The sequence below is a fragment of the Nicotiana tomentosiformis genome, chromosome 2, assembly GCF_000390325.3.
Source record: "Nicotiana tomentosiformis chromosome 2, ASM39032v3, whole genome shotgun sequence".
In the NCBI taxonomy this organism is placed as follows: domain Eukaryota; kingdom Viridiplantae; phylum Streptophyta; class Magnoliopsida; order Solanales; family Solanaceae; genus Nicotiana; species Nicotiana tomentosiformis.
The window spans coordinates 93874206-93935388 of record NC_090813.1 but is presented as its reverse complement, the minus strand read 5'-3'; the positions used below and the strand labels follow the sequence as shown (position 1 = coordinate 93935388).

Sequence of the window (61183 nt, the reverse complement as noted above, 5' to 3'; positions counted from 1 at the left end):
CGTACCCATTTTTTGGTTAAAAGCGTTTAAAAAAATGATTTTGCCCTTCAGGACTATTGACAAAACTGTAGACTGCAGGACAACACTTCAGCATATTTTTGGCATGAAATTTTAGCAAATGAACTAAATAACTTAAGCATGTTTAGTTTGAAGTTTTAGCAAATGAACTAAATAACTTAAGCATGATAAGTCTGAAGTTTTAGCAAATGAACTAAATAACTTAAGCATGTTTAGTCTGAAATTTTAGCAAATGAACTAAATAATTTCAGCATGCATTAGCAAAAACTCATTAGAAAATTACATATAAACTTAAGCATGTTTAGTCTGAAGTTATCGCAAATGAACTAAATAACTTCAGCATGTTTAGTCTGAAATTTTAGCAAATGAACTAAATAACTTAAGCATGTTTAGTATGAAGTTTTAGCAAATGAATTAAATAACTTAAGCATGTTTAGTCTGAAGTTTTAGCAAATGAACTAAATAATTTCAGCATGCATTAGCAAAAACTCATTAGAAAATTACATATTGCAAGGCAAAAACTTAAGCATGTTTAGTCAGAAGTTTTTCAAATGAACTAAATAACTTCAGCATGTTTAAACTGAAATTTTAGCAAATGAACTAAATAACTTCAGCATGTTTAGTATGGAGTTTTAGCAAATGAACTAAATAATTTTAGCATGTTTAGGCTGAAATTTTGGATAAAACTCATGACAAAACTATTGACTGCAGGATAAATAACTTCAGCATGCATTAACATGAAGTTTTAGTTTCAATGTAAAATAACTTCAGCTGCTAGTGTAATTGGCTGAAGTTTTACACCATCTCGCATGGTAATGAATAACCCCTGATACTGTGAAACAACGTCATCTCCAAACGTTAGCATACTGCTATGTTTATGAGGGCTTGTTTTATAGTATGCTAATGCGAATGAGGTCATCTCCAAAGTAGCATGCTAATGCTAATATTATCAGAGGTGTAATTGTCATATTATTACGGATTATTTATCAACTGGCTACCAAATCAATAATTTTTAAAAATAGGGTACAAGTTAAAAGGTGGCACAAATATAGGGTACGACTGCAAATCTCCCCATTTATAGCATGCAATAGTTTATTCTATTTATAGAGGGTATTTAGTAATCTTAATGTGAAATTGGCAGTTGTGTCTACCGAATGAAACCTTCATTAAACCGTGCCGTGTCCGCAAGAATTGACAACCTTAGCTCAGCGTCAAATAACACAATTCCGTCGAATTAAGAAAGGAAGGTTGTGAATGTAATTTATTATGCAAATAGTAGTCCAATGTGATGGATTAATATAAGCAGCGGAAGTATCAAAATCACATATAATCTAGACAACTAGCATATACGGGGTTTCACAGGTTACCTCTTGAAGCGTGAACATATCTCTTCTACACGTTAGCCTTCAGTTTCATAACTTCTCAATGGAATCTCCACCACCCGCATAATCATGATACTCGAATGTTTCACGGTCTTCTACTGTGTTACCCAAATAATATCTGGAAATAGCAATTTCGTGTGGGCGAAATTTCTAGGAAAGGGGGCTAAAATTCGGCCACCATGTATTACCCCTTATAGGTGGAAACCCTTATGTATTTATAGCACAAGTTTTAAGGGCTAAAACTCTTTTTCAAAACCTGTTAGGTTTTCCTTTCCACCAGAAAAAAGATTCCTTTATTTTTTATTATTTAGGTACAACAGAGACCACAAAATTTAATTAACAAGGCTTCCAATTATGGAATTAATTTCTAATTTTCGAAATTAATATCCACCATAATTAATTACGAATTATTCCACTAAAAATTCGTAATTGTACTCCTTATTCAATTTCGAAATTCATCAATTAAATCTTATTTAACTCCCCATGTTAAGATTCAGATACTAATCAATTAAATTAAATTACTGACGATTTAATTTATTGATTATTTCTTTAGACTTTCGCTTAACTTATTTCATGTGTTGTATACAAAATCCACCGGTCGGGTTTACACATGAAAACTTATAAGTTTTTATAAAGGTGTATCATCAATCTCTAAACCTAGACATGGATTCCATCAACTAACTATTACTTTGCCAATGTACATTATTATTATTATCCAATTTACGAGGCATATTGACACACGAAAGGATCTCGCCTTTTAATAAATCAAAACAATAATAATATACACATCTAATAATAATTATATCAAGATTAAGAGTATAAGTTCATTTAATGGCTAGAGAGTTTATTTTATTAAGTCAGTATAAAATACTTGTCTCTACTTGGTCCGTTCAATACATGCAAAATGTACTAGCACAAGAAGTTGGAATTAAACCATTCCCATAATCAAGATAAATTATATTTAATCTTGTGCTACCATCATCCATGATGGTTTGTCTAATTCAATCATTAGATTGTGAACTCAAACATTATACTTATAAGAACCGATGATCTAATCTTCTGTGTATAAGCTAAATTCTATACACTAAATCATCTACTATATAAGCAAAGGACACAGACTAATATATGATCTATTTAAAACTTTATTAAAATTGAACAAATAATCATTTCATAATAAATACTATATCTAAACCAAACCCATGGTTAATAGTATATATCGCAACACAATGGATTAATTCTAATGTGTTAAGCGACTTGTGTTTTCCTTTTGTTTATCGCAAGATAATACTAATGGAAAACAATTGTCTTTTATTTCGTTAGAGTCAAAAGTTGAATGCCATCCATATAGTCATTCAATGAAACAAAATCAAAAAGTATATTTTATTTATCTATAATTGTGATGTTCGGATTATCTGTTATTTCCCATTAGTCGGTTTAACTCACTTTATATGGTTATTAGGCTACGCATTATTACATGATAAAAGAAAACTTATATAAATGTGTATACGGTTAAAACCGGTCCCATCCGATTTTACTATTTGACCGAGATCGGGAGATTTCATCGAAGGACGGTCTCGTAACGGAATAGACTAAATCACGAGGACTAGGTACCGAGTTCAGAACCGAAGTACCTGTCGAGATTGAGACTAGTAGCGATCGAAGCCAAATGAGACAAACATCGAGCAAGATCAAAGATAGCATAATAACAGAAAGGTGAGATATCTGTGACCGGTCGAGGATCACGGCGTAACCCTCGGTGACTGGTCGAGAATCATGGCGTAAATCTCGGAACGGATCAAATCAGAAACAGTTAATTAACTAATCATAAAATTTTCTTCTGTAATTAGAATCATACCATAAGTGGGATTCCTCTACTATATAAAGAGGAGTTCTAATCATTTGTAGGGATAGTGGACAGATATAAAAAGCAATATAATTCTCTTTCTCGTTTATACTATAGTTCATCAGCTTGTTATACTTTAATTGTTCTTGCATCAACCAGTTCGAGGGAATCCAAACCTGAGGGTTGAGTCCCATTCTAACACTGGTTTGCTTTACTTTATAGTTCATTTTCTGTCATTAATCTTCATATTTATCAATTGGTATTAGGTGAAATCACGTATCCTTAAGACCATATTATAAGTTAATTGTTTTCCAATTTGAAGGTTAAATAGTTTGGCGCCTACCGTAGGGCTAAGGATAATAGTGATTACTTCATACCGATTCCGATAATACACACTGCTTTATTTGGCGCCCATCTTGGGGCTAAGAATCTTTGTTTTCAGGATAAACATGTCAAACTTACAAGCAATGCCTACACATGGTGACAACGACCTCGGATTTCACCGGAAAAATGACAATATAGCCGCCCCAGGGATCGAGGTGCCTCAGACTGACCTCGAAGAATCACCAATTGCAAATCACGTCGATGTCAATTCACATGTAACCCTAAATACAAATTTGGGCGTTGATCCCGAAGGTAGCATACACGGGGAAGTTCGATCAGGTGGTTGAGGTACGCAGAGCGGAGAAGATGGTGGAGTTAGCCTCCAATTTATATTCGAAATATTATAGGCTTAACAAGCCATTATAGCACAACTACAAAATCAGCACCGAACACCGAGTAGGATCGAATTAGAAGTCGTCCACATATCCGAGCTTGTGTCGGAAAGGTCGAACGCCAACGAATCAGGGACTGACCCCCCCCCCCAATTATAAAAATTCTCGAGGAGCTCACTAAACGGATTGAATCGGGAGTAAAGAAAATCAAGGCAAATGACAAAAAAGTAGAGACATACAACTCCCAAGTTGACCAAATATCGGGGCACCACCGATTCTAATGGGTACGGATTCAGAGAAATTTGTACTGAAGCCTTTCTCTCCAAGTGCGACTCTGAAACCCATTCCAAAGAAATTCTGAATGCCACAAATTCCTAAGTACAGTGGGACCACCGACCCTAACGAGCATGTCACTTCTTATACATGCGCAATAAAAGATAATGACTTGGAAGACGATGAGATTGAATTTGTTCTACTGAAGAAATTTGGAGAAACCTTGTCGAAAGGAGCAATGATGTGGTACCACAATTTTCTACCTAATTCTATCGATTCCTTCGCCATGCTTGTAGACTCCTTCGTAAAGGCACATGCCGAAGCAATAAAAGTTGCGACAAGGAAGTCGAACCTCTTCAAGGTGAAACAAAAAGACAAAAAAATGTTGAGGAAATTCGTATCTCAGATCCAGATTGTCACGCCCCAAACCTGAAGAGGCGTGGCCGACACTCGGTACCATACTCGGCCCGAGCGTACCACTCTGTAACTGAGAAATCTAGAAGGATAACCCTCAATTTAGGCTGATGAGGCCATATTCTGAATCATCTGAAAATATCGTCTCTCTCATCTATGGGGTAAACATACACAAAAATGCATATATATTTAAATATATATAACTATATATAAATGTGCAGTCTGACGAGGCCGCTATGAACATCTACTGATATACAAACTATACAGGACTTGTCTACAAGCCTATAAAGATAATTGAATTGTATCATGGTTAGGACATGGCCTCGACCTACCCCATCAAACCTGTATATATAAAACGGACTCCAAGGTCTAGACCATGTAACTCCGGGGAAGTGAAGCTTACCAACCAAGCTGATATTTGGCTATGTCTACTGGAAAGGTCTATCCAGCTGTCTATCAGGACCTGCAGGCATGAAATGCAGCGTCCCCAACAAAGGGACGTCAGTACAAAATAATGTACTTAGTATGTAAGGCAATAGAATAGCTGAAAGCTGAAACTGAACTGATGATATAATAACTGAATGTAACTGGGAGACAAAAATAATCTGAAGATATGATTACCTGCTGATACTGACTCAACTCTCTCCATATAGTATGTAAAATAGTTGTTCGGCCCTATAAGGCTCGGTATATGTAAATGCCTGAAGTAGTAGGCTCGCTCATAGACGCTCGGCCATACTAGGCTCTGTATCTCGGCCATTATGGGCTCTCTCATAGGTGCTCGGCCATAGTAGGCCCGGTATATAACTTACCATCTGATAAGAGGTTGCCCAATAGGGGCCTGCCCACCGATTATAGCTCGATAGTGGTGAAAATACTATAATATTATATATATAGACCCTCTGCTCTCTTTACTGGAAGAAGACAATACTCAATTGAATATAAAGTCCCGATAAGGGAGAATAATGTAACTTATGAGACTAGGATAATGTGAAAAAATTCATGAATACGAACTTCTCTTCATGTCTCGTTGTCAAACATATGTAGTTACGGGATCATGTCAAAATGAAGGAAAGGTTCAGATTTAACATACCTTATCACAATCTTTCCAATCACCAAGTTGAACTCGCCTCTTCGTACTTTAATCTACAACAATGATAATAATACTATCATTAAGTTACGAAAGGTACAACTATCGCACAATGAACGACAAGCTTATTTTGTATTAAAACGGGCATTATCTCCCCTATAATCCTTACTTCCTCCAAATTTAAGATAATAATAAAAACATAAGAATACAACAATATCAACATGTATACATTATTTTCCAACCTTATATACACCACAAAATACTACAAAACAGACCAACACACCTCAATCTCTCCATACACAAACGACCACCGTAGTAGTGTCAAACAACCCAAAAATATTATGACGAACAACCAACCCATCACCCTGCATTTATGTGGTGTTTCTACATACCCTTTCTCCTACAAAACTCCACAAAATAGTAGTAAAACTCGCAGCTCAACAGCACCACAAAATAGTCTGCTACAAGTGAATAACTCGAACTCACGACTTTCGATCACCGTCCCGTGAGTTCTTACAAATATAGAATGACTTACTATGCATCTTCAGTAGAAAAAATGGATGAAAGAGAGTAGTAAAATTACCTTATTTTGGATAACTCAGCTCCTATCTTAGTTCTTCAAACTCTAGGCTTTACCTCTAATTAGAACTTGAAAGGGAGAGAAAATCAATTGGGGTTTGTGGGCAAGTTTTGGGAGGATTTTTGCAGAGATTTTGTCTGGTTATTTTGCCCTATTATCAGTCTAATATCTGAAGGAGATAGGCCTATTTTTGGACTACCCGAACTGGCACTCTTTTGGATTCTCGTTTAAGCAAGTAGGTGACAGTCTGCGCAGTCTCGCAAAATCGCCCATATCTCTTAACTCCGATATTGTATTGAAAAATGGTTTAATGCGTTAGAAAATAGACTCATAGATCTTTAAATTTATGTGTGGAAAACCCCATCTAATTATATTGGGAGAATATGTCAGTTACATTTTACCCAAAGTTTCAGTAAAACTTATGAAATTAACTTGTGATGACTTTCATCGACTTTTGTTCCACCACTCACTTGACTTAAAAACATCACACACGAATATCATATGACTAATATAACCTCCTTATCATTTTAAACACCCTCGTCTCACCCCAAAAGTACACGCTATAACATTCCCAACTTGTCGACTTTCGACGAAGCATTATTTTCTTCAAATCCTTTTGCTTTTGAATCTTCCAAGCCTCTTTATACTTGTTGTTCATGATCTTAAATATTTATAACCTCCAAGGTAACATGATTAACTTACTTTGTAAACTTTTCAAACATGATTTCATTTCTGAGCTTACATCAATTGACTTACGACGTACTCGTACGTACGAAAACATGAGTTATAACATCATTCCCCCCTTTGTAACATTCGTCCTCGAATGTTGACTGGTGCACTTATCAGTCTCATAACCTATAGCTCTTATAAATACTTTATTTCTTCCCTTTCCATCTAGGCAACTATTCTATGAATAAATCTATAGGCCAGGGCATTCCCCCATTTAGGCCTCTTTCTCACACCACGACTTGTGGTCGGAATCCTTCCAACCTCGTAATTATTGCGACCTTCTGTTATGCAGCATGTACGACTTTGTCCTTGTATGTGCGCCTATGCGACTCTTCTGTTCCTTTTCCTCCATATTTTATCCAATCTCTAGGCCTCACATTGGGAACATATACAAAACAATGACAAGTTGTTCCTCCCGGTACATATAGGTGTAGTGAAGTTCTTCGCTCAGTACTTTGTCAAACTTACGACTGTTGCGATATCTTATTTCGTAGCCTTGTAAATATATTCTTATGGATTTACTATATCTAGGTAGGTTATACTACACCATCACACTTACTTCGATTTATTATTGCCGAGGTTTGCTACCCAACTCCAGGTTACCCTTTCGCTGCTTATCCTATATGTATAAATCTAAGTCCTCTAGTTCTTCCTCATTACTGTTCATCTTAAGAATGACGACCTAATATCGTCTCATACTTTGGAACTTTTATCTGCCTATTATTGATTCACCTTAATGCTGATCTATAATCTACCACTGATAACTTGAAACCTCTTACGTAATACATTGTCCTTAGGGATCACGTCTCATCAGGGAATATCTGAAGTTATTTGCTTGATCCACCTAGGGACGATACTATACTTCAATAACCGTATTTCATCGCATCCCAACATGATTCATCTTATGATGGGTATTCTAATCTCATGCAATTCATGAAATCCCTTCTCTTTGAATCATTAACCAATCAATGGACTTAACGTCATCCTCTTATCTATCACAATTACACCCTTATTCTACTACCAGAGCAATATTTCATCTCTTCAAATTGCTCATGGTCTTAGACTCCCCTGAGTTCATTCAGGCTATACTAAGTGTTTTTATAACTTACGGAAACCATCAGCTCTCTTATTTTGATGGGCTTAATTCCGAGGCCTTACCTATTCTCGTCACCTTCTCAATCACCTCTATTTATCCTTACTCCTGTCCACCTAAAACCTTGTTGCTCTACCATACTTTAGCTTGCGACCTACACATCTATTTATAGTACTCACAACCTTCCTTTAACTTTCTAGTACCATACATTTCCTTATGTTATTCTAGAACTTCAAGCGAGACATCAAATAGTCTCTAACTCTTCTTTACTCTCTTAACTAGACCTCTCAGTACTTGGAAACTATAGGCTAGAAGATATGTCACTGACAACACCACTATCATTTGTGGATACTGAATCACGGCGCTTCTAGCCCTTTATCTGATGTATGGACTATTCACAATTTCTACACTTGAGCATCTCGTACCTTCTTAACCTTTACCTTACTTAGCTTTTAATCTCATATTGTATCTTCTGTCTCTTTCATAACCTCCCTTCCTCATAGGTAGAATTCACATCCACAACTTGAAGCTCTATTATAAACTTGCACCTCTAGTGCGTACACAATCTGGTGGGAGCTTCATACTTACTCCTTATGAGGTTGGTACCTTTTTTTTGTCTGGCTTTATTGTAGAGCCGTTATAGAATATGACTGTTTTACTATCTTTCTTGTACCTCTAATGTTAAGAGTGATTTTGCAATGTTCAGAATCATGATTTCTATAATTATATTGGTCTAATAAACAGACTCCTGATTCACTTACCTGATGTAACTCGTTAGTTTTCTCTTCTCTCCTAGCCTTTAAGTAGTCTTAAGCTATCTTCCGGTCTGCTGCTCAGGGTATTATTACTTTCGCCTTTGGTGGACGCCATGGAACATCCATAATATAATCTTCTAACAATTCAATCCTTTGTCTGTGAGGTGGACTTAGTTCTTTCTTTTATCTTTATACCAGAGTCTCATATAGATATAGGAATGTCAACATATATGATGCATGGTTAATACTCTTAAATGTTAAGTGTGGTCATAACGTAACTAACTCTAGATCACTGATTGAATAATTCATTTTGTTCCTTCTCAGTTTTCTTTAAAAATGCGCAATTACTTCTCCCGGTCGTTCTGCCACTTGTTGCATGAATACTTGGCTTATCTTAGTGCCCACACCTATTGGAATTTCGTGCAACTCATATGATCTCAAATATTACTTTTGATTTTTACTTCCCGTTCATTAGCCACGATAGGTGCCACTTTCTTATGAAGTGTATACAATATTGTAGTGAGACTGCTGTTACAAGATCATTTGTTCTTTAGGTCACTATGCTTATGTTAAAGCCTTCTTCTTTATTTCCTTAACTAGTCTTTCGTTGTATCACTTAGGGAAGACCCTCTGACTCTTGTAAAGTTGGGAGTTTTTTTACATCGTATACCTCACAAAATGTTTAATGTACTGACTTGCCAATAATTATCCTTAGTTACTTATCGCTGCGCCCTTATGCTCGTAAGGTTACTTCTGCACTCAAATTTTTATTATCTCCTTAGTGGCACTCTCTCTTTTATTTCCATAACACTTATACGGTATCTTTTACTATCCCAACTCCTATTAGAATATTTCTCAAGGATTACGATGTCGTATCTACGAGACCAAATTTCCTATGTTGGGTTTCACTTCGTTTATCTTGCATGATATACTGATTTATCTGAGACCTCTTGTCTAGCCATGACTAGGCTCTTCCTGAATTCCTGAATGAACTACTAACTACTCGTCAGTCCATGCTCCTATTTACATTCTGGGTAACCTCTCTTGGGTTATGTCTTCTGTGTTAACTTAACTTGTTCACTGGCTCCTAATGTATCAAGTGTTCATTCGCACTTATTTATCAATAACATCTAGTGTGGGAACTCTTACTGCCTCTCCCCGACGTCGTGCTTGCATAATGTTCTGGAGTCATATCATGTCTGTAGGATCTGAATAAATGCAATATCATTCCTTTCGCCATTTACTGCATTCTTTCTTTACTATTCCATAGTTACCTGAACCACTTAACTCCGACTTAATACCATATTACACCATATTCCCTCCTTTATGGGAGTATTAACATTTAATGCTATGAAGACTTACTTATAAATATTTTACCTCTTCATCTTCGACGTCTTTTCACGTCTTTATTGACTCTTACTCGCCTTGCAGTAACCCTTATGTACCAAGGATAATTGAATATCTTACACACAACGGTATCAGATACCTAGTGTAACTGGAACACTTAGTTCTTTAAGCTTAACTTTGCTCAAAATGCTTACATTAGGGAAGCGTCTTCCTGAGTGACCTTTAAAGATTATTCTTCTGTTGTCATTGTATTATTGCTGGAATGCGATCTTTGAAATTCTCTTGATGTCGACTATCATCATCTCATTCGATCCCTAATTGATCTTCAGTTTATCTTGTTCACTAGCCCATGCTGATTTCTATTACTCCTAGGGTCTAATTGTTTTGTTTTGGTAATCACGTTGGACGCACCAACTCATTTCTCGAAATGAGGATATGACTTTTGGCCTATACTCTTTTATTTTCTCAAGGCTTGTCACCTCTTGTCTTTTCATTCACTTGACTATAGACTCTGTCATCATATCATATTTTGATTTGCCGTTATCACCCATCTATCACATCTTACTCATAATACTTCATTTACTCTCTTCTTATTCTCCTGCTAATACTTCTGTCTATCACATTATTGTGAAAACTTCAACAAAACATTGTTTCACTTTTAGCTCCCCTGGCTCAATCCACCATTTCGGGTTACTCTAACCCAAGCTGGATCTTGATATCCCATCCTTCTCTTAAACTATATATGTTAGCTCCCATAGGGCATAACTGAGATGGGTGTGACCAATTGTACATACCTCTATTTCTGTTGAAGGTAACTTAGAATCCTTTTATTTTTCTGCCTGAAGTGGAAATTTGGATAATCTTCATTAACTAGGTACCTCGTACCTTTCTTCACCTTGCTTTTGTTACTTGTTGAAACTTATACTTTTAAATTCTGATACTCCCATGTCCCGCTATTCACGGGGTATGTTAGATATTCCCATCTTAGGGTAAATGGGAAATCCGCACATATGGTAAGCACGATCTAATAGGGTCTTAAATAGGGCCACGTAGTCAAGAATTGTCTCTCTACTAATGCCCTTACCTGCTGTTGTATTAGCCCTCTAACTAGCTATAATATTTCTAATTGAAAGCATCTCTATATCATTAGCAAACATAAGCTTTGGCTCGAACTCTTATGACTTAGCTCTATAGCACGATTTAGATTTGAATGAAGGGTAACATACTCATAAATGCCTTGTAGCCTCATGCTTATAAGTGTGGTGCACAACACACCCATAAACAAGACTCTACTAGACACGACTTGTAGACTCCATAGGATAGAACTGCTCTTATACCAAGTTTGTCCCGTCCCAAACCTGAAAAGGCGTGGCCGACACCCGGTACCATACTCAGGGTGAATGTACCACTCTGTAACTATGAACTCTAGAGGGGTAACCCTCAACCTAGGCCGATGAGGCCATATTCTGAATCATCTGAAAATATCGTCTCTCTCATCTAAGGGGTAAACATACCCAAAAACTCATATATATTTAAATATATATATATATATATATATATATATATATATATATATATATATAAATGTGCAGGCTGGCGAGGCCGCCATGAACATCTACTGATATACAAACTATACAAGACTTGTCTACAAGCTTCTAGAGATAGTTGAACTGTATCATGGTCGGGACATGGCCTTGACCTACCCATCAAAAATGTATATATAAAACGGACTCCAAGGTTTAGACCTGGTAACTCCGGGGAAGTGGAGCTTACCAAGCAAGCTGATATTTGGCTCTGTCTATTGGGAAGGTCTATCCAGCTGTCTATCAGGACCTGCGGGCATGAAATGCAGCATCTCCAACAAAGGAACGTCAGTACAAAAAAATGTACTGAGTATGTAGGACAACAGAATAACTCAAAGCTAAAACTGAACTGATGATATAATAACTGAATGTAACTGGGAGTCAAAAATAATATAAAGATATGCTTACCTACTGATACTGATTCAACTCTCTCCATATAGTATGTAAAATAGTTGTCCGACCCTATAAGGCTTGGTATGTGTAAATGCACTACCATAGTAAGCTCGATCATAGGCGCTCGGCCATACTAGGGCCATTACTCGGCCACAATAGGCTCAGTATATAACTTACCATCTGATCGAAGGTTTACCAATATGGGCCTACCCACCGATTATAGCTCGCTGGTGGTGAAAATACTGTAATAATGTGTGTGTGTGTATATATATATATATATATATATATATATATATATATATATATATACCCTCTGCTATCTTGACTGGAAGAAGACAATACTCAATTGAATATAAAGTCCCGATAAGGGAGAATACTATAACTTATGAGACTAGGATAATGTGAAAAAAATTCATGAATACGAACTTCTCTTTATTTCTCGTTGTCAAACATATGTAGTTACGGGATCATGCCAAAATGAAGGAAAGGTTTAGCCTTAACATACCTTATCACAATATTTCCAATCACCATGTTTAACTCTCCTCTTCATACCTTAATCTACAACAATGATAATAATACTATCATTAAGTTACGAAAGGTACAACTATCGCACAACGAACGACAAGCTTATTTTGTATTAAAACGGGTATCATCTCCCCTATAATCCTTACTTCCTCCAAATTCAAGATAACACCAACAACACAAGAATGCAACAATATCAACATGTATACATTATTTTCCAACCTTATGTATACCACAAAATACTATAAAACAGCCCAATATACCCCAATCTCTTCATACACAAAACGACCACCGTAGTAGTGTCAAACAACCCAAAAATGTTATGACGAATGACCAGCCCACCACTCTGCATTTATGTGGTGTTTCTCCATACCCTTCCTCCTACAAAACTCCACAAAATAGTAGTAAAACACGCAGCCCAACAGCACCACAAAACAGTCCGCTACAAGTGAATAACTCGAACTCATGGCTTCCGATCACCGTCCCGTGAGTTCTTACAAATATAGAAAGAATTACTATGCATCCACAACAGAAAAAAATGGATGAAAGAGAGCAGTAAAATTACCTTATTTTGGATAACTCATCTCCTATCTTGGTTCTTCAAACTCTAGGCTTTACCTCCAATTAGAACTTAAAAGGGAGAGAAAATCAATTGGGGTTTGTGGGCAAGTTTTGGGAGGCTTTTTGCAGAGATTTTGTCTGGTTATTTTGCCCTATTATCAGTCTAATATCTGAAGGGGATAGGCCTTAAAATGCCTCTTTGGACGACCCGAACTGGCCCATTTTTGGACGACCCGAACTTGCCCATTTTTGGATTCTCGTTTGAGCAAGTAGGTGACAGTCTGTGCAGTTTCGCAAAACTGCCCATATATCTTAACTCCGATATTGTATTGACAAACGGTTTAATTGGTTAGAAAATAGACTCATAGATATTTAAATATATGTGTGGAAAACCCTATAACTCTAAGTATATTGGGAGAAAATGGCAGTTACATTTGACCCAGAGTTTCAGTAAAACTTATGAACGAAACTTGTGATGACTTTCATCGACTTTTGTTCCACCACTCGCTTGACTTCAAAACATAACACATGACTATAATATAACTAATATAACCTCCTTATCACATTAAATACCCTGGTCTCACCCCAAAAGTACATACTATAACATTCTCAACTTGTCGACTTTCGATGAAATATTATTTTCTTCAATTCCTTTAGCTTCTGAATCTTCCAACCCTCTTTGTACTTGTTGTTCATGATCTTCAATATTTGTAACCTCCGAGGTAACATGATTAACTTACTTTGTAAACTTTTCAAATATGATTTAATTTCTGAGCTTACATCAATTAACTTACGACGTACTCGTACGTACGAAAAAATGGGTTGTAACATAGATGGAACGCATGGAATTATCACCAATCACAGATGATTGGGCTGTTCAAGCCTTTACTCAAGGTTTGAACGAACGAAGTTCGGTGGCATCACGACAGCTAAAGAAGAATTTAATTGAATATCCAGCGGTAACTTGGGCCGATGTACATAATCGGTACCAGTCAAAGATCAGGGTTAAAGATGATCAATTGGGGACCCCTTCCGGTTCCGTTTATCCAAACAGGCCCGTCGACAGAACTCAAAGGAATATCGACAGAGAACCCCGGCCGAACAGAGATCGGTATCAACCATACAACGCATATCGTAGAAACATCAGCCCAGGATACAATCCCATCCAAAATGATCGAAGGAACGATCGAGGACAGAACTCTCGAGGGCTCATGAGCAGAAGTGGCTTCGATAAACATGTCGTTCACACAGAAGCAACATGATTATTAGAATACAACTTTAGCATCGACGCATCGGGTATTGTGTCAGCCATTGGGAGAATCAAAGATACTAGATGGACCAGACCCCTACAAATATATCCATCCCAAAGAAACCCCAATCAAATATGCAAATACCATGGTACACATGGTCATAGAACCGAAGACTGCAGACAACTGAGGGAGGATGTGGCCCGTCTATTCAATGAGGGTCACCTTCGAGAATTCTTGAGCGACCGAGCTAAAAACCATTTCAGAAACATGGATGCAACCAGGAAAAACAAGTAGGAATAACCACAACACATGATCCACATGATCGTTGGTGGGGTCGATATTCCACAAGGGCCCGTGTTCAAACCCACTAAAGTATCAATCACCAGGGAAAAACGAACTCGAGACTATTTGCCAGATGGAACTTTATCATTCAATGATGAGGAAGAAAAAGGTATTTCATAACCCCAAAATGATGCTTTGATAATCTCTATCCTTATGAATATAATTTAGGTTAAACGTGTTTTAATTGATCTTGGAAGCTCGACCAATATTATTCGATCGAGGGTCATGGAGCAGCTCGTCCTACAAGATCAGATCGTACCCGCAACTCGAATTCTCAATGGCTTCAACATGGCGAGTGAAACAACTAAAGGTTAAATCATCCTGCCAGTAAATGTAGCTGGAACTATCCAAGAAACAAAGTTCCACGCGATCGAGGGCGATATGAGATACAACGCACTGCTCGGAAGACCTTGGAGTCACAACATGAGGGCGGTCCCCTTAACCCTTCACCAAATGTTGAAGTTCCCAACACCGGATGAAGTAAAAAAGGTGTATAGGGAATAACATGTTGTCAAAGAGATGTTCGCGATCGACGAAGTAATACCGGTATCGGCGCTTTCATCAACAAAAGGGATCGGAGTCCAAAGGAAAACAGGAAGCTAAATAGCAACCACAACCACTAGCCTCGACTCAATCGAGAAGTAGGGAACGAACGAGCACGATGACTACTGGATCCTTCGATCCTTCATAATCCCCGGGGATTCCGACATCACTAAATAGACAGTCGAAGAGCTGGAGCAAGTCATACTTATCGAACATCTACCCGATCGAAAGGTATACCTGGGTACGGGGTTAAAGCCCGAACTCAGGGAAAAACTCATTCAATTTTTTATAAATAATATGGATCGTTTTTCTTGGTCCCACTTAGATATGACAGGGATCTCACCGGAGATCACTATACATCGACTGAGCTTGGATCCGAAGTTTCGCCCGGTAAAACAAAAGAGAAGGCCTCAGTCCGAGGTAAAACATGCATTCATCAAGGACGAGGTAACCAAACTTCTCAAAATAGGATCCATTCGGGAGGTAAAAAATCCCGAATGGTTAGCAAACGTAGTTGTAGTCCCTAAAAAGGGAAATAAACTCAGAATGTGCGTAGACTGTAAAGATTTAAACAAAGAATGTCCTAAAGACTCTTTTCCTCTGCCGAATATCGATCACATGATCGATGCCACGGCTGGCCACGAGATCCTTAGTTTTCTCGATGCTTACTCCGGGTACAATCAAATACAAATGAACCCGGAGGATCAATAAAAGACTTCGTTTATCACTAAGTACGATACCTATTGTTATAATGTAATGTCATTTGTACTAAAAATATTTGGTGCCACTTATCAACGCTTAGTAAATTGAATGTTCGAAGAACAAATAGGCAAATCAATGGAGGTTTACATTGACGATATGCTAGTTAAGTCCCTGCGAGAAGAGGACCATTTGACACATTGGCAGGAGACCTTCGATATACTAAGGAAGTACAACATGAAGCTCAACCCAGAGAAATGTGCATTCGGGGTCGGCTCGGGCAAGTTCCTCGGCTTTATGGTATCAAATCGGAGGAACGAAATCAACTCCGATAAGATCAAGGCAATCGAAGACTTCATAGTCGTGGACAATGTTAAAGCCGTACAAAGATTAACATAGCGTATAGCCGCCCTAGGCCGATTCATCTCGAGGTCTTCAGAAAGAAGTCACAGGTTCTTCTCGCTGCTCAAAAAGAATAGTTTTGCATGGACCCCGGAATGCCAACAAGCATTGGAAGAATTAAAGGAGTACCTCTCGAACCCGCCACTACTTCATACTCCGAAAGCGGACGAGCGAGTCTACTTGTACTTAGTAGTCTCGGAAATCGTGATAAGTGGGGTCCTATTTTGAGAATAGCAAGGTACACAATTTCCTGTTTACTATGTTAGTAGAACTTTAGGTGAGGCCGAGACCCGGTACCCACACTTAGAAAAATTAGCGCTTGCCCTAATAAGCGCCTCTAAGAAATTAAAACCACATTTTCAGTGTCACCCGATCTGTGTGGTGACTACTTATCCCCTTCGCAATATTTTGCATAAGGCCAAACTTCCGGGCCGATTGTCCAAATGGGCCGTCGTTATCAGTGGGTACGATATCGAGTATCGACCCCGAATGACCATCAAGTCTCAAATCTTAGCAGACTTCATGGCCGACTTTACGCCAGCCCTCACACCTGAGGTCGAAAAGGAACTATTATTAAAGTCAGGTACATCATCGGGGGTGTGGACACTCTTCACATACGGTGATTCAAACATGAAGGGGTCCGGGCTAGGCATCGTTTTGAAGCCGCCCACGGGTAATACGATTAGACAAGCTATCACAACTTACAAGTTAACTAACACTGAGGCCGAGTATGAGGCCATGATTGTAGGTCTTGAGCTAGCTAAAGGTTTGGGAGCAGAGGTCATCGAGGCCAAATATGACTCCCTGCTTGTGGTAAACCAAGTCAACAGAACCTTCGGGGTTTGAGAAGATCGAATGAAGAGGTACTTGAACAAACTACATGTGACTCTACATCGGTTTAAAGAATGGACCCTACAGCATGTGCCTCGAGAACAAAACAGCAAAACTGATGCCCTTGCAAATTTGGGGTCATCAGTCGAAGACAACGAGATTAGCTCGGGGACTGTCGTACAACTTTCAAGGTCAGTAATCGAAGAAGGCCATGCAGAAATCAACTTCACAAGTCTGACTTAGGATTGGAGGAACATATATATCGAGTACCTAAAGAACGGAAAGCTTCCATCGGATCCTAAGGAATCGATGACTCTACGTACGAAGGCCGCACGATTCACATTGGCCGAAGATGGAACACTATATAGAAGGATATTCGATGGACCATTGACAATATGTTTGGGACCAGGAGATACCGACTACGTCTTAGGAGAAATTCATGAGGGCACCTGCGGAAATCATTCCGGTGCCGAATCATTGGTTCACAAATTCATCAGAGCAGGATACTATTGGGCCGATATAGAAAAGAATACAAAAGAGTTTGTTCGAAAGTGCGACAAATGTCAAAGGCATGTGTCGATGATTCACCAACCCGGAGAGCAACTCCACTCAGTCCTATCCCCATGGACATTCATGAAATGGGGAATGGATATTGTCAGCCCTCTACCATCGGCCCCAGGTAAAGCTAAATTTATTTATTTTATGGCTCACTATTTCTCTAAGTGGGTTGAAGCATAGGCTTTTGAGGAAATTAGAGGGGAAAAAGTCATAGACTTCATCTGGGACCATATTATATGCCGATTCGGGATGCCTGTCGAGATCGTATACGACAATGGAAAGCAATTCTTCGGCAACAAAGTGACAAAGTTTCTCAGAGATCACAAAATGAAAAAGATTATGTCAACACCATATCACCCTAGTGGGAACGGATAGGCCGGATCGACAAACAAGACCATCATTCAAAATCAAAAGAAAAGATTGAATGACGCTAAGGGAAAATGGACAGAAATATTACCCGAAGTCCTTTGGGCGTATCGAACAACGCCAAAATCCAAAATGGCGCCAAAATCTAATACGGGGGGGACACCGTTCTCTTTAGTATATAGCGCCGAAGCTCTGATCCCGGTTGAAGTCGGGGAAACCCAACGTCAGGTTTCGATATGCAACATAAGAGTCAAATCACGAGGTTATAAATACAAGCCTCGAATTGCTAGATGAAAAATGGGAAGCCGCCCTCGTTCGAATGGCCGCACAGAAATTGCGGATCGAAATGTACTACAATCGAAGAGCCAATCTTCGACACTTCAAAATCGGGGACTTGGTTCTGAGGAAGGTCACCCTCAATACTCGAGACCCAAACGAAGGAAAACTTGGCCCGAACTAGGAGGGACCATATCAGGTCCTCGATATCATCGGAAAGGGATCCTACAAACTTGGCACGATGAACACCAATAATTACCAAACAATTGGAACATATCACTCCTCAAACGATATTACTGCTAAGGTACGACCTTCTCCACTTTCGATTATATTTTATACTAACAATTTGTAGGTGTTTAATCGAAGACATCAAAAGATTATTCAAACACAAAGTCCTTAGGTCTGAAAGCACGCGTTGCATTCTTTTTTCGGTTTTTTCGGAGAGGCTTTTAACGAGGCAACCGTTGTTCGTGCTAACTTAGAGCAATTCAACAGTATACGAGGATCCTATACAATCAACCTCGAATACTGGGGGGCATCACCCTCGGATAGTTACAAGGAAAATACTTTGTGCCGACCGGGTCTCAATAGGTAAATTTTGTAAGGGTCAAACGAACCATGCCCATGTAGATTACTCGAGCCCTAATGGAAAACATGTATGCATGTTAAGCTATTGAAAAAAGTATTTTTCCTTGCCAGATATTGCATGCCTTAGAAAAAAATTTACTTTACAAAGTCTTGCTTGTGATCTTTTGTAGAAACTAGCTTAAGGGCCGATCACAACTAAAGTTCGAACAATTGACCCCGCACTCGGGAAAAAATTGACATGATCGAATTACTAAAACCTTGAGATCGTAAGACCTTAAAAAGGCAAACATCGATTTTATAGGCCACGACCACCTCACTCGGGGACTGATACTTCGAACAAGTTCGAAGTATAACAAGGGAACAAGCCCAAAAGGCGAATCCCAAAGCTAAAGGCTACGACCAAATTAACACGGTTCAGAGACGTCTGATTTCCGTTATAAAATAGGCCTTCGAATATTTTCATAAGCCGGTTAAAAAGGCTACCCTCGACTGAATTACTAAGGGTCTCGATAATATCGACCCTCGAAAACCCTAATGGGTACAAAGTCATTCGAACTCTCAAACAAATTATTTATTTCATGCTAAGGCACAACAAATTTTATATGACTAAACAATAAACTTTTCAAGCCGAAAAGTGGGAGAAAGCTATTCTTTTTACTATGGCCGTATCAACCTAATTCAAGAGCCTAAAGGGCCATTTTATTTTTGAGTTCGAGAAATCATCCTCACTCAATTAAAACCTAAGGGTCACCTTACTCCAAGTTCGAGCAATTACTCACTCGATTATAAAAATTACACTAGTCCGACTTCGATCAAATTGCCCAAGCCTCAAACTTATGAACAAAATTTTCATAAGGCATGAATGAAATAAAATTTTCACAAGGCAGAAAATAAAATATAGACAAGTCGGAAAGAGATCTTTATATATATGAGAATATTTACAAGGTCCGATCAGGATCCTACACAAAAGATCAAAAGTGAAAATTCCTAAGGTTCTTAATTTTCCTCAGGGGCAGCTTCTTCTCCATCGAGGTCCTCCTCATTCTCGGACCCGCTCTTGCTACCATCATCATCATCATCATCGTAAGAGGCCAGCGCTCCAACATCAGTTTCAAGATCTCTAGCCTTTATTATCTCGTCGGTAAGATCGAAACCTCGAGCATGGATCTCCTCGAGGGTCTCCCTCCGAGATTGGTATTTGGCGAGCTCAACAATCAAATGGAGGGGATCTTCAAGGCCCTAGCCTCTTGAATCATCTCCTCAGAAAATAAGGGGAGCAGCGGGGAGCCTCCAATTTCTATTTCCCCAAGTGGATCACTTGGGGCATATTTTCCATCTCGAGGGGCCTCGAGACCAGCCCCTACAGCTATACCCATCGTTGTCTCATTATGGTGGGAGGCATCCTCAAATATCGATGACTCAGGAACTTCGCCCAAGTCTCTTCCCGAGACCCCCTCATCTCGAAACGGAGTCTCTGCATCCTTCACCGATTCAGTGACCTTTGGGGCCTCGGTGCTCATTCCTACTCGGGCCACCAGCCGAGAGTCGTCTTCTTCCTCTTCTTCGTCTTCCTCCCTTAGACGACGAAGAGAGTCTTCGGTCAGGAGGATGATGTTCTTCCTCGGCTTACGAGCCTTATTCTTCTTAAGTTCTAGATCCTCGGAGGTTGAGGTCTTTTTTCTCTTTTTGTCCTTCGCCAGTTTTGGTGTCGGGATCGAAGTCTCCTCCTCACTAGATAAGGGCCTCATGACAACATCTTTGCCAAGGCTTGTATGAAAGGAAATTAAGTAAGAAATGCTTTAACAAAATTACCAAAGACGTGGAAAAGGGGCTTACCATGAGTTTTGGCCTCCCATCGGCCCTTTGATAAATCGCCCCATGAGCACTCGACATACGTAGAGGTCGAGGTCAGGTCCCGAACCCAGCTCTGGAGGTTAGGAATTGCACCGGGAATCTAAGCGACCGCTACATCACATAAAATGATATCGATGAGAAGAAGCAAATGAGCAAAATAATAAATAGGAGCTAACAGTGGGATTGTACTTACGCTTCATATTCCATTTCTCGAGAAATGACATCTTCTCGGCAAATAATAAATAGGAGCTAACACTGGGATTGTACTTACGGTTCATATTCCATTTCTCAATAAATGACATCTTCTCGGCCGGGATCAGGTCGGAAGTCCTCACTCAAACGAACCGGCCCATCCAGCCTCGATCATTGTCCTCGTTTATGCTCGAGAATAACACTTTGGTCGCTCGGCGTTGGAGTTTTATCAACCCGCCTCGATAGAGGTGAGGGCTGTACAACCTGATGAGGTGGTCGAGGGTGAAAGCCATCCCCTCGACTTTGCTCACAAAGAATCGGAGCAGAATAACAATTCGCCAAAAGGAAGGATGTACTTGGCCTAGGGTTGTTTGATATTGGCGGCAAAAATCAACAACGACGGGGTCGAGGGGCCCCCAACGTGAAAGGGTAAGTGTAAACACTTAAAAACCCTTCCACATGAGTGGTGATGTCCTCTTCGGGGGTCGAGATCACCACATCTTTACCCTTCCAGTTGCAGTCTTTCTTTACCCGCTTAAGGTATCCCTCGGTTATCGAGCATATATACCTCGATACTGGCTCTCATCGACCGGGAATCGATGAGGCTTTATCGGTCTTAAAGTCGGAAGTGAGGACGCACCCCCCGGGAACACACTCCTCAGGGTGCAACTCCACCGGTGTTTTGTCGGCGGTCGGCCGCGATGAAGAAGCGTTTTCCTTTTGAGGAACAATTTTTGACGTTTTCGCCATTTGGATTTGAAATTAAAAATAGATGGAGATGATAAGATTTGGTGTTATAAGAAGAGGTTAGCAGTGAAAATCGTAGATTTGCAGATGAAGAACTTAGAAGATGTAAAAAGCTTTGGAGATTGGAAATTTGAAAGTAAAAGTTAAGAGATGAGCTATTTATAGATTTCACAATGACGGTTCAAAATTGGCGGTGGCCGACCATCGACTGACGCGCATTTAATGCCTTGGTAACTGTACAGACGGGACGTTTCGGTCACTTCCGTTGCTTACGTCACGAGGATGACGCCATGACAGGCCGAGGTAGAAAAATCGAAGGCTCAATTCGCTTCTTGTCATTACACTCCAAAAAATGAGGGGACTATCTGTATACGGTTAAAATCAGGCCCACCCGATTTTACTATTTGACCGAGACTGAGAGATTGCATCGAAGGACGGCATCGTAACGGAACAGACTAAATCACGAGGACTAGGTACCGAGTTCAGAACTGAGGTACATGTCGAGATCGAGGCTAGTAGCGATCGAAGCCAAATGAGACAGACATCGAGCAAGATCGAAGATAGCATAATAACAGAAAGGCGAGATATCTGTGACTGATCGAAGATCACGGCGTAAACCTCAGTGACTGGTCGAGGATCATGGCATAAATCTCGGAACGGATCAAATCAAAAATGGTTAATTAGCTAATCATGGGATTTCCTTCTGTAATTAGAATCATACCATAAGTGGGATTCATCTATTATATAAAGGGGAGTTCTAATCATTTGTAGGGATGGTGGACAGATATAAAAGCAATATAATTCTCTTTCTCGTTTATATTATTGTTCATCAACTTGTTATACTTTAATTGTTCTTGCATCAACCAGTTCGAGGGTATCCAAATTCGAGGGTTGAGTTCCATTCTAACACCGGTTTACTTTACTTTATAGTTCATTCTTTACATTTATCAATTGGTATTAGGTGCAATAACGTGTCCTTAAGATCACATTATAAGTTTAATTGTTATCCGATTTTAATGGTAAACAAAATCTAATATAAGATTCAGTATAAAAGGAGTTAATTTTAAGATGACTCCATCTATCGGCGATAAGGAGAGAGTGTAATAAATCAACTTACATAGTTTACGTTTAAGCATTTTACGTTTACGACAAGTAGTCATTTTTCAATTATTTTTAGTGAGATTAACATATGGTCTTGACATTATCACAGCAGGCAGTACTGTACTTTTAAATTGAAATATGGCTAATTTTTATTTTCTCTCCATTTTGACAAACTTAATGAATCTTCTTCCTACAAATGTCAGAGACTTCCCATTCTGAACATCATACCTCAGCTTTGATGCTCTGCATGAATCTTTCGGCAATTGAATCCACCATTTTTCAATAGAAAAGCAAATGAAAAGAGTAAAATGAACTGAAGTAAATAAGCATTTATAAGCAATTTACCTTTAGCTTAAGTTAAACTAAATAAAAACTTATCTACTTTATTTATTTCTTCTTATTTTGATTCTAACTTTTAGATAAAAATAAGAATGGAAATTTGAAACAAAAGTTTTGTTTCTTTGATAATTATCATATTAAAAAAAATTCACGCGGAGAAGACTCGTATGTAACCATGATCCAGCAGCTCTTTTTTAGTATTCCAAAGTTAAAAGTACTTATAGTAACCTGAAATGGAATATAATAGCTGAAATTGGATACAATTATGTTTTTGATAGATAGCTATGAATGCTGGACCACTTGGTTATGTCCACTATCCGTGTTCGGTTTGTCTTATTTAAATTTGGATTCGAAAAATTTTAATGCGTTCCCTAATAAATGCGACTAATTCTCTGACTAGATTTCGAACTCGAGACTTGTTAATAATAAAGGAAAATTTACCACACTAACACAATCGATGGATCACTTGATTATTTTTTTGTTTTTCATTCATTGTCCACTATTCGTGTTGGGTCCTAATTAAATTTGAATTCACACCAAAAAAATCTTACATTGAGATTAAAGCGCTCTCTAGATCTCGAACTTACCATACCACCGCAATGGTGGACCACTTGTTGATACTTGACAGGGATTTTAGAACTAGAACTAGTTAGATGCCAAATAAAAATTAGTGGTAAGGTTTTAGGTTCGTTTAGATTGAATTTTTCAAGTAAATGGCCGAAATTTCAAAGATTCTCTCTCGCTTTACGGTAGGAGTTTACAACCAGGCATTTTAATGTCAGCAAGCGGATGGTAAATCCGTAAATAAACCAAATAGAAAGGGCATAAACTCAAGACGTTCACAAGCCAACAAAAACACGAAAACGAATTGGGTGGGCTGAAAGATGAGGCGGAGAGAGAATCGAAGGAAGACGTGAGAACTTCACTTCGCCGGAGAGAGGCATTGAAAGCCACACAAAGAAGAGAAATCTCCGTCTTTAATGGCTGCCTCTTCAGCTAGGGTTTTTCTTACATCACGCCTTACAGACCTCTCACTGAAGCCACATCAACATCTTCCTCACCCACCCCCTCCTTTTACCAACCACCTCCTCATCCGCCCGTTGCTTCCTTCTATTTCCGCTTCCGGCAGACGGCGTTCTTCTATCAACTGCCTTATTTCCGGCGTTGATGGCGGCGGTGTTTCTGACGACTTTGTTTCCACCAGGAAATCCGATGGTTTCGGCAGCGAATTTTCCGTTATTGCTAATATGCTCAAGCGAATTGAACCGTTGGATACTTCTGTTATATCTAAAGGCGTTTCGGATTCTGCTAAGGACTCTATGAAGCAGACGATTTCTACTATGTTAGGCTTGCTCCCCTCCGATCAATTCTCCGTAACCGTTCACTTCTCCAAACACCCTCTCGATCGCCTTATTGTTTCTTCTATAATTACCGGGTACCTTAATCTCTTAATTTTAATGTAGGCTAAAACTTAAAAGTGTATTTATTAATTTCTTAAAGTTTTGGATCAATTTGCTGTAGGTATACGTTGTGGAATGCGGAGTACAGGATATCGTTGATGAGGAATTTTGATATTCCGTCAGATAATTTGAAAGGCTTGAACTTGGCGGAGGACAATGTGAATTTAGGGTTGAAGAGTGAGGAGAAAAGTGAAAATATGTCTTCTGCAGTTTCAGAGAGAATAAATGCTCAAGCTCTTGGGGATTTATCTCCTGAAGCTTTGAGCTATATTCAGCAATTAGAAGAAGAGCTCTCATCTGTTAAACAGGTGATATTCTTTCACTTTTGAAATCTGTAAACTACTGGCAGTGGTTGATTATTTGTGAATAATTGGCTAGTCATTTTATAGTTACTTCGGTAATGTTCTGGTGTAAAGTCAAGTCGCTGGAGATTTATGAGATTGATTAGGAAATATTTATGGCATTTCAACTCCAATATCAAGTATTTTCACCTTAATTTTGTTAACCGAATATGCCGCTTGTGTATCATTTAAGACAGTTCTTTCTTTTGGAACTCATTGATGAATGTCAATTTGATGAATTGGGAATGCTCATAAGTCTATGGTTGGTTAAGCTTGAGAGGTTAAACATTTATTAACACTGAAATTTTAAAATTTGGTTGGCAAAAGTGCTTCCCTCGTTAATGAGTCTTTTCATACAGAAGACTATTCATTGTCTGCGTGACACTATGGTCATTGTACTACCAAGAGTAGTATAAACCGAAAGATGTTGGATGCTTTCTTGGGTTAAGTTATAAGAAATCCTAGATACTTTACACATTTGTTAGTCAAATATGTAAATTTTCTTACTGTTGCTCTCAAAGTTGAGATTTTTAATTATCTTACTACCAATCATGAATTAGGGGCTGCGTCAAAGAAGTTGATCTGCTGAAATGGATGGATTAAGGTTACAAGCAGTTACATTTGTGACAGGTTATTATACGTAATTATCCAAAAACTTCAGTTGTGTCATGTGTGTGAGTCAAATAAAATCAAACTGCTGGAAGAAGAATGTTTAAGCCTGCTTTCTGCAGTTCATTCTTCAAGCATGAACTTGATCATAGAATAACGTTCAGTTGCAAAACTGTTTAGATAATTTTAGTCAGGCCTTATGTTTCTGCTCCTTGGATTGTTGATAGACAACTTGCATGTTTGAGTGGCAAATTAGGATACCATAACTTTAACCATGGCTGGAATTCTCCACTTCTTCCCCGTTTTTTCTCTCTGTTGTTTTTACAAATATGTTGTGGTGAATTTGTTGCTATTTGCTTAGCACAAAACTTGTTTATGCATAATTAAGAGTGGTAATACTTACACTTTGTTAAAAAAAAAACGGATCTCTGCCTAGACACTTTTCGGTGTCAAACATTTAGCCGCTGGCTGATCATGTTCCTTCAACTCGTATTCTAGTGTTTCTTCAGTAATTGAGCTTTTCAATTTGCCCACGTAGGATTGAGACTGTGTGCCAGTCTCATTGTCCATTTAGGGTGTCATTTTCTAATTCATTGTTCATCTGCTCTAGCAGTTGCACAACTGAATCCCATAGGGTATAAGCTTACTCGTGGACACTGATATTTTCTTGTTCTTTTCTTGAGTCGCGCACTTCTGTACCTGATCTGACAATTGATACTATAAGCTTCAGTCAAACTTTATACTGATCCTTCTCTCCTCCTCTCAGGAACTGCAATCCCAGCAACAAGAAAATTTGCAAATGGAGTATATCAACGAAAGTAACAATGATTTGCTGGAATACCTTCGCTCATTGGAATCTGACATGGTAATGTAGTTATTTGTATGTTATATCATCTGAAGCCATTGAGGTTAATTCCCGATGTGCCTGATACTTGAACAGGTAACTGAACTATCTAGACCATCATCCTTTGAGGTGGAGGAGATTATTAAGCAACTTGCTCAAAACATATTGCAAAGATTTTTCACAGAGGACGATGTTACCAATGAAGAAGATCCTAATCTTAGTGGTGCCAAAAACTACCAAACTAATGACACCGAATTCTGCGACTCAACAGGCACTTCTCGGGATTACTTGGCAAAGCTACTTTTTTGGTTAGTAACATGGCATCTCTCAGTTATTTATTCCCTTATCATTTCCCTTGTATTCACCAAAAGTCTGAACTTGTTCTTAGGTATCCTCTTTAGCTTTTATCAGAATTGAATTTTCGAAGTAGGTCAATAAATCAACTTTGTAATTGGCAGGTGTATGTTATTGGGACATCATTTGAGAGGATTGGAGAACAGATTGCATCTAAGTTGTGTTGTTGGCTTGTTATGATCTTGGGAAGTACAAAGAGGGATGTATATTCTTCTTTTCTTTTCCTCCCCTTCTCTTTTTCTGTGTCTAGTTAAATTCTTTCCTGTTATTTATATAAGAATAATCCACATATCCTGTAAAATTTTGTTCTTACAATTCGTAAGGAATTGTATGGAAGGGTGTACTGTTGAGAATGATAAATCCATTTCTCAGAGCCTCTTTGACTTCATAGTGTGTAAATTGATCAAGTACACAATGCATACAATCAGCAGACAATAGTTAGTTGATCCTAACTTGCATTTTCATATAGCAATTCTTATTTAAGGTGATCATACATCACATAAAAACTGCCGGCGAGACGGTATGATAGATGCTAACCACACTACTTATAACGTCTGTGCTGATTCCCATGAGCTTCGCAGTTGGTTGCAGTTCATGTTTTGGGACTGGCTCAACAAAATTAGAAAAAAGAGATGCTCATTGTGCACTGCATGATGGAGATATTGCTGGGATTTATATACGTGGAGGATGTTGTAGATCATTTCAATTTCTCGTCCGTGGATTTAGAATGTTGGAATTTCCTTAAAATTAAAATGAGAATTCGAAAAGCTATGGAAGTCACGATCAAAATTTCCACGAGGCAGAACGTTCTCATAATTATAGAATTACTAAGATGCAGAAATCATTACTTTCTCATCCTAATGTTGCTATTGCCTGGTCGTCATTTGTTAATGGCATTGTTAGTGGTTAAGGCTGAAGAAAAAGGCGTTCACACTTAACTCGGGATTTGGTTAAAGGTTTGGTGAAAAGTGGTTTTGATTGGCCAAAAGAAAGGAGATGCTGCTGTTACTGTAAAGTCTGCTACACCAGTGACGATTTATTTATTGGCTGATGGGTTAGGTGGAATTTATGATACTACATGTTTTAGTAGTGAGAGTATGGTAAATTTTGATATTGTGGTAGGTATTCTGAAACATATTCTATATTTGGTGTCTAAGATACAAGCAAGCTAGGTGTTAGCATTTTTCAGGAAAAAACTGACTCAGCACAAATTAATACTTTAAAATATTATTGTAGTAAACATATGGTGTCAAAAAGGTATTCTTCTTCTACGCAAGTAATGTATGACGCGGCAATAAACTTCAGTCGTCCAGTATTGCTTTCCAAATGTCCAAACATGCTCACTCTGTCCGTCCTCCCCTGCTTCGCCATGTTGTCTCGTTAATGAGAAAAAAATAAGAGAGCTTTGTAGAATCATTTTCACGATTGTATAGTATTTTCTCCGTTTTAATTTATGTGAACCAATTTGACCGGACACGAAGTTTAAGAAATAAGAGAAGATTTTTAGACTTGTGGCGTAAAATGAGGCACATATATTTTGTGTGGTTATAAATCGTTGCATAAAGGTAAATTATTTCCTAAATATAAAAAATTGTCATTCTTTTGGCACGGACCAAAAAAAGAAATTCGCATAAATTAAAACGGAGGGAGTAGTATTTATGAATCTTGTAAATTTTAGAAAGCGTATCACTAACGATTTAACAAACTTTAAATCTGATCTCAAAACCGTGGAACTGAATGGTTTTCACAATTAAAACATAAATATAATGCAAAGTGAAGAAAACACATCTGAATCCTTGGCATTCTTTTTCTCTTATGAAACTTGACGAAAATATCAAAAGACTACTCTGATTACTACAAAAATAATGGAGGAATAATCGCTTTATACAATCGTTTGCTCTTCTTATACACACAAAAAATCACCCATAAGGGACCCTAACAAAATCGTCCCCTGTACCTAATACTACAGACTCCGGGTCTCACTTCTTCCCAATGAGGAAAAAGAATCAAAGAATTATCACAATACAAAAAAAGAAAAAAATAACTCGTATACGCTAAAAGCGTAAAAGAATTTTTACACTGTCAGATCACAATCTCCGCTAGTGTTGGTCAAAAGAATCATGAAGGCTCGGTCTATACAAATCATAAGGTGCCCATAAAAAATCAACAGGACAAGGATTTTCTTGATCAAGCCTAACCCAAGGTTTACCTTTACCACTCCAATGCAATAAACTAACTGGACCTGGATGCAATGTTCTACAACTATTCACCAAATTATCTCCACCTAATCCATGTTGATTCCATTTATGATCAATTCCTTCAATTTCTCCTCCAAATACTAACATAAATGGTGGCAAAGATCCCAATTCATATATCCTCTTCTCCTTTTGTATCTCCATCCAATTCTCAATCTTTTCAGTATAATCTCCTTTTCTCCATTTTCCTAAATCCATTACCATTACCCCTGTATTAAAATAACATGGCCTTTTTCCTTGAAATACCTTTGAGAGTTTTGTGTCAGACCAAAAATTGTCATTGAAATATGTTCTGAAATTAGCATGACAATATTCTGGAGCTCCAATAATTCTTGAACCAGTTAATGATATGGACCATAATTTGTGAATATCATCAACTAAAATCACATCAGAATCAAGATAAATTACCCTTTCAACACAGGGATCAATGATCTCAGCTAAATAAGTTCTAGCATAATTCAATGGATTATCAAGAGCTTGACGAATTGAAGATGATATCAAATTCTTGACGCGGTTTTCATCAAAGCTGTAAACTTTGAAGCTCAGAGATGGAAATATTGAGTTAACTGTTTGAGTCAACTGTTGAAAATCTGAATTCTTGGATGTTACGAAATGGAAATAAATATTTTCTGGGCAAGAGGCATGCTTTAGAACAGAATGCACTGCTGCTATTGAACCTCTAAAATAATGTGAATCAAGAGTCATAGCTATATGTATCAAATTTGGGTCACAAACTGATAAATCTGATTCTAAAATTGGACATTCTTCGCTATTTCTATACTCTGGAGATTCAACGTATCTTAAATACCCATCAAAATTTGCCTTAGGCTTTTCAAGAAAACCTCTAATAGCGCTTGCTGGAATTAGAAGCAAAGGAATTGACACAAATAGCATAAAGATGTGTTTTTTAGAAAGAATCATAGCAAGAGGAATGGAAAAATCGCCTCGTTGAATGTAAGGGAAGAAGAAGAAAGAAAGAATGTTTGTAAAAGTATACGCGTTTAAGGTTTAGTGAGGAGTTGAGATATATAAAGAGGTTCAGATTTTGGACTAGTATTTGCCTTATTGGTCATAATCGCGTTGTTGGGAATTGAAAAGTTTAAAGGAAAACCAAACGCGTAAGGAGAATATTTATTATAATATGTTGTTTTTTATTATTCTTCTGGAACTATGTTTGGTTTTTTAATGATGTTTCGAGGAACCTGAGGGAAATGTTTGGTGTTTGGTTCGGTCCGGTTCAGTGAATGGGTTACCCATCAATGAGAAAAGCATGTGGTATGTACTCAGTAGGTATACGATTTCTTAACTCAATGAACGTACAAGTGAGCTTTGTATCGCTTCTTCTGCTACTTTAGGACAATATACGAGGAATTTTAACAAGAGTCTATTATGTGTATGGACGGACGGTGAAGAATTTTTTTATATAATTAAATCACTTATTAAGTAGTTATTGATTTTGATAAATATTAGTAATTGATAATCTATTAAAGATTGCAAGTAACCTTCTACTACTGGAGTGTAAAAAATCTTTATAATGTATCTAACTTAAATCCTTTAAATAAAAGAGGTTACATTTGGTGCGTAGGTAATATAAAGAACTTTTATATTATTATTTTGACTTCTAGTAATATGTAACTCGGCATATTATGTTTAATATTTACATAGGAAATAGAATAGTGATCTGCTACGACCGATTCTAGTAGATTAATAATGTATGTTAAATGCATATTTTTATAAAATATTTTTTAAATATTTTAAATTATTAATTATTGTGATTTATAGTACTTTTTACTTAGTTTCTAAATATGTAAATTTATTTCCAAAAAAACTTGAAGATTCTTTGTCCAAATTTAAATTAAAAATTAATCAATTGACTTTCATACCCCCGGATCAAGTCAAATAAAATAAAACGGAGGTAGTAATAACATGTGACTTTCCAAATCAAGCTTAATATGTAGCCAAGGAAATAGAATAATGACCTGCCATAACCGATTCAATTAGACTGATAATGTAAAAATTATTTACGCTTAGATCATGTATAACTTAAAACATACCAACAACTGCAAAACGCCTAAACATTTAGGGGTTGTTTGGTATGATGATAAGTAAAAATAATTCTGGGATAAATATTTTGTATCGTCTTAGCCCTTGTTTGGTTATTAATTTTGGGATAAGTTTTTCCAAGATTAAAAATAGTATAGGGAATACTTATACCTGTCATAAGATGGAATAGTAAATCCAGGATAAGTTATCTCAGGATAAAACAGTAAAATTAACAATCTCACAATTAGTACAACAGATCAAAAAGTCGATAAGAAAAAATATGAGGATAACTGATCCTCACGTAACTAATCCTAATATAACTTTCCAACATAACTAATTACTCATCCCAAGAAATTTCCATTCTGTATGTGGGATTTGAAGGAGCATTATTCCATGTAGGTAATGTACAGTCAAAATATGTGGGTGTTTCAAAGTTATACCTGGTGAGCTCACATGCGCAGTGTGTTTCAAATTCTGAACCACTTTGCAGGCGATACAAATGTTTTCAGAAAATGTTGTGGGAAATTTGCAAGGAAACAAAATTAAAAAATTTCAAATTCTTTCTTCAATCAAAAACCATTAGAGATCAGTTTTGACCAACCTAGAGGTATTTTTCAGTTCTTGTAAAAACTGAAACTATTTTCTAATGGCATTTGGTTGAAAATTTAACCAGGAAAAACATCTAATCTGTTTTAATACTATTACGATTTCACATTATACTGAGAAAAATAAGCGAACAACCGAGTGTATTTCCTTCAAACAACTACCTTGGCATCTGTTTTTTCCCCCTTCTATTTACTACAACAAGCTTAACAATTTGTTAGGTAAAAGTTCATATTATTGGATTTTTCTTGTGAGAATCGAGTGAACAAAAAGCATCAAACAAACAAATATAAATCATTACCACCTCAGATTGGTAGAGGACCTTCAATCGTCAGGTTATATATATTTAGTCAACAACTATAACGCTTCAATACCAAGTCGAAGTCGACTACACGAATCCTGACTTGCGATGTGATTCCATTTAAACTCATCTCAGAAGTCAAACAAATATTACACATGTCGGAAATACTACGTCACTATGGAAAAAAGTAAAGAACCAAAAAATTAGATGAATATTTTGAATGAAAAAGCCTTGTCAACAAGGCAATAAACCTCTTGTTTCAGCAAAGTAGAATCCAAATGTATGCTCTGTACAAAAACCAGGGCCAAGAAAACCACTGTATAAAGCTGTTCACTATACTAAATTCAACTAATTTATCACTATCTCTTACATAATCCAGGAAGCTGTAGCTGCTGGAATACTTGGTCAGCTCACGGGGACATGGAGACTACTGCGGAGGAGGAAATGCAATATGGCTCCTTTGCGATCCCACGCAAGCAGATTAAATAAACACAGCTTACAAGAAGCAACTTATGGCGGAAAACCATATGTACAAGAAAATGACTGAAATGCCATTTATATGTGCCCCAAGATAATACACTTACGAGAAACCACACTCGCGAATCCTTGTTCCTCAGAGTGAAAGTTCAAGAGAATACCACCATCAAAGCATCGAACCAATTGACCAAGTAAATAGTTGGACCAACAATCCAATGAAATACTGGAGTGTAAAACCCTGTTGGAGTTAGCAAGAGAGGAGTCTGTTGAAGTGATTAAATCCTGTGAGGTGAATTTCTATAAAGAGACCGTCTAGAACTTGTTCAACGTTCTGGTTTTGCCAAGAGAGGTAATGCATTGACAAAGTTTCAGAGAGAAAGGCCATGTATCATCATGAAGAGGACAACAAAACACGATGGAACTGTTCTACTCTAGTCTGGTAATGGCATGACAATCTGCCAGCTGAAACTTTTTTTAGTTTCCTTCCCCGACGGAAAAAGAAGTCCTCAGTGTCAAGCACATAAGAGATCTGCAAGGATTTATCATATTAGAGGAATGATGATCATGATGAACTACTCCTATTAAGTATTTGACAAGTACAAGAGAGTCAGGAAGAAATAATGATGTGGACAAGAAATTGAAGTTAAACACACCCAATCACCTAAATTGAAGTTAAACACACCCAATCACCTCGTCAAGTTCACAAATCCTTTCCTTTTCTTGTCTCAGCTCTATTTCTAGTATATATTCAAGTGTGTTGTTTAATTTGTTTCTTTATACATTCTCAAGTATTCTTACATTAATTTGTTTCTTTATACATTCTCAAGTATTCTTACATCCTTTTTAGGACGGTAAGTACTCTTTTATCCCTTTTAGTCTATCCTAAAGTAAAATAACTACTAAAAACTATCTTGGCCAAGTACTGATACACAGAACAAAAAACTAAAAATATTCAAATGTATGTGTGTATGTATATAATATGGCACAGAAAACTCGTGAAGAAGTGCATATGATGATTAGAGTAACATTCAACTATTCATAAGCTTTAGTAGATAAAAAGTAAAAACACATCAAGTAGTTTTTTCATTTAAATCACCCAGGACAAACACAACCCACTTCATAACTTCAGGAGGATTATTGGATGTTACAATTATAGCAGTTGGTCAAAGAAGAACATTTACCTTCGATGAGTTTGAAGCCATCTTGCATTCCAGACCATTTACAAGAATAACATGTTCCATTGCCATGCAAAAAGCAGTAGATTCATCATGGTTGGCATGTTTCCGCTTATTTCTGCAGATTATGGGGGGAAATGGTCAGACATGGAAAGCAGTGAATGACAAGTAAAATTAGAACTCAATCACAAAGCAGATTGACGAACATCCCCCATACCCTCTACAAAAACACCTCTGTCCACTTAGTTTATTCATATATATGTACTTATACAGAACCAGAACCATACTAATTCTTACAAATGACCAGATTTACTAGAAGAATTAATGTTATTCAGTCGAAGAAGCGTCCGAGCAGAAACAGATACTACAATTTGTTTCACAAATATCATCATTATACAAGTGAGAAAAGTAAGAAAATCAAATTGATTAGGACTAGAAGAACGTATGGTTGGAATCCACAGCCCACCTCTTCCCAACGCAAAGCAATTAATATTTTGAGTCAGCTATTGGAATGCACTGGCATTTCTATACTTGATATTATAAAGTAAGGTAATTACCTATTTAGCAGAACCACAATCTGCACTCCTATGACATGCACTGTATTTATAAACCAAATATTAGACAGTTACCTAATTACCTCTTCAGCAGAACTGCAGAAGACTCCTTTTTCCCATGTTCGACCGACAGATAATCATTATGCAGATAACCTGAAAATTTGGGATCTACAGCAACTGCAACTACTTCAGACTTATCACTTCCACCATCCATCAACTGGATGGACAGACGGGTAGGGGAAGAGGTCTACAAACAAAAAAACAATTAATTTTTTTAATGCACTTCTACATCTTCAACGGGGAAGGGGGGGGGGGGGGGGCACAAAAACCACATACATATCTACCCAGGAACTTACACATTCAAACCGGTATATACTCTCTTCGTGGAGGAGCACATGAGCATTTTCATAATAAGCTGTATCAACAAACTTCTCTGGTTTCCTTAATCTTTCATATTCATACAACTGAAGCAGCTTACCGTCCAGCTCATCACTCGAGACCGTTTGAAGCTGAAGCAAAAAAAAAAGGTATGTTCAAAGAACACCGATTCGTAGCACACCAAATCATATTCAAATAGCTAGTACAAGGATACCTGTTTGACCAGCTTATATATCAACTTGTCCAACGTGAATAGCACATATGACTGATTTCCAATGATTGATCGGCAATCATCCTCAAACTTTGAATTATCTGCAGATCCATCAAGCAAACTATACAGCGCACTCATGAATCTGCACAAACACATCCATTCTTCTCAAAAACAAAACTGACTGAAAGGCTAGTATAATCGCGAGCGAAGAAGAATTTCAACCTACCTGTCATAGGGATCAGTACCAGTATCCTTTCCAGTTCTCCATTTTGACTCAGATGATGCTGAATTCAGCTTTGCTGATAATAACCTTTCATATAGAATCTAGAAAAAGAAAAAGAAGATGAAGAACACAGCATAGATCTCCACATGTTAAAATTATAAATATGATTTGCAAGGGGGCTTCACATTAACTGTATTGCGATACACAGTTAAATCCACTGCAAACTAGAAAATTGAACTTAAAAGCGAATCTCCTTACCTGGTGAAGCCTAAAAAGCACATAGAATGCCTCATTTCCATAAAACACCCGCGAGTACTTCATCGCTCCCCCATATACAGGTGAAGCCACATATTTTGTAAGTGGCTTCGAAGTAAGCAAAAGCCGATCAGACATTTGCAACACATTGCCATCACCTGTAACATAGTGTGCTTCGCTCGTCCCCTCAGCCTCACCTTCACTCTCAGCTTTGCCATCAAGTTCATCATGTTCCCCGTCATCTTCTTCATCATGCTCTTCTCGAGAGCAGTCATCAGCAGCAGACTCACTGCCAGATACATCTTCTCTGGCCTCAGAAACATTTTCACTATCTTCATCATCAGCATCTGCATCATTTTGACCAGCAGCATCCTGACAATCCATCTCTTCAGCAGCTCTGGATTGATAATGCACACTTCCATTACGTGAGGCACCATCTTGAAACCCAACAAAGTTGTCCTCCTCAAATTCACCATTCGGTGATAACTCACCCTCTTCTTTCTCATTTTTGCAGGGATCAACTGAATCGTCATTGTACCCATTACTTCTAGAGCCTTCTGCAAACCCTCCATTGCCCAGCGGAGTCGATCTTGAAGTATCAGTCTATCCCACAAAGAGAAATCATGCCTTAATAATGAGTAGTCAAGATCATTAGCACCAACCAAAATTGACATAAGTTCAGAGTCCCATACCTCTGATGCTGGCACACTATCAATGTTAGACTTGGATACTTGACCATGCTCTGAAACACCAGTACCCCGTCTTGCGCCACGTCCTGGATAAAAAGAACATCAGCTATTCTAAGTTTTGGCCAAAAACGAAACAATTCAATCGAATGGAATAGGTTTAGACTTCTTTAAGTACATATACCTGAAGTTAATTCCACTTTTTCATGAACAGCATCTGCTCCCATAGCAGCAGCTGCATCAGAATTAGTTAGGTCTTCACCAATCACTGCCAAACCATCTTTTTTGGGAAGAGCATCTGCATTTGCAAAGCTTGTCCTAGAAGAGTTTACTCGTAGGGGGGAAGCATTGGCATCTCTGTTGCTGATAACTTTTGATTGCTTAGCATCTGAACTAGGACTTCCATCACCTTCACCAACGCTAGTTCCATTGCTTTTTGGACCATGCTGCTTAGATAAGACATCATTGTTCTCAGTGGCCTCTGAGTCATAAGGGCGACAAGGTATACCCAAAATTGGCTCAAGAAAGTTGGTCCATAACCTCAGTACTTTATTTAATTGCTCTTCGGAGGAGCAAACCTCTTCACATGAATACTTGATAAGTTTGTACAAGTCTTCATGAAGCTCAGAGTCAGCATAATCAAATTCAAGATTCGGGGTTAAAGGATGTCTACTTCCAGCAGAAATAGAAACAATCATGTCGTCTTCTTTCTGCTTTTTCTCCTTAATTTCTTTGATCTCCGCCACTAAGGCTGTTCATCAGAATCATGAAAGATACCGCATCACATCAGAATCATGAAAGTTAAAAACAAGAACCACAGGAACTGCTCAATGGAAGATAGATACACCAGCTATTCATGAAACATGTATACTGTAATTTCCCTCTGCTAATCCCTTAGTGAAATCCTAAGACGTATGCAGAAATGGAACCAAAAATCCAAAGAACTACGTATTAAGCATGAGCCTAGAAGTAACTATCTTGGAAAACAAAAGCAGTAATTATTTTTTATAACTGATAAATCCCCGAGCTCCAGTGGAAGAAAGTTATATACATGAAAAAACTGCAGATAGAAAGGCTAGCATGTATGAAGTGAGTAAAAATAAGATGACCAAAGCAACAACAACAACAACAACAAAAAACCCAGTATAATCCCACGAGTGGGGTCTGGGGAGGGTAGTGTGTACGCAGACCTTACCCTACCTTGAGGTTAGAGAGGTTGTTTCCGATAGACCCTCGGCTCAAGGAAGATGACCAAAGCGTGAAACATAATTTGAAAAGGAGAGAAAAATCACCCTACATTTCATTGACTACAATGACAAGATTACAGGGAAAGGTATCAATTTTATCAAATCGATGTTGGTAGCGACGAGAACTAAAGTAATGTCAGGAAGAGGAAGATTTGCAATGTCAGAAGAGCACATATCAAGTTATGTAATAATCGACTGAAATACCATCTTTCAGCTCCATAAGACTGAGTTAGTCACACAGTTACAGAGAATAGGAACAGAGAGAATAAAAGCCACAGTCAAAAGCGAGATCATATACAAAATACATGCTAGACTTACATTTTGAGCTAAGATTCTTTGAATCTTGTTGCTTGAAATAGAAGCTTCGATGGTCAAGTGACTTATAATGGTTCTTAGCATAGATTTCAGCCCAAACTTTGTTAAAATCTGTGCGACACTTGGTCCACTCCTCCTGTTTCTGCTTCAAGCGGGTCAGTACAACAGGCAGCGCAAGAGATGGGTTTTTACGCAGAATATCCATAACATCCAGACCATGATCACCATAGAGTCGTTCAATGCATCTTAAGTTTAAGACTACAAAATGTAGAACTTCATTAATCAGCAAGCTATATAGTTGTGTATCTTTGTGCAAAAAACTGAAACCAAATTGTGAAAGCAGCCCGCTAATGTCTAAGTCAACATTGACAAACCTGTAAAGTGGTCCTCAATATGGATTGGACCATCCCCGCCAATTGAATTATCATTAATGGCATTCAGCAACTCTTCTGCACGCTTAGCAGTTGAACTTACCGACTCCAGTAACATGTCTAGCTCAAACCTGACATATTGCAAGATTACAATCATCATTGACGAAAAGCAAGAGCAAAATTACAAAAGACAATTTTTCAAGAAAATTATCACAGATGATTTGTGCTCACTGATTCTTATTTGAGAAGAAAACAGTAGCTTAAAAAGGAGCTGTGAGCTCATAGATGTTAAGATACATCCAGAAAAGCAGCTTGTCTGAACTCTTTCTCAGAGATTGATCAGAATCTCTTCTATTTCTGATAATTTTCTTTTCCCCTTTTTTGGGGGGAGCGGGAAACAACTTAACGTATGAATGGACTTACCTATCATCTTCACAACGAAACAGGCTTTCTTCATACTGATTTCTGCGCATGTGCTTGAAAGAGTAGTCCTCACTCCCAGAAGTCACAGATACCCAATGATCATTTAAAACCTGAGCTCCAAGCTCTGATCTTTGACTTGCGGTAGGTATGGGATACTGCACAATAAAGATATAAACAAATCTATGTCAAGACATAATCCACTAGAGATTGAGATTCTTCAATGTAGGATCTTATGAGGAAAACCAATCGACACATTTCCTACATCGTCAGGAAGAAGCCGATAACTGGGTGTGCATCGTTCGCAGTTTGACAGGTCGAGTTCTTGAATGGATTTTCCCCAGTATTTCTCCTTATATCGGTCCTTTTCTTTTGTTCCATCAGTTTCACGCTTCTGCTCTTTGTCTTTCTCATCTTCCTTTACTGACCTGGAAGTATGCCCTTCAGCCCACTTACCTTTGCTCACAACACCAGCAAGAAATCCATCTGCAAAGCAGGAACCAGTCAGAATGGAATCACATATATGCGACACAAAAATTTTACCAACATTAAATATCAAGACTTACCAACTCGTTCACAACGCTCTAGAAATTCATTGAAACCCTCCATAAGATCAGGATATTTTCCAAGTAGATCAGCAACCTGCAATGATCATGCTTTCAAATCTATATGCTTAAACAACAACCACACCAACTTGTATATTATTTCAAAGACTGTAGCACCACAAAATCCTGTAAGACCAGGATTCAGTTAATTTTCCACCTCAAAGAAGAGGGGACCCCTTTTCCTCCCTTCTGTTGGTCCAAAAAGAGAGATTAGCATAAAATGGCTCTATCCCAGGCGGCATACCATCAGAACCATATATTTTGCCGCATCAGCAGAGCAAACAATACTGCCTACAGACAGACCCAACGGAACCCAAGCAAACCATAGATAGCAGAAATTATAAACAAAAATTACTGGCACATAGGAGCAAAAAGGATAGATTAAATGCCAGATACACGTACCAAACGTAATAACTCTTTCCTGTTAATTATTTCTGTGCTATAAATGGAGAGGCAATGTAAGAATGCCTGATAATCAGCTGGACTTCGCAGTCTTTCCTTTACCTTTTCACAGAAAGTGAACTCTTGGCTATACATATCTGTCAAGATCAAGCAAATCATATTAAAAGGTTAATAATCAAACTCAGAAATATTATGCTAGTAACAAATGCATGCATCAAGAACACCAAAAACGAAACACAACAAAGTGAAACCGCCTGAAAAGAAACCATGACATAATAGCAAATATTACGGAAGAATGGTACTGAAATAGTCATCCTTTAGGTTTCAGCACATGACTGGAAGTTAAACGAGTGCTTGTAATTCACCATGAATTAACACATAACTATGACAATGCTAATGGAGGAAGATTCCAATGCAGCACATAAAATACAAATATTCAGACAATGCTAATCATGCACTCACTTTTCAGGGCATCTTTATCTTCATGAGATCCTTCAAATTCTTCAACCTTCCGAGCAGATTTCTTTTTATCAGTATGACGCTGCATGTTTAGATCTCCATTGTTCTCATTATCAGGTTCTTTATAATCCTGATCATGAGTTCTTCTGTCCCTGCTCTCTTTTTCAGCACGTCTCTTATGTTCTTTCTGCAACTTCACCATTGTTTTATCATCGTCCATATCAGGCCGCTCAATGCTTAGGTCTCTTTCTGCATGAGGACCAATAATCCTATCCCGCCGGAAACGCTGCAGAGACAACAGAGTGAAGGAGGGGAGTATAGCTGTGGGACAATGATCAATAATAGACAAGAATAAAACACCCAGAAAAGAAAAGGCTAAATAAATAATAAAGAAAGAACCAAAAAACCTTGTCCATGTGGGGTTGCCTAAGCATGGGAATAGCTGAGCTCCTCTCATCATAACGATGGAAAGGAGACCTGCCAAATGAAGTTTGTGCTGCTGATGCAGTAGCTGAAGTATCTGGCAAGAATCTAGTGAATTCATCTAGCAAATCTGGATGGTCCACGAAAAGTATGGCAACCTACACATATAAGAAGAATATAACAAACTAAAACATGAAGTTCGTATATAATACCTATGTAGACAATTAAAAAATGTTTTATCACCTCATGGTACACCTCGCTGATGCCCTTGTGCTCCTTCCTGTACATGTTCAAAATGTCTAAGAAGGACTTGTACACATGATCATCATTTTGGAAACGTTTCTGCGGAAAATGATAACCCAGTATAAGTTAGGACTAAAGTTTGCTAAAGAAGAAAAGGTGCAGACCTTTATCGTTAAAATCAGAAGGTAACTAAATGTAACCTTTATTTTGTTCACAAAGCTGATAGCTTCTTCAAACTCAACCGTTCTCTTTGGAGGAGCCTCATCTTCTTCATTAAGGGTTATTTCATAGCCCTTGGGCAAGAAAGTGTTGAACCCAAGGATCAATCTAGGATGCCCTTTAAACAAGTCTTTCACTCTTGCTATGACACCCGCAGTATCAATTCTGTGAGGAATATCACAGACTTATGCAATAAATCCCACATAAATAACCAAATTAGAATAAAAACAAGGATGAGACTTGGCAAAGTAGCAAACCTTTGAGCCTTAAAGTCTTTCATAACATCAAGGAACAAGTCGTACTTATCCTTTTGATCTTGAAACATCTCCTTGACCTCCTTCAAATAAGACAACGCATCATTAGTTGTCAACTTTTGGGTGCTAGCACTAGCACCTGCTCCACCTCCGCCTGTGCTGTTGCCACCTGCTCCTCCGCCCAAACCACTTCCAGGAACTTGTGATTGACCATAGCTTCATCCCCGAAAAAGAAAAAGGAAAAACATTACACATCAGAACCACAGCCAAAAGTTGCCACTCAAATTTATTGCTGCTGTCCTCCCCCCAACCATATACTCTTTAATAGGGTTAACTTACAATCTCATCCACCTTAAACCAATGCTAAGTTTGGGCTAAAGTTAAAAGCTTTTGATAGTTCATTCAGAATTGACAAAACCCTTAATACCAATAACCAAATAAACAGTGGTTCTGTTGCTAAAGTTCTTGCCTTTACCCTAGAAATCAATTAACAGACAAACAAAAAGCAAACTAGACCCACCCAAACAAACGCAGCACGAGTAAAGATCGAATATTTATCTTTAGTTCTACCTTATAACACTGAGTTGTTAGAGTAAAAATGATAGGACCTACTCTAAGTCATTAGATATGGCAAAAAATGTCATCTAACAATTTCTGATCACAAAATTATACACACCACACACCTTATAGCAACTAAAAACCACTGATTTACCTAAAATTACCAAGAATTCAACAAATTCAAAAAAATAAAAGCCTTGCATCAAAACAACTCATGTTTACATAAAATGAACAGAAGGGAAAAGAGCTTACGATTCTCCACGAGAAGAACCAAATGGCCGCTTAAATTGAGGGTTACCATATCCATCCTCTCTTAATCGCTTCATGCTGTAAAAAATAAAACAGAAACAACAAGTTTAACAATCAAATAGAAGACCTCAACATAAAATAAAAATAAAAAACTAACATGCTCCATTTTGCTAAAAAGAACTCACCTTTTGAAGTTTTCCTCAGATTTTCTGAGGAAGCAAGAACAAAACTCTCAGCAGATCTAATAACAAAAACAAAGGAGTTAATTCAATGGTTTAGATCAGATTAAAAGAATTAACAAAAGTCTCAAACAATTCTTATTTCTACCTTTTCGTTTCCCCTCTTCTGCTTCCCTCCTGAGAACTACTAACACAAGTTTGAGAAACGAAGAGGTAAAAGGCAAAGAGGTGAGAAAAAAAATGAATTAATGTGAAGAAGAAAAAATAGTGCTGTATATCTTATGTAACGTGACTCAGTTTATATAACTCCAATTTTTGACGAATGCCATATACATTGTCTCAAATTTGTTTGAGGGGAAAAAGCTTTAGTTTTGAAATTCTTTTGCCCTTTACGTGGGCTGCTGCGTGTTGGTGATTTCAAATACCTATATGGTTCCTATGGGCTCAATATTAGTGACAGGTGTGTACATTTTTTAAAGTTTATAAATTAGCCCAAAAAATTGTTATGCCTCTACCTCCTTGTTCAATCAAATAAACTCCCTATTTGATTAATAAATTGTTTATTAATTTTGGTTTGATATGTTTAATGTTGGAGTTATGTTCATGTTTATGTTCTAAGTTTAGAGTTTAACCTAATAAAACATGCACGCGTAAATAAAAGAGTATGCACTGTGCGTTTTAACGGAAATAACGACTTTTTTGTGATAGATTATAGTAATTTATAGATTGATCATTGTAATCTTTGAAGGTTATATGATGCACGTAACGACCTAATCACCTAAGGAAAGAAAATGTACTTTTCAATGCAATTACGCATTTAACGTCATCTTAATGCAAGTCATATTTCCTTATTTAGTTTGCTAACTAAATTCACGAATATCGTAACAAAATACGTCCAAATTAAACATCGAGTAATGATAAAAGAATTAAAATTTCTAAAATCATATTAAAACCTAATCCAATTAAATCTGAACCGATTAACAATTAATTACTAATTACAAATATGACGAGATATACATGTAATCTAAATAACTTACCTACATCACCAAAACGATATAAATTTGCAATCGAGATATATAAGAACAATCACATAAAATTGAAGGACAGATCTTCTTCTTTCTCTTCCCAGTAACACGGCACAATCAAATGTGTTTGAGTGACCAATAGATTGAGTTATTTGATTTGTGTGATGAAATTATCACTGTAAAATTATTACTTCTACAAATAAGGTATTTTATATTCAAAATAATATTACTTCAACGAAATCAATCATCACTCAAAGAGCGCCACTTAAAAAAGATTGATTGTTCTTTTTTCGCTTCTTAAAGAATTTTTCTCTTTATTTTGCAAATTTGAGATGTAATGTAGTCATATCGACAGGAGACGATGTTGAATATTTGACTTTCGAAATTATACTACACAATTACTAGATTACTCTTAGGCAACATAATCAGATGACAATTATGAGATTTATTAAATTTCCACAAAATACAATTAGTTTTTTGTTAATATTTTTGGTGAAATAATAAGTTTGTAGTCTATGCAATCCATCTTAAATGGCAAGAAATTTTATGTGATCAGATCTCCTCTCTTCAATATTGACTACGGGTATAGTTTATGTGATCTCCGACAAAACACAAACACTATGAGTGTGTTTGGTACGAATAAAATATTTTTCAATTATTGTTTGGATTAAATGTTTTTTAAAATATTTTTCTCATGAACTTATTTTCCTCCAATTGGAGTAAAATGTTTTCCCGGAAAAATATTTTCCAGAAATCTTTTTCAACATTACCCACCCTATTCCCCATCCCCTCCAACCCACACCCACACCTACGCACTCCACCCCACCCTCGCCCCATCCCCTCACCCCCACCCCCACCCCCACCCCCACCCCCACCGTCGACCCAAAAATGGAAAGAGTACGGGGAACAACAACTCATATAATAGGATATCCACATCAATGTATCGAAAAGTATTTAAAAATATTTATAGTTAAGTACTTAAAATTTAGAAAGGTTTCCATTGATTAATTTAATTAACTGATAGATATTATACTAAGAGCACGTTAATTTATCTGCTGCTTTGATACATACATCGAGTTCGACTATGTAATTTTTGTACAATTTTTAATTTAAAATAAGAAGTTATAAATTCGAATTCTAAGGACTTTGTTATTATTGTTCGGTTGATGATGTAAATATGTAAAAAGAATACACTTATATATTTATTTTTAGAAGGAGGACATTTATTAATCCTTCATTTTATTTTAGATGGCATGATTTTTTTCCTAATTGGTCCCATTAACAAATATTACCTTTCTAAAATTAAAATTATTTAACATAAATTTTATATTTTATCATTACTGACAATGTTTTAAAATATAATGACATGTCTAAGACTACAAGTTCCAATAAAAAGAGTAATGTATAAAAAATTACCTCATTTCAACACCGAATATGGTGCCTTTTTTTCAAATTATACAAGCTATGTATATTTCACATTTTTTACAGATTCTATGTAAATTTTGTCCACTTCCTACAACTCTTCGTAGAATGTTATAAATTTTCTGCGTCCATTTTATAAATTGTATGTAACCTTTCTTGGTTAGCTTTCTAGTTTGTGTAATTCTTATTTTTCTTTTGTAAAATTTGTTGCTGTAGTACCTTATGTTGCAAGTCTAGAATAACTTACATGTCCTAAGAATAACACACACATATATACAACAACAATAATATATCCAGTATAATTCCACATAGTGAGGTATGAGTAGGGTGTGTACACAGACTTTACCCCTACCTTGTAAAGATAGAGGGATTGTTTCTACTTTCTAGACACACCCACACCCACACCCACACCCACACCCATATATATATATATATATATATATATATATATATATATATATATATATATATATATATATAAAAGTATTTTCTTTTTAATTATGGAGCACAATTTCACCGTTGTTTTGCGTAAAAAGTAAAGCAACACATTAGTTCATTTGGGTTTGTGTGAATTTTTAGAAGAATAATTAAATTCTTGAAGAAAATAGAATTATAAAAACGTTGGGTATTTTGGGGGGTGGGAGGGAGCAAGGAAACGTAGGGATTTGGGGGAAGGGAGGTGAGGAAAGTAGCATATAAAAAAATATTTTTTACTCTCTAACCAATTACTAGAAAATATTTTTCGAAAAAAAGTTTTACACTCACCAACCAAACAAGAGAAAATAAATGATAAAATCACTTATTTTCTAGAAAAATATTTTCCTTCGTACCAAACACACCTTTTTTTGGTGACCGGAGAATTATATTATATCGTACTATACTAACTATTCCACTCCAGATTGCACTAGATGACAATTATGAAATTTATTAATTTCCACCGAATGGAATTTTTTGTTAGTATTTTTTGGTATAGTGATAAGTTTACGGTCAATGCAATCCACTTCAAATGGGTTATGTGGTCACATTTCTTCTCACCAATATTACGTATGGGTGCAATTTATGTGTTCAAGTCTACCTCTCATCAATATTTGGTATAAACGTTGTATATCTCTAATAATTTCTTTACCAAAAACATAAAATTAGGAATTTTTTTATTATACCTCACATATGGTAAACTATCAAGTAAATGGAGCAGCGCTAGATAAAAAAAATATTCTCATTTCCCCTTTCTTCTTCCCTCCCCGACTCCTTATCCCTTAAAAGTGCAAGAAATTTCATTGAACTTCAGCTATTTGAGTTGCAAACTTAAACGGTTGTTACCTACATATAAACCAATCATTCATTCCATTTTATCATTATCTTTAGATAACAGTAAAGATTATCGCGTTTTGACCAATTTTGATCCAAGATTGAACCCAAATTATGCGATTTGAATATAATTCAATGACTAACAAAGTAAGAGAAAACTTTTGAAATTATTTCAATATTGAACTTATTATTATCTAATTCGATCATCACTTAAGGAGGTAGAAAAATGCTTATCACTTTTTTTTTCTTTCTTTGGACCAAAACTATTAACTCTTGGGCAATACTCACTACTTTGATTTAAACAAGTTTTTATCCCACGGATACCAGTTTTGGAAGCACAAATTGAACAGATGCTTTCAAGCTCTAACTCTTCGATTATCAACACCTATTTACAGGTAATATGTTTTTTTATTAAATTATACAACAATCACCTCTCAAGACCAAAAAAATTGGTGTCTGCTAAGTGCTATGTATGAATCATCATTGTTATTGTTGCTTAATTTACGCTTTGGTCTAGTGAGCACATCCCGGCTCATTATAAATTGACTAGTTTTAAGATAGATGTCAACAAACTGCAGCTCTCATCCTTTGTTTAGACTTGGAACGGCAATAGATTTTTATATTCATGCGCTTGAAAAACGATTTTTATCATTGTTGTTACTACTTGTAAAATAAATTTGTTGCATTTGGTTTTTCGCCAATCTTTCTTTGTTCAAACACAAGCAGCGGACAGTAATTTGGGTGCTAGAATACAGGTACATTACTTTTTGTAAGCCTATCTCAATATTTTGCCGCATCTCAATACAAGTGGTTTTACGTTCAAGAAGGCAAGGGAAATAACTAAGATAGCAACTGAAAGCTGAATTGACCTGCACTCATCTACACTGACCTGCGGTGTGACAGCGAATTCTTCAATTTTTGGATCGTGACAAATTCGTAATATTATTTAAAAATGATGACAACAAGTGTTCACCCTTCATAGTGTTAAGTTATAAATACATAGCTTTACATACTAATCTCTTATGTGTTTATTTTTATTTTATTTTATTAAATTACATTGGAAACTGATGTAATCATTTACAGTATCTCTGTGACTGAAGTTATTCTATTACGTATAAGTATAAGAAAGAAAAGAATAAAAGAATGAACGAAAAGTTTCTTGATTTGCTAGAAGAAAAGATGATATGATTCAAGAAACCAACTATGAGGTTAATATTTATTGCTAATAATACTAAAATCTCTACTCATTTAAAACAGGACAAAGAATTCCCAGCAACCAGCAAATCTTAATCTCCCTAAGAGTTCTCATAAAAAAAGAAAAGAAAAAAAAAAGCGTGGGGTTCCAAATTATTTGAGAAATCAAGTAGAACTCGTAAACAAGCTTTAGTCATGGCAATAGGCATTATAACGAACTAAGGATGGTGGTTAATTGATCAAGATATTGCTTAAGCATGGAAATAGCTGAAGAATCTGGCAAAAATTTAGTGAAATCATTAAGCAAATCTGGATGGTCAATGAAAAGTATGGCAACCTACACAAAACAAAAGAAATAGTGACAAATTAAAACATGAAGATCATCTATAATATTTATGTATCCAAATTAAAAGAAGTTTCATCACCTCATGGTAAACTTCATATATGGTCTTGTGCTCCTCCCTGTACTTCTTCAAAATTTCTAGGAAGGAGTCGTACACATGATCATCATTTTTGAAACGTTCCTACATGAAGTGATAAACCAACAAATTAAGTTAGGACTTAAGTTTCCAAGTCTTTATTCCAATACTCCAAGTTCGCACGAGAAACATTTTAAAATACACAATTTTCTTGTTTTTTAAGTCTTTATGCAGAGGCGGAGCCAGAATTTGACGTTTTTGGATTCAGGATTTTAGCCCTTTTAAGTTACTGAATTTTAAATTAATAATTTGAACATATTAATGAATTTCTTAAGACAAATATAGAGTTTTGACCAAAAGTTACTGGGTTCTTCGAACCCGCGCCTCTGGTATCTAGCTCTGCCCCTATCTCTATGTTAACTTTACAAGATGATCACTTAAAATATTACTGTATTGCTTTGGCTACAAATTTTGTACTAAAAATTATCATGAGATATGCCTGCAATGCATGTAGATAGTGAATAGTACAAAAAAAAAGGGGGCAGACAATTTAGCGAAATCAAAAGGCAGGAGATTGAGAATAACCTTTACTTTCTTCACAAAGATGATAGATTCTTCAAGTTCACTTCTCTTTGGAGGAGCCTCTTTTTCTTCTTTTTTAGGATAAGTTGGAGGAGCCTCAGTTTCATGCTTCTGCTCTTTGTCTTTCTCTCCCTTTACTAATTTGGATATATAAGACTTACTCTTGCTCATAACACCTGCAAGAAATCAAACTGCAAAGCAGAAACCAATGATCAGAATGGAATCACACACACACGTATATATGTCAATGAATACAAATTCTTTATAAAAAGATCACATAAATATTATATTAAAAATTAAATTTGGAGTTATAAAATAAAAGTGTCATGAAATAGTGAGTATTGATCCTATATAACTAAATTAATAAAGGAAGAAACTGCCAAACAGAAATTCTTAAGTATCAAATATTATAGTATTACTTTAAAAAATTCTAATTTTATAATTTTCTCACTTCAATTTCACAAGTTATCATGCGTAAGTTATCAAATTCATGTACTCATCACTACCAATAATATATCTTTAAATTCTGTGAACTTTATTATGAAAAATGCACGTTAAAAGATCAAACAACATTTCATAGTATCATCTCGTGTTACAACAACAACAACAACAACAACAATCCAGTAAAATTCTACTAATAGGGTCTGGGGAGGATAGTGTGTACACAGACCTTACCCCTACCCCGAAGGAGTAGAGAGGTTGTTTTCGAAAGACCCTCGGCTCAATAAAATAAAAAGAAAAAATAACAAAAAAGAGACAATATTAGTATCACAACAACAATCATATGATAAATAGGAACACCATGAAATCCAGAAAAAAGATACAAAGCAAAGTGAGACAATATTAGTAAATATTAGTATCACCACAACAATTTTAAGAAATATAGGAACACCACGAAATCTAGAAGAAAGATTCAAAGCAAAAGCGATAGCTAGTAAATAGGACATGCACTGAAAAGCGTAATAGTAAACCACAATATTGTCACTAGCTATCTTAGACAAAAACCCTATATGGCTAGTCCCACAATGGTACGAAAAATATTATGCGAAGACAATAAATTAATGCATATACCGTTGAAAAATACAGAAAAATGGGATAGAGTTACTTTAAAAGTGGTATCAAAATTAAATTTTTGAGTGATTACAAGGAGGTTCTTTTCTTCACCTATAATAGATGTGCTATTTTAACCAATAGGATTGATAAATTACAAAAGCTAACATAGATTTCGTGAAAACATATTTTTCGTGAACAATCGACTCTTTACAGAAAAAAATCAATAATGAATACAAGAAAATAAAATTTCATCAACTTATCTAAATTTTTTATCATCAATTTTTGTGCACCAAAATTATAGAGTACTGTTTACTTCATCGATCAACAAGAAGGAACAAAGAAATTAATTGCACACTCCTACTGATACATCTTAATTTGATGGAGTAAAACTCGTTTAGGAAGTTACTCTCTAGCTATTTTTCCATCACGTGTCTATCTCAGACAAAACCCAAATAAAAGAATGCAAAAGTACACCAAAAATTCTACCTTTCCTTCACATTTCATTATAGGGAGAAAGGAACAAAAAGAAAAATGAGACAGATTGTCCTGCTGCATTCCTAACTCGCCTTAATAATAATGGAGCATCCAAAAATTAATTATAATCAATGAAGTTTATAGAGATTAATAAATTTATAAATATCGCCTAAAAGACATGAATTTGAGCTTATAAATGAAACAACGACTTGTTTGGGACATGTCACGCTCATTAATGTTATGCATTCAAAAAGTGAAAAAAAAAAAAATCATGTCAACATTTTATGTTGGTTAGGTTGTAGTCTCTAGACACATGCCTATTGCCTATCAATTATCATAAAATTTACATCTAAAAATAATAAATAATAAGTGCACGTATGTATTTCTATAAGATTTAGCTATAAGTTATTTTATAAAAAGAAAAGAAAGCGTACAAAATGTGCAAGTTTCAATTGTTATCTATTTACATAATTTTAATTCAAAAGTAATAAAACATGCAAATATAAACAATTAACTTAAGTTTGTTAGATATATGCATAAGTTTCGTTGAAATTCGTCTGGTATGATCGCATTCAAACTTGTCCATATGAGTGAACGGCAAATATGAAATATCAACTACCTTAAGAATTTAAGGCACCAAACTAATTAAACTCAACCCTCACACTTCATGATCAAATTAAACTAAACATTTATTTCTTATATCAAAAGCTGACTTACGCAACCCTACTGAGACTTTAAAGGTAATAGTAAGTCAGGAACTAAAGCCGAGCTAACCTTTATAATACTCAGAGCTGACAAAACGAAAGCGATCAAAATTTTGATAAGAGTCGCGTTAAAGACGGAATTCTACCGATGAGAATTAGAGCTGAAGGCTCAAGGGATCTTGGGGTATTCGACGGAAGGGGTTAGGGCTCAGTTTAACTTAAGTATTTTTTTTTTGACGTAGTCCTATATATGATTACTTGATCATAGTTATATATCAAAGTATAAAGACCCCCAAATCTAAAAGGAGTTTAAGAAGACGAAAGTTTCACCTTTGATTTTTCCAAAATTTTAATCGGTTATTATAATTATATAACAAAGTATAAAGATACTCCTAAACCTAAATGGAGTTCTAAGTACATGAAAGTTTCTAACTTTGGGGTTTTCAAGATTTTAGTTGAATTTTAATCGGTTATTGTGTTTATATAGTATAAGGACTCCTAAACCTAAAAGGAGTTCTAAGTAGTTTCCAACTTTTGATTTTTCTAAATTTTTGTTAATTTTTAAATTCTAAATATTGAAAAAGTAATTTAAATTAAAATTATGTTCAATATAAAATATATTTTTAAAGGGTAAAAAAGGCTAACGACATTTGCTAAGGGGCTTACATGAAATTTCAAGACTTACCAACTCGTTCACAATGCTCTAGAAATTCATTGAAACTCTCTATAAGATCAGGATATTTTCCAAGTCGATCAGCAACCTGAAATGAGCATGCTTTCAAATCTATGATGCTTTAACAACAAAAGACAGACCGACTTGTATATTATTTCAAAGACGTTAGTACCACAAAATCATGTAAAATCAGGATTAGTTAATTTTCCACCTCAAGAAGAGGGGAATCCTCTTTCTGCCTTTTGTCGGTCAAAAGAGAGGACATGTTTAGCATAAATGGCTCTATCCCGGCGGTATACCATCAGAACCATTTTTCGGCATCAACAGAACCATAGATGGCATTAATTATAAACAAAAATTACTATCACATAGGAGCAAAAAGGATAAAAATAATTGCATGATACACATACCAAATGTTGTAACTCCTTCCTTGAAATTATTTCTGCGCTATAAATATGGAGGCAATGTAAGAATGCCTGATAATCAACTGGACTTTGTAGTCTTTCCTTTACCTTTTCACAGAAAGTGAATTCTTGGCTATACATATCTGGAAACGTCAAGCAAATTATATTAAAAGGTTAATAATCATACTCAGCAACAATATGCCAGACACAAATGCATACATCAAGAAAAACAATACATAACGAATTGAAACCGCCTGAAAAGAAACTATGAATGAACCCAAGGAAAGAGACTAAGCGGTCAATGAAATGGGTTAAGAACCATGATGTCTCAATTTCAAATCCCAATGGAGACATAAAATACTAAGATTTCTTCCATCTGTTCAAGCCTTTGTAGACATAGTTACCTGATGCCTACTGCTGGTGAGAGGTAGCAGTTATCTCGTGAGATTAGTCGAAATGACGCACAAGCTAGCCTAGACATCACAGTTATCAAAATAAAATAATAATAATAATAATAAAGACCTGAGAACATTAGTACTAAATACTCATGTCCTTTAGGTTTCAGCGCATGACTGGAAGTTGAAAACAAGCGCTTGTAATTCACCATGAATTAACACATAACTTAAAGATGGCCTTCAAATCAGTGTCATCACTAACCATAACACTAATGGAGGAAGATTCTAATGCAGCACATCAAATACAAATATTCAGACAATGCTAATTATGCACTCACTTTTCAGGGCATCTTTATTTTCATTAGGTCCTCCAAATTCTTCAATCTTCACAGCAGATTTCTTTTTATCAGTATGACGCTGCATGCTTAGATCTCCATTGTTCTCATTATCAGATTCTTTATAATCCTGATCAAGAGTTCCTTGATCCAGCTTCATCATTGTTTGTGCTGCTGATGCAGTAGCATAAGAATCTGGCAAGAATATAGTGAACTCATCTATCAAATCGTTCATACACACATAAAAAAGAGCCAGACTTACCAACTCGTTCACAGCGCTCTAGAAATTCATTGAAGCCCTCCATAAGATCAGGACATTTTCCAAGTAAATCAGCAACCTGAAATGAGCATGCCTTCAAATTTATGATGCTTAAACAACAACAACCACACCGACTTGTATATCGTTTCAAAGACATTAGTACCACAAATCCTGTAAAACCAGGATTCAGTTAATTTTCCACCTCAAAGAAGAGAGGACCCCTGTTTCTCTCTTTTGTCGGTCAAAAGAGAGGACATGTTTAGCATAAATGGCTCTATCCAGTTTTGCAGCATCAAAAGACCAACCAATACTGCCTACAGAGAGAGCCAACGGAACCCAAGCAAACCGTAGCTAGCAAAAATTATAAACAAAAACTACAGTCACATAAGAGAAAAAAGGATAGATTAATTGCATGATAAACGTACCAAACTTTGTAACTCCTTCCTTGAAATTATTTCTGTGCTATAAAGATGGAGACATTTTAAGAATGCCTGATAATCAGCTGGACTTTGTAGTCTTTCCTTTACCTTTTCACAGAAAGAGAACTCTTGGCAATACATATCTGGCAAAATCAAGCAAATCATATTAAAAGGTTAACAACCAAACTTAGAAACACTATGCCAGAAACAAATGCATAAATCAAGAAAATCAAAAATATACACGACGAATTAAAACCGCCTGAAAAGACACTGCGAAAGTTAGTACTAAATATTCATCCTTTATAAAAGAGCGCGTGTAATACACTATGAGTTAACACATAACCAAAAGATGGCCCTCAAATAAGTTTCACCACTAACCATAGAGCTAATTAATGAATACAGATATTAATACAATGCGCACTCACTTTTCATGACATCTTTATCTTCATGAGGTCCTCCAAATTCTTCAACCTTTACAGAAGATTTCTTTTTATCAGTTTGTGCTGGTAATGCAGTAGCTGAAGTATCTGGCAAGAATTTAGTGAACTCATCTAGCAAATCTGGATGGTCATCAAAAAGTACAGCAACCTACACATATAAAAAAAAAAAAAAAAAAACCTAAAACATGAAGATTGTCAATAATATCTATAAAGACAAATTAAAAATGTTTTATCACCTCATCGTACACTGTACTGATGCCCTTGTGCTCCTTCCTATACATGTTCAAAATGTCTAGGAAGGATTTATACACATGATCATCATTTTCGAAACGTTTCTGCGGGAAATGATAACCCAAAAAAGTTAGGACTAAAGTTTTTTAAAGCAGAAAAAGGGCAGACCTTTATCGTTAAAATCAGAAGGTAACTGAATGTTACCCTTATTTTGTTCACAAAGCTGATAGCTTCTTCAAACTCAACAGTTCTCTTTGGAGGAGGCTCGTCTTTTTCATTGAGGGTTATTTCATAGCCCTTGGGCAAGAAAGTGTTGAATTCAAGGATCAATCTCGGATGCCCTTTAAACAAGTCTTTCACTCTTGCTATCACACCCGCAGTATCAATTCTGTGGGGAATATCACAGACTTGTGCAATAAATCTCACATAAATAACCAAATTTTGAATAAAAACAAGGATGAGACTTGGCAAAGTAGCAAACCTTTGAGCCTTAAAGTCTTTCATAACATCAAGGAACAAGTCGTACTTATCCCTTTGGTCTTGAAACATCTCCTTGACCTCCTTCAAATAGGACAACGCATCATTAGTTGTCAACTTTTGGGTGCTAGCATTAGCACCTGCTCCACCTCCGCCTGTGTTGTTGCCACCTTCTCCTCCGCCCAAACCACTTCCAGGAACTTGTGATTGATCATAGCTAATTCATCGGAGAGAATAAAAAACAAATATTATACATCAAAACCACAACCATAAGTAGCTACTCAGATGCATTAAGGTGTGGTCTTACAGTCAAATGAAGTGGGTTAAATTGGGAGATTAGGGCTCAAACTCTCGTAAAGACAAAAAAATGTGGGCTTATTTCTTCTCATGCGACTAAAACTTGGTAGACAGAATTACGCGATATCTGTGGTGGTAGGAGATAACAAGTTGAATAATTGACCATATTATTGGTGTAAACTCCCCCCAACCATACACTCCTTGATAGGGTTAAGTTACATTGTCATCCATTTTGCTTAGTTTGGGCTAAACACAAAAGCTTTGAGTAGTTCATTGAGAATTGGTAAAACCCTTCATTAAACAGAACCAAATAAGTAGTGGTTCTGTTGCTAAGCTGTTTGCCTTTACCCTAAAAATGAATTAACAGGAAAACAAAAAGGCAAATTAGACTATATCCAAACAAATGCAGCATGGGTAAAAATCAACATTTTCTATATCAACTCCGCCATATATATGCTGTTAAATATGGCGGAAAATGACATCTAACACTTTGTGATCACAAAATCTCACATCATATAGCAACTAAAACTCACTGATATAGTACGTAGAATTACAATGAATTCAACAATTCAAAACAACTGATCAGGTATATAAATATCACTGGAGACAGAGAAAGTGAACGAAAGGAAAAGAGCTTACGATTCTCCGCGGGAAGAACCAAATGGCCGCTTAAGTTGAGTGTTACCATGTACATCAACTCTTAATCGCCTCATGCTGCAAAATAAATAAATAACAAGTTTTACAAATAAATAAGAATCTTATTCTCTAATAACGAGAAGAGGAATTAATCTATATTTATATTGGATCAATAGAAAGTATCATTGTTCTCTATTGTTTTTTATACCTTTTTCTTTTCTTCCCCTCTCTAACTTTGGAGAACTACGAAGAAAATGATGTGTAAATATACCTTGTAACGTAACGTGATATATTGTTGGAGATTCGTAAGATTCTTCCCTTCTATTCATGTATATCTTTTGTAACGTTTACTTTGTACTTTACTACGACGATAAGGCCCTCTTCCTCGGCCGGCTTGGTCGTTGATAATTAGGTCAAACTTGGGGGTAATTAGGTAATGTATGGTCTTTCTAATATATTAGACTGTACAATAACAACGTTGCAATTCATACTAAGTTGGAGCTAGTTAATAGATATTTTACATTGTTGGTCATTAATAAAAAGCTATTTTAATAAAGAGCAGCACATTTTATTTAATTCAAAACAATAGATTTATTAATATTTATAGCATCTTCAAGATTGTTTACGTGAGTTTTAAAGTTAAAGAATGATCTCAAATTATGACATCAGTTATCCTTATCAATTTATTCCCAATTCTCTCTCATAATTAAATTATTACTCATTCTCTTTCATCATAACCGGTAAAGTTGTTGTCATGTGACGAAGAGGTCACGAGTTCGAGCCGTGGAAACAGTTTCTTGCAGAAGTGCAGAGTAAAGTTGCATACAATAGATTCTTGTGGTCCGACCCTTCTCCGAACCCCGCACATAGCGGGAGCTTAGTGCACCGGGCTGCCCCTTTGCCCTTTCTTTCATCATAACAATATCCTTACCATTGTAGGTTTTATTTCTCAAATTTATTTGGTAGGATTGGAAGAAGTGTAGTTATAGGATTATAATATTCAAATTTATTTTAAAAAACCCAGATATATATTCACAGTTATAGGATTATAATATTCATTTGCATTTGGTTTTTCAACACTCTTTTCTTTGTTCATCAGACACTGGAAGGGGAGAGTAACTTGGGCGGTACACAAGTTCTAAAGTATATATTTTCACCAAATACCAATGATTTTTAAGTTTTAACCCGTTAACTCTCAGTTTTCTTTTTATTACGTATTAGTTTTTAACTTTTTGTTTACTAGTTTACCAGTTTCTTAAACTCCTAAAGTGGGATCGTGTTTTGAAATCAACGTCCCACTAAAATAGGTAAATGCATATACTATTAGTTTTAACTTGGTAAAAAAGTGTTTTCACATACACTTTCTCACTTACCATGTTAATTGGTTAATTAACATATATTTTATCTCATTAAATCACTTAACCATAGTAATTTAATCTGATTAATTAGGTGTAACCAATTAAGTTTTTACCGTTATAACTTTCATAGTTCTTCAACCCTAACTCATTTCTGAATAGTTCTTCAACTGGTATTGCATGTTCTTTCGTGACATCTACTTTTATAGGACTTCATTTGTAATTTAATATTTTGGTTTTTGAAAAGCTTGGAAAACCATGAAATCGTCAAGAAGAATTGACTAGGGTTTTTGAAGAGAACACAAAGGAAAAGGAGAAGTTTCTCGACTCTCTCATTATCTCAGAATGACAAAAGTATTAAAGTGTGTACAAAATAAAATATATATACATTGGGCCAAAGCCCGGAATGTTAAAGTAGACTAAACTAGTAAAAGAAACTATACAAATAAACTTATACAAACTTGGGCCTATTTCTGCCGAGGCCCAGAAGTCAAATAGTCTCCGAGTCCAACACCCCCCCCTCCGCAAGTTGGAGGGAGAAAGCACCTGTAACTTGGAAAGAAGATGAAAGTGACTCTGCCCAGTTAGAGGCTTAGTCAGAATATCTGTCAGTTGCTTGGAAGTAGAAACATGACCAAGTGAATGAGCCCCTCAACCAATTTGGTGCGAATGAAGTGGCAATCCACCTCAATGTGCTTGGTGCGCTCATGAAAAATCGGGTTCTTGGCAATGGGGATAGCTGCTTGATTATCACAAAAGACTGAAATTGGAAGTGAGACAGAAACATGCAAGTTAGATAAGAGACGAACTAGCCAAGTCAACTCCGCAACAACCTTACTAATTGCCCTATATTTAGCTTCGGCGGAAGACAAGGAAACGATAAGTTGTTTTTTAAATTTCTAACTAATTAAACTATCCCCCAGAAGAATGCAAAATCCAGTCACAAACTTTCTGGTATCAACACAAGCACCCCAATCACTATCACTATAGGCAATCACTGTAAGATCAGAAGAGTTGAAAAAAAATAACCCAACATCCAAGGTACTCTTTAAATATCTCAGAATGTGTAAAGCAACAGACATGTGAGGAACTCGAGGACATTTTAAAAATTGTCTTAGGTGTTGAACTGCAAAACAGATATCTGGCCTAGTGTGCGTAAGGAAGAGCAATTTACCAACTAGGCTCCTATATGTCTCAGGCTGAGGCAACACGTCACCAAAATCGGCAGATAACTTGTTAGTAAGCTCCAAGGGACATACAACAGAGGAAACATCTGAACAACGATACTCAGAAAAAAGGTCAGAAATAAATTTCTTTTGATTGAGCAACAGACTAGAAGAGTAAGAGGAGACCTCAATGCCCAAAAAATAATTCAAAGCACCCAAATCTTTAATCTTGAACTGATCATTTAAAAACAACTTCAAATCAAGAATAACATTAGGATCATCCATAGTCAATATGATGGCATCAACATACACGACCAACATAGTCAAGGAACTAAGAGAATCTTTCACAAACAGAGAGTAATCATTAACAGAGTGAGTGAAATCCCTAGTACATAAAGCGTGGGACAACTTAGCATACCATTGCCTAGAAGCTTGTCGGAGACCATAAAAAGACTTCTTCAACTTGCATACTAAGGGTGCAGAAGGAGAAGAAGGGGCATAAATAGAAAGACCGGGAGGAAGCTTCATGTAAACCTCTTCATCCAAATCACCATAGAGAAAATCATTATTTACATCTAACTGAAACAGAGGTCACTTTCTTTTGACAGCCACTGCTATGAGACACTTAACTGTGGACAATTTGACAACAGGAGAAAAGGTCTCATGAAAATCAACACCTGCTACCTGTGTATCCCATCTTATCACAAGCCTAGCTTTATACCTTTCTACACTATCATCAGCTTTGTATTTCACCTTATAAACCCATTTGCAACCAATAGGTTTCTTGCCTTTAGGTAATTCAATAATATCCCAAATGCGATTGACATCTAAAGCCTCATACTTTTGTTGCATGGCATTCTGCCAAGATGGGATAGAGGCTGCTTGAGAATATGTACTAGGTTCAAATTCAGCATGCTGAAGGAATGTATTAGAGCATGAAGAGGTAGAAGGAAAACTACATAAGTAGTCCCGAAGATAAGTATGAGGATGATGATCTCTAGAAGATTTTCTAGGAGGCCGAATAATGGGTGGAGCAAGAGAGCTAGCATTAAAGGAATTGTCTGAAAGAGGAAAAGAAGGGGAAGAAGAAGGAGAAGAGGGAGATAGGTAAGAAGGAAAAGTAGAAGATGAAGGAGAAGGTTCAGAAAACACAACATAAGCAGGAGAATCAGAATCATGGACATGAGAAACAAGAGAAGGAATGGAAGAAGGGACATGCACATTTCTGTACTGGGAAAAAGGAAAATAATGATCATGAAATATGACATCCCTAGATATGACACATTTTTAGTGGATAAATTGTATAACTTGTACCCTTTCTTGGCAAAAGGATAGCCATAACAAATGCAAGGTGTAGCTTTAGGTTTAAACTTATCCCTATGAGGTATGGGGACTATGGTATAGCATAAACAACCAAAGGATCTCAAATGGGAATAGGTAGGCACCTTACCATACAACATCTCAAATGAGGATTTGTCATTGAGGAGTCTTGAAGGTAATCTATTAATGACATAAGTTGCCGTCAGTAAATAGTCACCCCAGAACTGAGTAGGCAAGTTGGATTGAAACAACAATGCTCTAGATGCTCCACGAAGGGTTCAATGCTTTCTTTCAACTACCCCATTTTGTTGAGGGGTGTAAGGACAACTAGTCTAGTGTATGATCCCATTCTCTAAGAAAAAAACAGAAGCAAAAGAACTAGAACCTAACTCTAGAGCATTATCACTTCTAATAGTTTGGACAGGGACATGAAAGTGATTTCGAACCATTGCAACAAAAGCCTTAATTAAAGGAAAAACATTACTCATGGCCCCCATTAAGTGTGTCCAAGTAGTTCGTGTATAATCATCTACAATGATAAGGAAATATCTAGCCCAGTATATGTTGGAGTATAGTAAGGACCCCAAGTGTCAATGTGAATAAGTTGGAAAGGTTTAACAGTAGTAATAGAACTATCTGGGAAGAGCATCCTAGTTTGCCTTGACATGGAACATACATTACAAATACAAGGTTGTTTGGAAGACAAAGAATTAGATAAACCAGAAATAAGTTTCATTATAATAAAAGGAACATGAGCAAGTCTTTGATGCCAAATCACAACCATTTTATTCATATCAGTAGAAGTAGAATGGAAAGGAATAATGCAGATATTAGGCAAGCTATGATTAGAATTACAAGAAGATGCATCAAAAGGGGGAAAACTAGATGAAACAACATTATTCTCACATGTGGATGCAAAAACAAAATGAACATAAGATGGAACAACATTATTCATGGAATGTAAATCGGTAAAAATTTATCACGGCCCGGAATTCCCACTGTCAGGACCGTGATGGCGCCTAACATTTCACTTGATAGGCAAGCCAACGTTAGAACAATTTATCCTTTTTAACAATTTAAATTTTAATTAATGAAGAAGAACTGATCTAACTGCAATAATCCAAATATAAATACGGAAGCTAAAAGCATAAAAACATCTGCTACAAATCCCTGAACCTAGTGTCACAAGTGCACGAGCTTCTAGAGTAATACATACAAGGGTATTAAATAAATACAAAGTTGTCTGAATGAAAATACACAGCTAAATAAAAATAAAGACGGAAACTTCAGGAGCTGCGGGCGCTGAGCAGCTGTACCTCAAGTCTCCGCAGGTGTCACGACCCGGAATTCCCACCGTCGGGACCATGATGACGCCTAACATTTTACTTGCTAGGCAAGCCAACGCTAGAGAATCATTAAACCAAATACTTGTTTCCACTCAGTAAATAACAAGAATTAGCTAGGATGAAATATAATAAGTGCGGAATAATATAAAAACTGTATTAATTACTACCACTTGGATCTGGAGTCACAATTCACGAGCATTCTCGAATTTACTACAAGTAATAGCCTGAAAGAAATACAACTATTTGAATGAAAGAAACAGTAAAACAAAAGGATAGACGGAGACTTCAAGGTCTGTGAATACCGACAGATCTACCTTGAGTCTCCGGATAGCGGGTCCAACAGCTAAAATCTCGATCAACCCGAGCCGGTACCAAAATCTGCACAGAAAGTGCAGAGTGCTGGTAAGTATCGAGCCTAACCTCGACGAAGTAGTGACGAGTCTAAGGCAAGACACCTACAAATTAACCTGTACAATTTAACAGTGTATATACAAATCAGTGTTTTAAAAGGCATTTCTGGGACTCGCCCCTGGGCGGGGCACTTACAAAACGTCCTGAGGCTCATGTATGGGGCTTAGTTCTGTGAGGCTTACGCCCCAAGCGCCTGACTGTGCGCCCTAAACACGTCTAACGCCTAACGCTCGGGGCTCGCCTAACAGTTTAATGATAAAAGTTTAATTCATCGATAGAAATATGAAGAATGAGCATAACTCTAATAATGAGACATAGTATTGCGGTTTTATATCTTCACTTGTTATTGGTCGTGTCTTAGTTCATTTGTCCCTCCTTGCTATACACTTTTATTAATTTGATATCTTAAACTAATTTGTATTTATTCATGAAGGAGTAATATTTTAATTATTGTACTAATAAGATTTTATTAATTATTTACTTTTAGAAAGGTAAATTGTGGAGTTTGATTTTTTGTTTTTTAAAGAAATTGTAAGTTTTTAATTATTTGAAAGTTAAAAACGTTATACGTGATTTGTATGCATTAGTTATACTTAAGAATCATGCTAGATATTTTTTTCTATGAGTTCCTTTAATTTTCTTTTAATTTTTAACTTTTAATTTATATTATATATATTTTGTGTTATTATGTTATTTTATTAATTTATAAATTAAAAATTTTAAAGATCCATGGAGCTT

General features: G+C 36.5%; 4 protein-coding genes across 6 annotated transcripts; 1 reads left to right on the top strand and 3 right to left on the bottom strand.

Annotated features, from left to right (window-relative positions):
- Positions 1-24234: 24234 nt before the first annotated feature.
- On the top strand, positions 24235-27383 carry LOC104120091 (uncharacterized). The gene is made up of 5 exons (XM_009631782.4): positions 24235-24822; positions 24909-25155; positions 26564-26662; positions 26738-26949; positions 27100-27383. Exons 1-5 carry the CDS (start codon positions 24368-24370, stop codon positions 27173-27175), a joined length of 1089 nt encoding a protein of 362 aa, XP_009630077.1. The 5' UTR covers positions 24235-24367; the 3' UTR covers positions 27176-27383.
- A 1444-nt stretch (positions 27384-28827) lies between these two features.
- LOC104120090 (probable galacturonosyltransferase-like 10) lies at positions 28828-30293 on the bottom strand. The gene has a single exon (XM_009631781.4). The coding sequence runs from the start codon at positions 30169-30171 to the stop codon at positions 29095-29097; it is 1077 nt and encodes a 358-aa protein (XP_009630076.1). The 5' UTR covers positions 30172-30293; the 3' UTR covers positions 28828-29094.
- A 2096-nt stretch (positions 30294-32389) lies between these two features.
- On the bottom strand, positions 32390-42420 carry LOC104120089 (paired amphipathic helix protein Sin3-like 2). Of its 2 annotated transcripts, XM_009631779.3 has the most exons (23): positions 42249-42416; positions 42107-42162; positions 41925-41999; positions 41118-41330; positions 40842-41025; positions 40642-40740; positions 40383-40556; positions 39979-40261; positions 39517-39653; positions 39076-39151; positions 38775-38995; positions 38513-38667; positions 38093-38220; positions 37722-37976; positions 36341-36907; positions 36163-36245; positions 35474-36073; positions 35219-35316; positions 34996-35134; positions 34760-34912; positions 34487-34650; positions 33856-33967; positions 32390-33203 (listed from the first exon to the last, which is right to left on the bottom strand). In XM_009631779.3, the coding sequence occupies exons 3-23, from the start codon at positions 41996-41998 to the stop codon at positions 33066-33068; spliced, it is 4053 nt and encodes a 1350-aa protein (XP_009630074.1). In that variant the 5' UTR covers position 41999; positions 42107-42162; positions 42249-42416; the 3' UTR covers positions 32390-33065. The 2 variants fall into 2 exon arrangements, with proteins under 2 accessions (XP_009630074.1, XP_009630075.1); XM_009631780.4 differs by lacking the exon at positions 32390-33203 and having other exon boundaries at positions 34479-34650; positions 42249-42420.
- A 4607-nt stretch (positions 42421-47027) lies between these two features.
- Positions 47028-52258, bottom strand: LOC108943288 (paired amphipathic helix protein Sin3-like 2). Of its 2 annotated transcripts, none has more exons than XM_018767171.3 (6): positions 52092-52258; positions 51365-51501; positions 50967-51042; positions 48054-48241; positions 47475-47573; positions 47028-47386 (listed from the first exon to the last, which is right to left on the bottom strand). In XM_018767171.3, the coding sequence occupies exons 4-6, from the start codon at positions 48219-48221 to the stop codon at positions 47258-47260; spliced, it is 396 nt and encodes a 131-aa protein (XP_018622687.1). In that variant the 5' UTR covers positions 48222-48241; positions 50967-51042; positions 51365-51501; positions 52092-52258; the 3' UTR covers positions 47028-47257. Both variants share the same exon structure in this region, with proteins under 2 accessions (XP_018622687.1, XP_070049683.1).
- Between the last annotated feature and the right edge of the window lie 8925 nt (positions 52259-61183).

Coding starts and splice junctions, on each gene's coding strand:
- LOC104120091 (XM_009631782.4), top strand. CDS start 24,368: ATGGCTGCCTCTTCAGCTAGGGTTTTTCTTACATCACGCCTTACAGAC. Junction 25,156..26,563: donor AGCTCTCATCTGTTAAACAG/GTGATATTCTTT, acceptor TCCTCCTCTCAG/GAACTGCAATCCCAGCAACA. Junction 26,663..26,737: donor GCTCATTGGAATCTGACATG/GTAATGTAGTTA, acceptor ATACTTGAACAG/GTAACTGAACTATCTAGACC.
- LOC104120090 (XM_009631781.4), bottom strand. CDS start 30,171: ATGATTCTTTCTAAAAAACACATCTTTATGCTATTTGTGTCAATTCCT.
- LOC104120089 (XM_009631779.3), bottom strand. CDS start 41,998: ATGAAGCGATTAAGAGAGGATGGATATGGTAACCCTCAATTTAAGCGG. Junction 40,557..40,641: donor TCAGCGAGGTGTACCATGAG/GTGATAAAACAT, acceptor TTATATGTGTAG/GTTGCCATACTTTTCGTGGA. Junction 34,913..34,995: donor TATATAAGCTGGTCAAACAG/GTATCCTTGTAC, acceptor TTTTTGCTTCAG/CTTCAAACGGTCTCGAGTGA.
- LOC108943288 (XM_018767171.3), bottom strand. CDS start 48,221: ATGAGCAAGAGTAAGTCTTATATATCCAAATTAGTAAAGGGAGAGAAA. Junction 47,574..48,053: donor TCTTTGTGAAGAAAGTAAAG/GTTATTCTCAAT, acceptor CACTTCATGTAG/GAACGTTTCAAAAATGATGA. Junction 47,387..47,474: donor TATATGAAGTTTACCATGAG/GTGATGAAACTT, acceptor TGTTTTGTGTAG/GTTGCCATACTTTTCATTGA.